Here is a 69729-nt window from a genome sequence, read left to right on the forward strand (position 1 = left end):
GGTGGTAGCACCAGCAAAGCCCACCCAGCACCAGCAGTGGCTGAGCTCCATGCCCAGGAGCAGCCGTGGATGCCCACGGTGTGGGCAGGCAGGAGCCAGGCAGGGGCTGCTGTGCCCAGCGGTGGGGCCCCGAGGGGATGGGGGAGCCCATGCTGAGCGTCCCTGGGCTGAGGGCACATTTCCTTCTGTGGCATCATCTAGGCCTGGAGCTCTTTCAGGGGCATGCCCAGGAAAACCGTAAAACAATCAAGACCATCTCCAGCAACACAGCGTGACCAGCAATGTCAGCAGGAAATATAATAATTTTGCTGAGCAATGGCTCATTGATGAAGCAAAACATTTACATTCGGGGCAGTCCATACGTACAGCTGGGGGCACACGCTGGGGGTACAGCTAAGGCCATGAGGTCACAGCAGGCCCTGACGTCACAGAGGTGCCAGAGCCCCGTGGTTGCAGAGCAGCACAAGGAGCCAGCAGTCAGTCCTTGAGCACAACTGTTGCGGCAGCAGCGGCGGTGGCAGCAGCGGTGCTGACGTTGGGACAGCGGTGTCAGGACAGCGGTGGCAGCAAGAGCTGCGGGACTGGCAGAGGGCAAGGCAGCATGGCCCTTGCTCTGCGCCTCCTACTCCTGCTGCTCCTGGCTGTGGCCCTGCCTGCCAGGGCTGCCCAGGCTGCTCCGCTGCAAGCGCGGCGAGCAGGTGATCCGGCAGCCTGGCTCCCCTTTCCCGGCACAGCGCTCCCTGCTCCCCGGGAAGCGCTGGGAATGCCTTTGCCCAGGGCATTAGGGAGGGTTTCCTCTGTGGGAAGGGAGAGAGCCCCAACGGGTCCTGGACTGCTCCAGCCACCCATCCAGGGATGTTGCACAGGGCCTGCAAAGAGGGTGGAGAGTGGCCAGGAGCCAGCCCAGAGGTCCCCAGGCCCCTGTGCAGCTTTGGCCTTGTCCACTGACATCTCGCTCCCACAGCCTTAACTGACCCCCCTGCAGTGCCCAGTACTCTAAGGCAGAGGGGGATCCCAGAACACCATGGAAATGGTTCTGATGATTGTTCCCTTCTAGATTGGGATACTGACATGGATAATCTGGATGCCCTATCAGATGATGGCTTGAAACCCCTGGAGGATGCTGGAGGCAAGTTTTCCGTGTGCCTTTCCAGAGAAAAAAATCAGTGTCCATGCGGCAAGAGCTCAGTTAAACGCCATTTCCCTTAACATAATCTTGAAAGAATCTGAAAAATTTGGGCGGATCCACACTGAGGCCCTGAGTGATCCCACAGGATTGCTGTCAGTGGGAGGAAGGAGCATTTAGCTGTCCATCTTCCTCCCATGTGGAATGTCAGTGTGTCCTTTCATGTGCTCTGTGCAGCCAGGGAGAAGAGCAGAGAGGGAAGGGGCCAGGCCCTGGGTTGTGCCCCGGGGCTGAGCCTTTGGCAGCTCCTTTGCTGGCCCCAGGGAGCCTGAGCTGCTCCTGCTGCCACTGCCAAGCCCTGGCCCTGCCCGGGGCTGGCTTTAGAGCTGCTGGCAGCTCCAGGGAGTCCTTTCTGCCCCAACTGCCCCGCAAGGGGCTGCTTCCATCCCAGTGTGGGGCCACTGCAGGCACGTGCTCCCTCTGCTCCTGCTCCTGAGTGGGAGGCAGGGCTGAGGGAGTGCCTTGGAGGGCACCAAGAACCCAGGTGCCCTCACTGCCACTCCAGCCTGATGGAGAAATTGAATCACTTTCCATTAAGGTCTTCCTAGATGGAAGAACCAAGACGCAGGAGACAGCAAGTCGCTGGAGGCAGCCAAGCTTCTGGACAAGATGCTGAGTGACCTGGAGAGACGTCGTGGTGGGTGCATTTCCCTCATGCTTCCCCTGGGACTCAGCAGCCGGGGGCTTTGGCTGCACATCTGGACACGCCGTGCCCGGCACAGTGGGAAGGGATCCATGTTGGTGGCCTGACATGCCCTGCAATTTCCCAGTCTCCAGGCAGATCAGGAATGGCAGCTGTTTGGACAAGAGAGTGCCCTGTCCAATCCCAAAAGTTTTTATGATTTCCAGATCCTTATCCATCAATTTAACCAGTATTGTCTCCTGAAGATTCCAACTCCCAGAGACGGGAACATCTGCACCTAATCCAAATGTTCCTTTTTCTTTCTGCAGAGATGAAACCAAAGGCTGTGCTGAAGACTGAGTTTCCCGGAGGAAGCAGTGGCTCCATGGCAGCCTCTGCTGCAGGATGGGAGGCGATGCCAGGCACAGGCCCAGGAGGTAATTGCTGTGCCTCTGGGCCTGAGCCCTGCTGAGGCTTCAGCTGCCCTCTCTGCTGCTGTGTGTCAGTGCCTGCTGATGCCACAGGCTGAGTCCTGGTTCTGTGGAATCCGTTTCTGGAGAAATGGAAATACTTTCTCTTAAGGTCCTCTGAGAGGGAGGAAAAAACCTACAAAACAGGGTAAGTCCCTGGAGGAATCCAAACAAGCAGACCAAATCTTGACTGAACTGGAGAGACAACGTGGTGGGTGCATTTCCCTCAGTCTTCCCCTGGGACTCAGCAGCCGGGGGCTTTGGCTGCACATCTGGACACGCCGTGCCCGGCACAGTGGGAAGGGATCCATGGCAGTCTCGCTGCCCCACTGCTGCTGCTGCTGCTTTCACGCCCTGCAGGCTGTTTCCCAGCCTGGCCTGGCTGCAGCATCTGCCCAGCCTCTGCAGGAAGGCATTTGGCATCAGCTGACAGGCAGCCCAAACTGCACCAAAGGGCATGCACACCCTGAGATCCCCTGCAATTTCCTGGTCTCTGGGTAGATCCGGAGAAGCAACTATTTGGAGATGGGAGGGCCCTGGAGCAGCCCCAAGGGCCTTGGCCTTTCCCTGATACTTATCCATATCTTTGACAAGTGCAGTTTCCTGAAGATGCCACCACCCTAATGGGGAATGGTTCCACCAGATCCAGCTGTCCTTTTTCCTTTCTCCAGATGTGGACCGAAAACATTTGCGGAAGGCAGAACTTCCTGGAGGAAGTGATGGCCCAGTGCCAGCCACCGATGCACAAAGGGAGGAGATGCCAGACAGTGCCACAGAAGGTGATTGCTGTGCCAGGCTCAGCCAGGCTCAGCATTCCTGCTGGGCTCCTTCCATGGGAGACACGTCCCAAAACCTGGGAGCAGCTGCACGGGGTGGCCATGGTGGGGAAATGGCAGAGGGGGAGTGCAAGGCTCCCATGACTCCTGACGGGGTCTGAGCCTGTCCCCTGGGGCTGGGGGAGCTGTCACGGGGCAGGGAGGGCCAGGGGTGGCAGTGGCTGCTCAGGGATGGCTTTGGCCCATGTCCCTGCCAGCAGCCACTGCCCAAGCAGCTGCGCTGGCCCCGGGCTCTCCTCCCGGCCTGCTGGGCTTTGTTGGCTGGCACAGCCTGTGCCAAGGGCCGGCAAGGTGCCTGCAGGCCCCAGCTCTGGGGGAAACAGAGAACGTCCTGCCCGTATCCAGCGTGCTGCCAGTTCAGCAGTGCAGCACAGCACGAGCTCATGCTCTCAATTACTCCCACAGATATTATCAATGAAACAGGAATATATGCCCCGGATCCAGTGCGCTTCCCAAGAATTGTCTGTCCCGAGGATGTGCGCAGGACCTGCATGATAGGCACAGTGGTGACAGTGTTCACTGTGCCACTTGTGCTGATAGGGTGCTGTCTTGGCATTCGCAAGCTGTACGAGCTCAGACGGTCAGTTGTTGATTTTTCTTCACAGTTTTCTTATAACTCTACTCCTGGCATTGGTAGCCTGACTGGGAATCATGCTGCAGTGAAGCTGTGGCCAGTCCATGGTTATCCAAATAACTCTGCTGAGGGTTCTGCTGCTGCCCAGTGCTTCCATTGGCCTCTTAATTGCTGGGCCTTGTCCTGGGGGCCCCGCTGGGGCTGCAGCCAGTGCTGGCTCCCACTGAGGCTGCCTGGCCAAGAGCAGCCCCAGGGGCACGGGGAGAGGCAGAGCAAGTTCTCCACAGTATTTGGGCAGCACAGTTCAGGACAGGACAGGACAGTGCTTATTTAGTAGCCCGTGTAAATTTCATGGTAACAGTGGTGTTGCAGCACAAGAAAAATTTGCTCCAGATCAGTGTGAAAACAAATCCAACGTGATGAAGGTTTGGCTTTGGCCTTGAGACTTTGCTCTTTGTGTGAGCCCTGCTCTGGATTGATTCCCAATTAGTCTTGGAGCCGCTTCTGGGCGAAGGCTCATCCCAGCCCTGAGCCTTGGCAGTTCTCTGGCCTCAAAGGGACAACTGAGGCTGCACTGCACATGACTGGGGTTCAGGGCTCCATCATCAAAGAGCTTTGAGATGTTTAAATTTCTGTATTCTTACTACATGGTTTTTGTTATGAAATTCATTCATTAGATTTTAAAACTTAGTTGTAAAAAAACTTCTTTTCCAGTGCTTCTTCCAGTTATTTGATATAGTGAGTGATGGCCTAATTATCCCATGGCTGAATTAGAAGACTGTAAGTATTATAAAATGAAATAATGTTAGGTTATCACACTCTTAGGTCTTTCACAGATTCCTGAAACTTATGTTGGTTTGATGTGACCAACAGAAGAGTTTGGCTCTGCTTTTAATTTAGACAAGCAGCAGAGCTGGAACCTGTTGGAAAGAGTCTCTTCGCTTCATATCTAAAGCCAGCTGCCAGGGTTCTTTATTGAGGAATATAATATCTGTATTTCTCCTGACAAGTAGCTGATAGAAATGAGGAATTTGGACTCTTTGGGAAGTACTGACCAGTTGGGCATTGGGTCTCTGAAGCTCAGTCTGTAATAACCAATCTTTTTCAGTAGAGAATGTTCAGTTTCTTCCTGGCCCTCACACTCTTGCATTTGTGTTCCAAAACACTTCTTGAAAGAAATTTACAACAGCTCTTTGTGGTCCCTTAGTTGACTTTTCTCTCTTTCTCCACAGACGCAGATGCAAACCTGGATGATTCCATTAAAAAAGCTGCAAAGCAGATCCTGGAGAAGAGGGCATACATCTGCTCCCACCCACTGGACAGGACCTTCTGATTCCTCCCTGAGAGCAGGCATTCATGAATGTCAGTCAGTGAGGAATTTGCTGCAGTTCCCACATTTGGCATCTTAAAAGCATCTGTTATTTAATGTCTTTGCTAAATATTACTGTGTAAAATAAAATTTCTTTGTAACCAAAACTTCATACGAAAAGGATAAAAAAAGATTTTTTTTTTTTTAAAGCTGCTATGTTGGGGTGCATTAGTTTTAAGTTGGTTTATTCCTGTACCCCCCCATTCCTGTTTATGGTTCTGCCCGGGCTCTCTCTCTCTCCCTCTTCTTGATTGTCCCGTCAGTTGCACTTTTCCACTCCCTTTCCCTACGGTTTATCTCTCCTAATCCCTCCCTGGTTGCTGTCTGTTATTTGGTGTCCATACCCTTCCATCCAGAACCTTCTGTCTTGGACACTGAATGATTGGACCAGAGGTCAGGGTTCAACCCTCAGTTTATTCCCACTGGAGGTCCGAGATGTTTGTTACGTGTTATTCCCTCCTCTCAAAAAGTTAGATTGGTCATTGTATTCTGGTTATAGCAAAACAACTATCACCCCACAAAAAATTACAATTCGGAATTCCATTCGAACGCTTTCCGACGCCCAACAGCTGTGTGGGTCTTTGAATTGGGTAAGACCTTGGCTAGGCATTCCCACTGAAGACCTGGCCCCCCTTTTCAATTTATTGAAAGGGGGAGAGGAGCTTAGTTCTCCTAGGTCGCTCACCCAAGAAGCGCAAGCTGCATTGGAAAAGATCCAAAAGTCCATCTCAGAGAGGCAGGCCCATCGTTACCAGCCGAGCCTGCCCTTCAAATTCATTATTCTCGGGAAATTGCCACACCTCCATGGGATGATCTTCCAGTGGGAAGACATCAAGAACACCAAAAAGGACCAGGGGGCTAGGGACACTCTCTTGATTATAGAGTGGGTGTTCCTTAGTCACCAAAGGTCCAAAAGGATGACGAGGCCACAAGAGCTGGTGGCGGAACTGATTCGTAAGGCTCGCCTTCGGATCAGGGAGCTGGCAGGTGTGGACTTCACATGCATTCATATTCCACTAAAATTAGATTCGGCCCACTTTACAAAAGCTATGTTGGAACACCTTCTCCAAGAGAATGAGGCCCTGCAGTTCGCTCTGGACAGCTACACCGGTCAGATTTCTATTCATCGGCCGGCTCACAAAATTTTTAATTCGGAAGTCCAGTTTAAATTATCTCTTCAGCAGGTTCAGAGTAGAACTCCTCTAAAGGCTCTGACCGTTTTCACTGATGCATCCGGCGCATCCCACAAGTCAGTTATGACTTGGCGGGATCCGCAGACTCAGCGGTGGGAAGCTGACATCAAAGAGGTAGAAGGATCACCTCAAGTAGCTGAGTTGGATGCTGTTGTCAGGGCTTTCGAGAAGTTCCCTGGACCATTCAATTTGGTCACTGATTCCGCTTATGTAGCAGGCGTAGTTGCCCGTTCAGAACAAGCGATTCTGCAGGAGGTGTCCAACATAGCCCTCTATCAGTTGCTCACCAAATTAATAAAATTAGTCTCTCACCGAGAGCAACCATTTTATGTGATGCATGTGCGGTCCCACACTAACCTGCCAGGGTTCATTGCCGAGGGGAACAGGAGGGCGGATGCCCTCGCTGCCCCTGTGCAGGTGGCCCCGCTCCCAGACGTGTTCCGCCAGGCTAAGATCAGCCATCAGCTCTACCATCAGAATGCGCCGGGTCTGGTCAGGCAGTTCCAACTTAGCCGTGACCAGGCCAAGGCCATTGTGGCCACGTGCCCCCACTGTCAATCCTTCCAGCTCCCGTCTGTCAACACGGGGGCTAACCCCCGAGGATTGGCGAGTTGCGAGGTGTGGCAGTCCGATGTTACCCACATCCCCGAGTTTGGTAAGCTGAAGTTTGTCCATGTATCAGTAGATACCTTTTCCGGCGTGGTTTTTGCCTCCGCCCACACAGGGGAGAAGGCAAATGACACCAAGAAACACCTACTTCTAGCCTTCTCCACGCTGGGCGTTCCAAAAATATTAAAAACTGACAACGGCCCAGCATACAAGTCCAGGGAACTGCGCAACTTCCTGCAGCAATGGGGAATAGAGCATAAAACCGGCATCCCCTATTCCCCAACGGGTCAAGCTGTAGTGGAACGGACCCATCAGAGCCTCAAAAGGGTCCTTCAACAACAACGTGAGGCAATGAAGATGGAGTCCCCCCAGGTCCGCCTTGCCAGGGCCCTTTTTACAATCAATTTCTTAAACTGCTCTTTCGAGAACCTAAATCCACCAATTGTTCGGCGCTTCGGGCAACACCAACAACTGCAGCTGAAAGAGAAGCCTCCAGTTCTCGTCAAGGACCCCGAGACCTGGAGGACAGAAGGACCCTTTGACCTTGTCACCTGGGGGAGGGGATACACTTGCGTTTCCACTCCCTCGGGTCCAAAGTGGGTCCCTTCCAAATGGGTCAGGCCATACACCGCCTCCAGTCAAGTTCCAACTAAGAAAGCGGCACAGGTCGAAGAAGCCTGTTGGAGGAGAAAAAAGAGACCTTTTGAAGGAGGTTTAGACCTCCCGGAGCAGAACCATTCCTGATATGTTACCTTTATGACTTTTTGTCTTGTTCTTTTCAGAAAGCCCGAGAATGCCCATCCCCATAACCCACATCGAGCTGATCATTCTCTGGAACCTTTTTGCCATCGCGAGCCCATGGATTGTCCCTCAACCTAAGCAAAACGTTTGGAGAATGCTCGCTAGCGCCCTCGGCAGGGATCATTTGTGCCTCACCACCGCCTCGGCAGTAGACCCCTTGTCGACCTGCCTTGTGGGGATCCCGCTTCCTCCAAAGGAGTTTCCCGAGCCCCTTTACTCCTCCCTTAAACCCCTTTCCCAAAATAAAGTTCTCCGTCCCTCTGGTCCCAATCCCAATTTAATCTGGAGGAGGCTAATGTCCAAATTGAACATATCTAAATCTGACCCCACTGAATTTAAATTGCTCGGCTCCGCATCAGCAAATTTGTGTGTTGAATTTTTCCCTTTCCACGACCGCAACGAAAAATCTTTTACACCAATCATAGAACCAAATCAAAACTACGCGGCGGGGAATTGGTGTTCTGTTACCTCCCATATTACCACCTCCCTCTCCTTTGAAGATAAACCCAGATCCCTTCCCAACGGTGTATTTTTCATTTGCGGGGACCGAGCATGGGCAGGCATCCCCTCTCGCCTTCTAGGAGGCCCGTGTACATTTGGACGGCTGACGCTGTTTGCTCCCAACAATTCCCAAATTAAAGATTGGAAAGAGAAGATTGTCGCACACAATTCGGTCCGCGTAGCAAGAGATCTTAAAGATGTAAATGAACAGTGCGACTCCCAAATTGTTCATTGGTCAAAGCCAGAAGGTGTCGCATAGACAGTGTTTCTCCCGTGGGTGTCTATTGCGAAGTCTCTAGGTGAATTAGCCCACCTAGAGTGTTGGGTAGACAAACAAGCAAATTTTACCTCAGCCGCTTTAAGTAACCTCCTAGCAGACGAAGAAATAACAAGGCAGGCGACTCTCCAAAACCGAGCAGCAATAGATTTTCTATTGCTGCTCCATGATCACCGATGTGAAGAGTTCGAGGGGCTCTGCTGCCTCAATTTAACATCCAGAGCCGAGGACGCCAGAAGATCTATTGACCGAATGAAGGGAATGATCAGCGACATTAAAGAGAAAACATCAGACTGGTTGGGGGGCATCTTTACGGGATGGGGTCTCTCGGGCTGGGTAGTTTCTATTTTAAAAACTGTTGTTTTAGTCCTTTTCATTTTAGTAGTCATTTCAATTGCAATTTCTGTCGTTTGGAGAATTCTTAAAGGGCTTATAGTTAAGTCGATGTCTGCTGCGGAAGTCAATCGAGTGGTAGTCGAAGAAAAGGTTATGGATAAAAGTCAGGAAGAAGAAGGTTCCGAAGAAGACGAGCAGTTAGAAGACCACCCTTGGTCAGATGAATCCTCAGAAGATGGTTTTTAAGTTACCCCACTCCTCCTTTTTCTTTTTAAACAAAAAAGGGGAGATGTTGGGGTGCATTAGTTTTAAGTTGGTTTATTACTGTACCCCCCATTCCTGTTTATGGTTCTGCCCGGGCTCTCTCTCTCTCCCAGTCTTGATCGCCCCATCAGTTGCACTTTTCCCCTCCCTTTCCCTACGATTTATCTCTCCTAATCCCTCCCTGGCTGCCTGTCTGTTACTCGGTGCCCACACCCTTCCATCCAGAACCTTCTGCCTTGGACATTGAATGATTGGATCAGGGGTCAGGGTTCAACCCTCAGTTTATTCCCACTGGAGATCCGAGATGTTTGTTACGTGTTATTCCCTCCTCTCGAAAATTTAGATTGGTCATTGTGTTCTGGTTATAAGGCCTTGCCGGGTATGCCTTTTTGTCCGCACTCGACGCACTTTCAATAAAACCCTATCGTTTTCCCTGTCGACGCGGTCCTGCCTTTTTCTCCTGTGGGTCGCAGCCCGGCTCCTCTTCAAACAGCTCCGTGGATCCTCGCTCTTCTGAAGGCATTCCGCCTTAAGCACTCTCCCCAGGAAGTCTCCCAGCGGGAGGGTGCCCTTCCCCCCCTCAGTGCTGCCGGCGGTGCTGGCCGCAGCTTGCCGGGAGAGTCAGAGACTCAGAGGTCAGCCGCCGCTGCTGCAGTCAAGTCCTGGGCTGCTCCGTGGAACCCCCAGGAGCTGGCAGTGCCTCGTGGCCACGGGCAGGGAGCCCCGGACCCCTCAGCCCAGCACCAAGTACTGCCCAGTTACTCCTTGTCCTCTGTTTGTGTGTCTCAGTTTCCAGCCCTGAAGGATCCTTTGCCACACGTGACCTTCCCAGTGTTTGAATTGCAGTTACACTTTGACAATCACCTGTGGATATTCCATTGTGCCCTGAACTTGGTGCATTTCCAGCCTTTCCAGGAGATTGTAGTGTGTTCTGGAAAGCCTGGCCAAGCTAATGCTCAGCTGTCAGTTAAACTAAACACTATGTTTGCTTCTGTTTTCTACAAATTTTAGGACATTCTTGAATTATTTTGTGGGAATAGTCAACTATGACCTCTTTCTGGAGGGCTGTAATTTCAGGATGCACATCTTCATCAATTTTTTTTTTTTTGGTAGGTAAGTTCCCACTTACCATCATCCTCTGTGCCACTCTCTGAGCTGTGGGAGCCCTTTGAAGGTGATCAGTGAAACATCCTCTAGTGGAAGTAGAAGAATTTGCAGAGCTGTTCTTCACTGATGCTTCTATTCCTGGTTTAGAAATTAGGATTTGTAGAACTTTAGCAGATTTTGAGAAGACAAGAGGTTTGCACGTGGCAGTGCACTCACAGATTGTGGGAATGAGTCATCATGCAATAAACAACTTCTCAAGCTCTTCTAGATAGCAACTTTTTAAAAACAGGTTCTTTCCCAAGAATTTTTGCCTTTTTTTTTTTTTTGGTTGAAATAAAGAAATGCAAGATTAAAAGGACAGAAAAACAAAATAAAGATCTTCAAATGTTTTATCCGTATCTTTCTTCAGATTTTTGTTGACTTAACAATCAATGAATTCTATTTAACTTTGTTTTTTTCCAGTTGGCCTTAATGATTGATTTTGATTCAGAGTTTCATAAAAACAGGTATGGTATTTTAGCATATATTTATTTTAATAGTTGTGTAGTGTTTTATTCATCTCCACCCTGTGTTACAGCTGCATTAAATACACCTTTTCCAAAGGAATCTTTCTGGATTTTTACCCTGCTTAGTGATTTTGGTGCCATATTTTGTTGATGTAAAATTCCTGGAAGGGAACATAGCACAACCAATTTAATAGAAATATCTGAACCACACAAAAAATTCATTTTAGGTGTAGTTTTTTTAAAGTAAGCCTTCTTTCTGTTTCCTATTATTTCAAGAATTAAAGACAAATCCTGTATTACTCAGCAAAAGTAAATCAACTTCAGGATGAGGCTGGTCATGAAAGTTAGGAAAATCTTAAATTAATATTTCTGCTGGAAGTACTTCCTCAGCTAAGCAAGACTTAAATGAAAGTTGTGTGTGCATGATGCTGACTTGAAGCCATCACTTCTTCACTTTTTCAAATCTTTAGATTTATCATTTTTGCCATGTGAATAATCACACATTTTTAGGGATAAAATGGAAAAAAAAAACAACAACAAAACCTTTATTTAGCATTTTTGCAGTAACTGAGATGTGAAATTAGCAGCATGGTTCACGAGACACAGCAGCTGAAAGCAGCCACAGGAGAGTGCAATCCATCAGCTCTGCTGGGTAATGGCACCACTGGAGCTTTCATTTATTTTTCATCCTTGGACACAGTGCTTTAGACAGGTCTGTGTAATGAGCAAAGCAAAAATAATCTGTCTTTAACAAGATGAGCAGAGGAAATTCATTCCAAGGCAAATGAAATATTAGGAGGGCATGATGGAAATGTCTTTTCTCTGCAGTTTCTCAGCTCTGCCACAGCACAGTGCCTGGTTTCTGATGAGGAGATGGGCCCTGGGTGAGTGTCCAGGGAAGTGGGAGAAGCAGGGACCGTGCAGGAGTTCTGTGACTCAGCAGTGGGATCAGAGTGAACCAAGGCTGGAAATTAGTTCATTTAACCATTGCCAGTCTGACTTTGTAGTGATTTTTTATAGGAGCAGAGCTCAGCTGAGTGTGGGGCCCTGAAGGGAGGTGCCCACCCCCTGAGCATCTTCCCCCTCCACCAGCTCCCCGTGTTCTCTTGGCTGATATTCCTTCACTTGCTGGCTAATATTTCTTTATGTCCATCTCCAACAAGGAAGAACATTTTTATTTAATGATTCATCCTGTATATTGTCCTTGCCATCTTTCTGGTAGTCTCGTGTCTCTGCTTCTGCCTCAGCCCTTACACCAGGCTCCAAAAAATGACTCTGCTGTAATTAAAAATAACATCCAAAAAAACCCCAACCAAACCCCAAAAAACCAACCAACCAAACACACCCCTGCAATCAGCAGAGTTTGAGATGCTTCTGTTGTCCTTCAACCCCTGAAATTGGAAGAGCAGCAACATTTTCCAGCCCAGTGACGAATGCGCTGAATATTCCAATTCAGACTTGGAGCATCCCACGTGTTTATAGCCCTGAATTTTCATGGCATTTCAGCAGGTTTTAAAAATGTCCTTGATTATGTGCTAACTCCTCTGCTATGCCAATCTGTACATTTTCAAAATCTTTTGTTTGTGTATTTTGTGCCTAAAGGAGGAGGAAACTTTGTTTCTGCTCTTCCTATTTTTTTTCTACTAGTACAATATGCAGTTTCCTGGGCTGTTGCAATATTCCATTACCCTCCTCACAAATTTCCAGACTGCCAGCATAGCTTCATGCAAAAAAACCCACAAAAAACCCAAAAAACCAAACAAACAAACAATAACAACAACAACAACAACAAAAAAAAACCCTAAACAAAAAAAAAACACACAAACCCAACCTGTCTATATATTAGTAGTGAACCACAGGGGACATGTCCTCAGCAATTCCTCTGACTGCAGGAATTTGAAATGCCTTTGAAAAAAAGCTGGTGAAAAAGCACTGGCATTTTGGGTCATCTGTTTCTCTTCCCAGATGAGAAAAGGCAGAAACAGATGCCTCATTGAACTAATAAATAAATAATAAATTAAATTAATAATAGAAACATTTAACATAAATATATAAATAAATTATTTAATAGAAATACTGAAATTATTTAATATAAATAATGTAAATAATAGTTTATTAATATTGTACTAATAATTATTACTGAAATGTTCTTGAGTTCATGGAGCTCTTCCCTTGTCTCTGACATTACAGTGCAATGAAGGTTATTTTGGCAAAGAGCTTCTTGACCCCTGTCCCTTCTGTATCCATTAATAGTGCCAAGATGTGCTTTATCCAGTTGCTGCAAGGTCTTTTTATAGCCAGCCTTGGCCTCTCACTCATCACTGTCCCCTGGGTGTGACATAAAGGCAGCACTCTCCAGGCTGGCCCACAGCTCCTTGGGTGCAATCCCACAGCAACAGCTTCTTTCCTGCACTGAGCTCAGGTCACCTCCCCTCGCTGAGCCAGAAACTTGATTTCAATACACTCTCTGGCACATTTTCCCTTGCTTGAGAAACTAAATCTTATTTGGCTGTTAAAAAAATTATAGTGTGAAATAAAATATAAAATACTTCAAAACATGAGGCAATTTAGTGCTTCCTTTTAATCTAACATGGCAGAGCTGATGGACAATTTCCTTGCAAGTGCCACCTGACGTTGTGAGAGTCCCTTTGACTAACAGAATGTGTCTTTATTTTTCAGGTGGTTTCTTAGATGGCCACAGTCCAGTCAGTGTGGATGGACAAGAGCCTGGACGAATTTATTGATGTATTTATACAGTGACCATGTTAACATCTGGGTTTCAAACACATCACATCACTTGCACAGCCCACAACCAGGAGCAAAAGTGGAAATACCCGTTCCTGCCCTCACCTTTCCCAGGATTTCATATGTGAAACAGCTTTTTAAAAAAATGTTCCAAGTCAGGAGGTGATGCAATGAGCACATCATCGATGAGCACACGCCTGTGGGAAAGACAATTATGGATGTCAAGTGCAAAACTTTCATACCATCTGTCAGCTTGAACAGGAGCAAACAATGATTGCATAAAGAGAGGAGGAATTGTATGCATTTTCCTGGAAGTGCTGCAAAGCCTGGTGAATGTTTTTGTAAAGTGGTTTAGTAACACTTTTTCAGTAAATAAAATATCTATGTCTCAAAGACCTAAATGTTATCAGGTCATTTTATTGCTGAATACCAGTTTTTAAGCAGCTGCTGGAAAAATATGGAAGAATAAAAAGGAAAGCTGAAGGGTATTTTTATTGTAGTCATTTACTGATCTCCACTTCTCTTGCATTAATTCCTTCTCAGGAAGAAATTTTTCCGCTTCTGTGTGGAATGGGCTGAAATGGACATCACTGTGGGAGTTGTGGTTGTTCACAAAATGTGGGTTATGAGGAGCTGTAACAGCTGAGGGATTGGATGGCCCAGGAAGGGAACCTGAAATGATGGGAACACGTGGATGAATATCTCAGTGGCAGAGACAGCAGAGAGGAGTCATAAATAAAAGTGGGGAAAGGAAAAGGTTGGGCATATTGCTGAAGCAAAAGAGAAAAATACTGTTTTAACTTTTTTTTTTAGTAGATGGTGCACTTCTGTGCAAGGCAGTTTGAAGATGTGTCAGGTCAGGGTGGAGGGATTCTGCAGAGAACTGCAGCTGCCAGCAGTGTGATTTCAGCTGTGGTTACACACAGCACTGGATGGGAGAAGATCTGTGGTGTGGCACCACTGGTGCCAGCGCAGGGACAGAGCATTCCCCATGCCAGTGATGGTCCACCTGCAGTTTCGTGCTGTGGGTGTGATATCACCCCCTGTGACTGGAAAACCCCAGGTGTTTATTTATTCAGGATATCCCCACAATGCCATCCTCATGCTTGCTGAGTGAACACACAGGGTGGGGTGTGCTGGCTGCTGCCTCAGTTCTTGTGGACTTCATGATGAGGCATCTTTTCCCTGTGCTTCCCAACTGCCCAGCCTTGTTTTCACTCTTTGGATCATTTTCTTCAAGCAGTTTGTACCACGCTCTGTTTATCCTTTCTTTCAAGCTGCCACATCACCCCTACATCACCAGAACCTGCCTGACTTGTCTCAGGAGAGGGTGGCCTCAGTTTAACCCTTTCATTCCTGATACTCAGTCTGGCAGGTGTTGTGGGACCTGCACCTCTCCTGCCCAGGAAGATAAAAAACTAATTTTTTAATCATTTTTTACCTCTCCTGCCCAGAGCTGGGATGTGACACTGCTGTGGCAGTGCCACCCAGGTCCCCTCAGAGGGACATGGTGTGGCTCTGCCCCATTAACCCCACGTGTCACAAGGCTGAGGCGTGTTCCCTTCTATCCATACCATCAAGCACTGGCACCTCATCACTGCACCCCAAAGACTGCCAAGTGCTGCACCCAGCTCAGCGTTCCCCACCCATTGTTTGCTGCCCGGGAGCATTAGACATCACCTCTTGCTTTTCCACCTTTCAAAACCAAAAGAAGCAGGATAATGTTACTTAATCAGAGCTGAGCACATCCTTACCTTTTCCTGATCCCTCACTCTCAGCCCTTCTTGTTCCCTACTTGCAGTACAGTCGAGAGGCAACCAACATGGCAATTTATTTGGGTTACAACATTAAAGGATTTTCATTTTATGAGTCATAAGTACAGGAAGCAAAATAAGTGAGTTCATTAAGCCTGTGTTTACTTGTTCTTTTTCCAAATGCCATTTTGTCACATTCTGCAGTTCCACACAGACCAAAGCAAAGTCAAGGCAGGTGGACATGGACATGCCTAAAATGACAGAGTAGCGGCAGCCTTTAAAGGGCTTATTTTATCTGAAAGAAACAGTTCAAACAAATTAATTCTACCCTTGAGTAAATGAAGCTCAACACGCCTTTAACAGCCCTTCTGTGTCGGTGAGCAGCCCCAGCCACCTGCAGGTGAGGCAGCGGCTGTGGGGTGATGGTGCCACAAAACTGACCGTGACCTCCCGTACTGAGTGCTTCTCAGCCAGATTTCAGTGAATATCAGTAATTTCACACAGGTTTGGCACCTGGGTTTTTAAAAAAAGACAAAACCCGCTGCCAGAGGGATGGCAGGGGAAGTGAAGGAGGAGGGGGATGCTCGGTGCAGGGCAGCGCTCTCGCAGGGCACAGCGAGCAGACAGGTCTTTGACACTTGTTTATGTGCGGGAAGGGCTGCAGGAGTGCGGGGCCGCTCAGGGGAGGTTGGAGCTGCCCACACCATCCTGCCCCGGCTCCCGACACACGGAGGAGGGGAAGTCAGGCTTGGATTTAGGAGATTCGGGGGCGATTTCCACGCTGCAGCCCAGCGTGTCCCGCAGCTCCAGGAGGGGAAGCAGCGATCCCTGCCTGCGGTGCTGCTCGCGGGCTGGCCTGCGCCGCGGCTTTCGCTTCATGAGGGCGATTCAAAGGCTGCACCAAGAGCTGCTTCTCGGCGGGACCGTGCGGCTCGGGCAAGAGCTGCCGGGCCGGGGAGGGGAGGGCACCAGGGAAGCCGTGAGGAAGCCGTGAGGAAGCCGTGAGGAAGCCGTGAGCGGCGTTACTGCGGGCCCTGCGAGCGAAGCGCCGCCCCGTGAGGCGGTGAGGCCGCGGGGCTGTGGGGCTGCGGGGCCGTGCCCCGCCCCGGCGGGGCCGGGCGCTCGGCGGTGCCGTCAGCGGAGCGCCGAGCGCGGCCATGAGCGCGGTGCTGCTGCTGCTGCGGGCCCTGCGCTCCGCCCGGCCCCGGCCCCAGCTCCAGCCCCAGCCCCGGGCCGGCCCCGCGGCCTGCGCACGGCCGCGCCCCGCCGCGCCTTCGCCAAGGAGCTGTTCCTCGGCACGCTGCGCAAGGTGGGTCCGCGGGGGGCGGTGGGGGCCGGCCGCGCCCGGGGGTCGCTGCCCTTTCACCGGCGGACAGCGGGGCTGGCACTCACTGGGGGCTCGTCCGCAGCAGCGCCAGGGCCTTTCCCAGCTGCTCATCCCAGCCCGGGCTGCGGGCGTTGCTGTGAGCCCTCGGCAGGGCCCGGCCCGGCCCGGCTGCCCCGCAGCCCCCGGGTCCAGCCCTGCGGAGCTCCCTGCCCTGGCTCTGTGTGCCCCTCAGCTGCAGCCGGGTAACTGAAGGGAGCCTTTGCACACAGAACAGGCGATGGGGCTCAGAGTGACCCAAACAACGCCGAGAGCCCCTGTGCCTGCCAGCCCCGCGGGTCCCCTGGGCGCTGCCCGTCGCCGTGCTCCCCCTCTGGGCATGCCGCTGAACTTGGATGGCTTCGTCCTCTGGTTGTTCTTCAAGGATGGAGGCTTCTTGTAAATCTCTGCCTACAGTTTTGGTAGGAAAGATCGGTGTTCTTGTGGTGCCTTGAGATGCCACTGGACAAAGAAGTTAAAATCTGAGATGGAACGCTGTATTAAGCAGAGTTTGTTACTGCAGGGCTTAGAGTGTGCATTTATCAGAGATTGCAGGGTGAAGTAAACGGAAAGAAGGAATAATTCAAATCCACTGAAATGAGTTGAGCAATAAAGTCTCTTTCAACAGAGCTTGTCAGATAAGGTGTTAAAACAGGCAGCACTCAGGCTCCACTGTGTTAAACCCCTCTACAGATGTGTCTCGGGTGTTTCTTCCCTCAAGTTTCAACACAGCAGCTTTCTGAAAACCTCTAACATTTCACAGGTCCTGAATTTTTGATGCTGATATATTGCTCAGAGTACCATGAACAAATTTGTGTGGACAGAGATAAATTCTTCTGTTTAAAAGGGGAAAGGCAGTAAAAATCAGAAGTGTTCTTCTCACGTAGCCTCCCACTCCTTGTGTTCCTTGTTTGTATTTTTTACCAATTCCAACCTGTCAGGCTGTGCTGCTTCCAGTTCATGGCCAGAACACCCTGGGGATGATAAGGAGTGGTGGGGCTCACTCACCTTTGTCCTCGAGGCATTAGCAGGTGAAATGTGCTGGGTGTTCGCAAGGGACAGTGCTCATGGGCTGAGCTTTGGAAACATCAAACTCATTTTTATCAGTCCCTGAATAGGGTTAAAACTCATGGGTGATGAAGAACTTTTGCATCCTCATGGTTCTTAAAAGATCTCTTGATTTCTCCCTCATGTTTCTGTTGTTCAGTTAACACCCTCTGGTCTGGTTTTGATGTGAAATAAAGTTGGGTCCTGTGGAGCCCTATTTCTGTTTCGGGACATTTTCCACAATTCTTAATTTGCACAGTGTTTTAGAGTCTTTGCAAGGCATATCTCCCATGATTTTTATTTTAACTGCATGGTTCGTGTATTGAAAATTATTAAATAATTCTCCTATTCTCCTATTTTAGGAAGAAGTTTTTCCTTACCCAGAAATTAGCAATGAAGAACTGGCAGAAATCAACCAGTTTGTGGGACCTGTTGAAAAGTTCTTCAATGAAGAAGGTATATTATTGTGTTTTTATCCATGCAAGTGATTTAGTGATTACAAAATTATTTCACTATAGCAGTTCCATAAGGTGTTTCAAACATTTAATTTAGTTTATGCATTTATTGCTGCTCACACAGTGATGCTGATTCTGTAGCATGTCCATTTATGGCTTTTTTGGGAAGTATTTGGGTGCTGATCAGAAGAATTAAATCTCCAAAACAGGGGAAAAACCAAGGATGTAAAAGAATTCTGGGATAAAGATAGGATTTGAAATTGGTTTTAGCTCAGCTGAATTGTGCTTCTAACTACTTCATACATTGTGATTTTTTTTTCCTAGTTCTAGTTCCTAGAACTTTATAGCTGTCCTACTCTGCTAAAACTGACCGTGGCAAAATGCAGCAGAGATACTCAGAAATGCTGGCTCGTTGAGGAGTTATGAAAAATCAAAAGCATTTCTGTTTTTCCAGTATTAGAGTAATAATTCCATTTGGGAAAGGCGTTATTACCCGTCTGCATTCCAGAGAGCATTGCAGGGTGTCCTTCCATTCCTGCTGCCTTGGATAAGCCAATTCCAGAGCAATTGCAGAATAGTGGTTTGCACAGACAGCAATTTCTGGGGCAGTTAAACAGCACTGTCTCAGCCTTCCCATTGACAGAGGTTTTCCAAACTCTGTAGGAGTTTGGAGAAGCCAGTGATTGTCACACATCACAATTGGCGAGATCCAGGTGATTTTAACTGTAAAATTGTAGTGTTGCTCACTGACAGTAAATAAAGGATTTATTCAAATTACATTTTTTAACTCTTTGCTCTGTGGGGGGGAACATGGTTCATGGAGTAAACAGCCTGATGTTTAGGGAAGGAATAAAAGGGTCAAATTATGGAGTCTGGAGAAAGTATGATTCCTGTTTGTTTTCACTGCCATGGTACAGAACAGCTCTCTTAATCCCCCAAGAATCTTAAAATCTCCTAAGAACAAGATTTTCTAATTTCCTCATTTATGTACTTTTTTTTTTCTTGTATTCACGACCTAGACTTAGTTCAGATAGAGAATCCTGAAAATACTTTGCTTATTCCAGTCTTGGAATCTGCTGGCATGCAGAACCAGTAGAAATGTTTGAGAAAATGAAACAAATGCTGCATTTTTCCCATTTCCAAGTCTTTTTCCTGAATATGTGGTGAGGACAAACAGGATGGTCAGGCTGCAGCTAGAAAGAAGAAATTCTTGTGAAGCTGGGAATGAGAAGGGTCATGAGTGACTGTGGCCCTGGTGGGGGAATCCTGTAGCCTCCCAGCTGCTCTGGGCACTGAGAAACACAGTGTTAAATGAGAAAAAATTCTCTATTTGTAGTGGACTCGAAGAAAATCGATCAAGATGCAAAAATCCCACCCAAAACCTTACAAGGACTGAAGGACCTGGGTCTCTTTGGCATGCAGATTCCAGAGGAATATGGTGAGTAAATGCCACAGAAGAACATCTAGGGGTGCATTTTGTGCCGCTTTTGTACCTCTCCAGTTAAAGCTGCTACATTCCTGTATTTCTGTACTTGAAATGGATTTTTGGGGGAGCGGGGAAGTGGCACAAAAAATGTACTGAAATAAAACCTGGTGCCTGTTCCAGGTGGGCTGGGCCTGTCAAACACCATGTATGCACGTCTGGGAGAAATCAGCTCCCTGGATGGCTCCATTGCAGTGACCCTGGCAGCTCACCAGGCCATTGGGCTGAAGGTAATGCTGCTGCTCTGGGGCCAGGGCTTCTGCACAGATTGCATGGAAAAGGTGAAGTGAAAAATGTGGGGCTTAGGGGGAGCAAATCAGAATTACTGGCAAAGCATAAATCAGGTTGTTGGTGTCTGCAGCAGCCTCTGCCACTGGTTCAGTGTGAGACAGAAAGGCTGCATAGGAAGTACACAAGGAAGTTACTATTAGGATAATTGTTCTTAGGTGAATGAGTCCAAGTTGGTTTTTTTTAAATTGGCTAAACTTGTCTAAAGTACCTAGAATAAATAGAATTGAAACAGTATCAGGGGGGCTCAGGTGATGAGGAAGGAAAGAATTCAGAAAAGAGGAACTTTGGCTGGCTGGGGCTGCGTGTTGGGGGGCCTAGAGGAGATAACTCATCTGAGAGAAAGTGTGTCAGTTTTGAACTTGAATATAGCCATAGGTATTTACCTTTTTAGTGCTGGGTGGATGGCAGAAAGAAGCTTGAAACCACACTCAGTTTGTTATAGCAAGAGAAGATTCCTTGTGGAATTGAGCAGAGAATGCTAATGAAAAAATATTTTAATGACTGACAAATAATACAGTCTTGTTGATTAAACTGTCTCTTGCTATGCCATAAAACTTGCAGATGAAGCTTTCTAAACATGCTGGAGCTTGTCAGCTCCCTCTCTTTTCCCACAGGGTGATGCTGCAAAGTTTCCTGTGCTTGTTTCTGCAGGGGATCCTCATTGCTGGCACCGAGGAGCAGAAGGCCAAGTACCTGCCCCGCCTGGCCTCGGGGGAGCACATTGCTGCCTTCTGCCTCACCGAGCCCGGCAGGTGCTGCTGCCCCACAGCCCCACAGGGGCTCACTGCCTTAGCTGCATTGCTTCATACCTTCAGGCTTCTTTATCTGGGGCCCATGGCTTCAGTATATACATCTGTGGCTTAGTTTTGGTATTTCAAGGAACACTCCAATTACTCTTTCCCCAGCATGCTGCTTTTGGCAGTGTCCATGAAATCCTTGATTCTTGTTCTCATCCCAGGAATTCATTTACTTGAAAGGATGCTTTGTGCTACGTCAGAAATAATGTGCTGTGACTGTTCTGGGATGCTTTCAGTTCTTATTCAAAATATAAAAGCCTGTTTTGAAGGAGCTACCAAAACTAAAAGGAAGAATTTTTGTTGTCACTTAAGTGAGAGGCTCATTGTGTGTTCACATAGCTCAAAGTGTAGCTCCAAAATGTTGCTTTTGTGGCATTCTACACATTCTGGTCAGGTTATAATCCTGATAACATGGTAATGAGAAGAAATGTCCCCTCAGGTAACTTTTAGAACTGTTCAATCTAGTGAGCTTGCTTGTTAGTTAAAACCTAAAATTTATATACTATTTGAGACCCCCTCCTTTTTACAGAATAGGAAGAGGGGGAATATGCAGTTTTGTTTTTTTAAAGCATGTTTACTTCTTTAAACATTAGTAACTTGTTTGTTTTCTAGTGGGAGTGATGCTGCATCCATCCAGACAAGGGCAACCCTGAGTGAAGATGGGAAACACTTCCTGTTAAATGGCTCCAAGGTACCTACTCACAGACTGGGAACAGGAAAGGGGTTTCTTACAAATGTAGGAAGTGTTCTTGTCTTTTGCATCAGTCTGGAACTGGGAGGTTTCCAAGCTAGAGGAGAATGACCCTGTCAAAAAGATTAGGCACAAAGGGAATAGAAAATTATTGTTAGAGAATTACTGCATTAAACTCCTGGTAAGGAAAATGGAAAACTACCCTGGGTTCTTCCTCTGTTGGCCATTTATGTGTTCAGCTTCAGGGCGGGTTGGTTTCTTAGTAAATCAGCCCCTTCCATGACAGCTTAGGTAAAAGGAAACCTGAACCTGTATTTGACATCTCTTCATTCTGCAGGCTAGATTTTAAAATAAAACTTGATATTTAATTAGAAATAGGTCTGCCTGGAACCTTTCTGTTAAAAGAAACCGTGACAAAAGCCAGTCTTGAAGAAATCAGAGATGTCCTGGTTTCAGCAGTATTGGATGCGTTGCAGACTTGGTCTGTAGTTGTTGATCCATTTGTGGTGTGAAGAGACCCACCCTGGGGGAGAGGCTGATCAGAGAATTTCTCATCAGAGTTAATTTTTGGCCACAGGGTTTGTCCAGTCTGCATTGCCCCTGTATCTCTCAGGTGCCAGCAGCAGCAGGATGGACCAGCTTTTGTGGAAATGCACTGTGGATTTTAATTTAATGCATATTGATACTACATTCTGGTTTTAAAGTTGCTCTAAACTGAGCACATGTGGTCAGCTCTCCTCAGAAATGTGCTCACCCTGGGAGCAGACCCTCATTAGAACTGAAGGGAAGGAACAGCAATTTTTCAGCACTCTGTTCTTTTCCCAGCCTGTTACAAAACCCTGGAGGGCTGTGCCCACAAAATCAGCACATTTACCTTTCTTACACATCTTCCCTCTCTCAAAACAGGTCTGGATCTCCAATGGTGGCCTGGCCAGTATTTTCACAGTGTTTGCCAGGACAGAGATTGTGGACAAGGATGGGCAGGTGAAGGATAAAATCACTGCTTTCATCGTGGAGCGGGACTTCGGGGGCGTCACCCACGGGAAACCCGAGGATAAACTGGGCATTCGAGGCTCCAACAGTAAGAGCCACCTAAAACTGTTAGCAGAACTTGTTTTCATAGTTTAAGGTTTTATTTTGGTTGGATCATCTGAATTCAGGGGCAAATCAATACGTATTCCATGTTACAGTATAAGTTTCATGTTTCTTTAGCTGGCTTTTCCCAGGAGCCCTTCCTGACGCAGGGTCTGAAATAAGAAATCCAATTTGTGGAGTTCATTCACTGTGCAGTGAAAGAAATCATTCAGGAGACTCAGTGGCCAATAGGTTTAATCTAGAAGTCCACGTTCTTCAGCTCTTCTAAGCTTTGTAATGATTGCATCTTTTCACCATCTTGGTGACTGTTCAGTCAGTTCCTTAGAACTAGAAATAAAGACCAAACTGTAGTTCTCTGTTTACACAGTGTATATTCATAATATTTTAAATATTTTACATCAATAACTGATGTCAACTACAGCCTTTTCCCAAATTCTCACTTCTTTGGCGAAGCATGTATAATTCTGTCATAAACAATGCATTAGGAAGACTTCATTTCCTGCTACAAATAGTGACTTAAGTTCCTGAATGTCTTTTAAGTATTTCTGTGTCATATTTGATCAAGTGTTAATTCTGTGTTTCAGCCTGTGAAGTACATTTTGAAAACACCAAAGTGCCTATAGAGAATGTAATTGGAGAAGTTGGAGGGGGATTTAAGGTAAGCAGTGGAGAATAACTACTGGTTATTTATAGAAGTCTGAAGGAGGCTGTTTCCCCCCGTGCTGAAGTTTCCTTGTGGGTGGTGTGAGCACTGCCACACTCTAGGGTACAGGAGGTGAGATTCCCCCATTGATCTGTAAATTGGTGTCACTGGACAGTGCACAGTGTGCCATCATCTCAGATTTCTGTGTTTCTTCTCTTCTTGTTGGGCTTTTGGTTGTTTGTTGTGGTGTCCCCTCAGAAGAGGGAGTGACTTCAGCTGCCCTTCTGCCCTGAATGGGGGACATGTCCTCTGCTGGTTCCAGAGCAGAATGTGGGAAGGGAGACACCCTGGCACAGGCTGTGTGGATGTCACAGGGAGTGCTGGAGGCATGCCCAGCTCCAAGGTGCCCTGGCTGTCAGGTGCTTCTCCAGGGCTGCCCTGTTGCACAGGGAAATGCTGGCAGGACCCCAGGAGAGAAAACCACAGGTGGCCTTGCTGTGTAACCTTTCTCTGAGAGTGTGACCTGGGGAGTTGCTAACCTGCTCTTACTCCTTCTCCATTTCTTATTCCTGCTGTAGCAGGCAAGTCCAGGCCTAAGTGCTAAAAGAAATTATTTTCCTTAATGTAGTAGAGATTAAAAGAAGATTGTTATGGTGCCTTCCTGACAAGTTAAAATGTAGGACAGTGACTTCTTTCCTAACAGGCTTTGACATGAGTCACCCATGTTGAGAAACAACACTACAGACACCAGACTCCAAAATCTATTTTTTTTACGTTATTGGTCTGTATTTCATTTCTATACCTCCTTTCTTATCCCTTCTGTGATGTGTTGCTGAAAGCCACCTGAGGCAGAGAGCAGCCATCACAGGTCAGCTGCAAGGAGAAATACTGTGGTTTTCTTCATCTGATAAACTGGAGCCGTGCTGTCCAGCTGGAATGTTGTTTACCAGCTGCAGATAAATGCATTTTTATCTACATTTTACCTTCATCTAATTAGAGATTATTTCCAAGTCACCGGATCATCTACTTCAGATACAAAATTGGATGTAATGGGTGGCAGGAAAAGCCCAGTTTTGAAGCATTTTCCTTGGGATGCTGAGAGCTGTGGTGGCTGATGTGAGGGCACTCTCCAGGACTGGCAGTGTGTCCCAGTGAGGAGTGAAATCCAGGGAACACAGAAGCAGGAAGCAGTGACCTAAGGAGAATGTGGCCTAAACCCCATCTGTTTCTTCACAGGTTGCCATGAATATCCTCAACAGTGGAAGATTTAGCATGGGCAGTGCATCTGCTGGAATGATTAAGAAGTTGATAGGTGGGTGAATTGGGAGCTCTGCATGGCTGGGTGCCAGCAGAAACTGCTCTGCCTGAGGCAGATCATGCAAGACATTCAGAGTGGGAGCAGGAGTCTTGACCTTGTCATAACAGGCTTTGATATCTTTAAAACACGAAAATATGGTTTTGAAAAATTAAATTAAAAGCCTGCTTGCAGAGGTTTTGAAATAAAGGTCTTTTTCCTTTTGTACAGTGTAGATTCAGTTCATAGAGTGGGAGGTTATTGCCTCTGTTGGACTTCCCTGAGGTAAAATGTTATTCCCAACAAAAAAACCTCTGTACTATTGATTTTAGAAGGTGTAATCTCCCCTGGAACCTCCCACCTGAATAACTGGCTCAAAGCTGCACACAGTAACTAGGGCTAAAACTGCTTTCTGCCAATTATTAGCCAAAACAGTAACAGAAGTCTCTCTAACCAATTAGCACCAAACCTGATCACTTCTCTTAAGAGTACAGGTTCATACCTCTGGTTCAAAAGCCTTTGACAGGCTGGTCCCACACTTGGTCAACAACATCAGTGTGAGGGTGATTTTCACAAAGTGCTGCTTCTGGAACAGCCAGGGGGCTCCTGGGCACAGACTGGAATGTCACCGCCCAGGGAAGGACACCAGCTGCTGGAATGGTCTGTCACAGCCCTTCTGAGAATGACTTGTTTTTCTTTCTTTGAAGAACTGACATCAGAGTATGCTTGCACCAGGAAACAATTCAATAAGAAACTCAGCCAGTTTGGATTAATTCAGGTAACAAAACATGAAACACCTAAATCTCTGTGCGAAGTGCCAGGACATAGATTGCATTGGGTGTATTTTGGCTGTACTGGTTTAAAGGATTTGCTAGAAATTTGTGTGAACCTGGTGCTGACTTCTGTACACTGATCTTTTAAATGTCCAGAATGATAAATGTATAAAAGTATTTTTTATTTATTGTTGTTTCAAAGTGGTACTTTTTATTGATTGATTAATTTGATGATGTAAAACATATAAGAACTGCAGGTCTTTTTAAGTTTGAGGGTTGATTGTGGACTTTTGCATCTGAATTTCTGTACGATTCCTCCTGTTGCTGTGTGGCAGGAGAAGTTTTGTTTGATGGCTGTGAAAGCCTACGTGATGGAGAGCATGGCTTACCTGACTGCAGGGATGATGGACAGGCCAGGCTTCCCTGACTGCTCCGTCGAGGCTGCCATGGTCAAGGTAACCAGGGCTGGGAAAAGGCTCAGTGTTCAGCCTGCAGAGGGCTGAGAACTCAGGGCTGCATTTAGAGGAGAGAAGCACTGCAGCCAGGTGGAATGACAGATACTGTTCTGTCTGTACCCCACAAGCTCAGACTCGTGCAAAATAAAACCAGCAGGGAACAGGTTGAGAATGTCACAGCCGCTGAGCTGGCGTCTGAGGAGGCCTCACATGAGCACTGGGACACTCAGTCACACTCCAGCTGCCATCCTGGCCAAGCTGCTGCTGTGCCAGCTTTCCCAGGGAGCTGATGGCACAACAAACCCTGTGGAATATCCAGGCTGTGGCTGTCAGGGTGTCCCTCATGGTCACTGCAGAAAACTCCTGCTCTGGGCTCCAGCCAAGCAGCTGCAGCTGCTCTCCCTGTGTGGGGCTGCCCCTGTCCCTGGAATGTGGAGAGTGCCCTGTGCATTGCATCACTAAATTTGACAAACCCCTGAGCCACAGGGATACTGCTCCAGGACCGGTGTAACACACAGAAAACGCTGCAGCAGTGTCCTGTGGATACAACCCCAGAGCAGGGCATCCTGTGTTTATTGCTGATTTATTATCTACTCTCTGCTGATCAAACCCTGTTCCATGGCAGGTGTTCAGCTCTGAAGGTGCCTGGGCATGTGTGAGTGAGGCTCTGCAGATCCTTGGAGGCCTTGGCTACATGAAGGATTATCCTTATGAACGCTACCTCAGAGACACCAGGATCCTGCTCATCTTTGAGGCAAGTACCAGGATCCCCTTTTTCTGCAAACTGCAGTTCACACCTCCTATAAAGGGGAGTAGAAACCTGAAGGTTTGATTGACCAGGATCTTGTTCCTTCAGCTGCAAAGTCTCTAACAGTAAAACTGCAGGACTAACCTTGTTTTCTTTGGAATATCAATAGTAGTTCCCTATAATAAAATAAGCTATGATGGCTTTTACAGACTGACCACAGTGTGAGTTACAGCAGTAACCTTTCCTCTTGTGTGCTTCTCACAAGAGAAGCAGAGAAACTCATAAAAGATCAACTTAGACATTTAATTAACTTATTGATGGCTATTTAAATTAAAAGAAAGGTTGGTTCTGAAGCTTGTTCTCTTTCCAAGCTGGATTGTCAGTGACCCATCATGTGCACATCAGAGTCACTGTCAGACTTGATTTTAACTCAGCTCATTTTGAGCAGTTCTACAACTATTCAAATATTCCTTCACTGGAACAGTGCAGAGCATTTTTAATCAAAATGCATTTTGTCTGTTTTCTTTTACATTGGGGTATATTTGTGTGTTTAATGATGAGGGGCTCAACTTCTGCAATGCCCCATGAAATCAGAATTAAAACTGAGATAAAGCAAAAGGCGGCAGTTTATGTGTGGGGAGAGTCATCATGTGATACTGGAGCAGTGGGAAGAGCACAGGGGCACAACAGACCTGCTTGGAAAACACTATTGTAAACTCTGGTTACCCACCTTCTCACTTTCTCTTCTGCTTTTTCCAGGGCACCAATGAAATCCTGAGAATGTACATTGCACTGACAGGGATGCAGCATGCAGGGAAGATCTTAACTGACAAAATTAAGTATGTTCTTATTTATTCTTAATAGTTTTAAATAAACTAAACAGAATCAGATAACTTTATAGATAAGAGGACAAACTGCAGGGAATACCTGCAGTATTTCTGTTTATTGTCTGTAAAAGTTCACTGTTACAGGGACTCTGTGTTTTTAATGGGATGGTTCATACAATTTAGGAATTGTAGCATTTAATGCATTTTATCTTGGACTTTTACACAAGCTGTAATTATTTCTTTCAAGACCAGTAATTAATATTTTGTATCTGAATGAAGTTGTATTGACACAACAGCTGCATTGTGCATATTGAGTACTGGTCTCTGGAATTCCTTGTGGGTGTCTTGGAGAGCAGCTGATGACTCTTAAGGCTCCACAGTTGTTCTCCAGACTTCACAGCAGTGGATCAGGACTTGGTGCTAAAGTATTTGGAATTCCAACTGGTTGTGTCTGAACCTCTTGGAATTTTTTTTAACAGCCATTCTTTCCCCAACATTTCAGAGCAATCAAGAAAGGAAACGTGGGAGTGGCGCTGGGGGAGTTCCTGACCAGGTTACAGGACACCCTGGGCAGGAAGGTGGATCTGGGGCTTGTAGGTGACAGTGGGGTGGTGCATCCCAGCCTCCAGGTAAGGGCCTCTCTGCTGAGCTCTTGTGTTTGTTCCCTTTGCTGCTTGCCACAATTTCATCTCCTGGTTTTGCAAACCAAAATGTATACCTAGGGGCAGTGAGATTTTCCAGGGTAAGCAGATGTTGGCACCATGACAGGGTAAGAAGTTACAGTTATTGTCCAGGTATCAAGGGAGGATGAAGGCTGCTCTAAGCCTGTGTTTATACCAAATCCAGTTTTAGATCCATTTGGATAATTTGTATAAATTGAGCCTTCACCATATGAAAGCGTTTTTAATGGCTGCCCTTTGTTATAAGGTTAGTTACAAAACAGGAGTTTTTCCTGTTTAATTGGAACAGAGTTTCAGGTCAGAATGACTGTGAATTACACATACACATACTTGCTTAATCACTTAGGAAAAGGTTTTTATGACCAAAAATGAATGTTCTGTTAATAGGAAAAAGATAAGGTATATTTTTCATGGGGCGTTCTGTTAGTTACTTTTGTTATCATAAGCCTATACTAAAAGTTACTGAGGGTAAACTCCAGAAAATTGTAATGGATCTTTGAGAGAAAGAAATGCGCCTGTCTGGCTTTTAGCAGCAAGGTGGATGAATGTTAAAAAAGAGAAAATCCAGTATCCTCTTTAAAGGGGGTGGGGGTATGTTGCTTTTCTGTTATAAGACTACTCAAATTGTTCTATTTTGTGTTTTGTTTTATAGGAGAATGCCAAGAAACTTGAAGAAAACGTTTATTATTTTGGAACTACAGTCAGGGGCCTGCTAAGTAGGTTTGGCAAGGTAACTACTTATTTTGTCTGTTGTCTTTGTTACTGAATAGTTTATCCTCAGGGCCCCACTGGAACCTGCAGGGGACTGAGTGTGGCAGGACCAGCACTTCCTTCACATGACACCTTCTCACTGGGTGTGAGAAAACACACTGACATTAGGTACTCAGTGTAATGGGCAAGTTACATTGTTAGAACCAAAACCAAAGTACCAGCACCCTCAGTGAATTGGTTGTTTTCTTCTTGTGTAAGCACAAATCCTGCTGCTACAGGCATTTAACAAAGTGGTTTAAGGCACACATCAATATTACAATTTTACAAGTAGAATTTAAAAGGTGCAGCTTAGTAAACCCAAAACTAACAATGATAATTTCTGACCTAGGCTAGAACGGGTTTATGCGAAATAAAGCTGGACCTAAACATGAAGTATGGACAGTGATATTTGGTTAAAGTTTTAAATTGGCAAACCACAAGCAGATAATGATTTTCTCTCTCCCAGACAATAGTGGATGAGCAGCTGGTGCTGAAGAGAGTGGCAGATGTGGTGATTAATTTGTATGCAATGACTGCAGCCATCTCCCGGGCCAGCCGCTCCATCAGCATCGGGCTCAGGAACCATGACCACGAGGTGAGTGTCCCTCAGCACCAACCATTCCCACTCAGGCTGTGCTCCTGGCAGCAGGCAGGCTGCATCTCTGGGGAATTACAGCAAACTCTCCCATAAAAGTGCAGCAGAACGTGGCTAAACCTGCCAGAGTGCAGGAGCCTCTCAGGGGCTCTGCTTGTTGAGCTGCACACTTTCAACATGTTTAAAATACTTCTTTAACACATACACAGACATTTAGAACCTCACCACAACTCTGCACGTTCTCTCAAATCTGTTAACACCATGCAGTTCTTCCCAAGCTCTTTCCATATAATCATTAATAAAAACACATAAGCACAACAGTATTTGGGCAGCACAGCTCAGGTCAGGACAGGACAGTGCTTATTTAGTAGCTCATGTAAAGTTTCATGGTAACAGTGGTGTTGCAGCACAAGAAAAATTTGCTCCAGATCAGTGTGAAAACAAATCCAACGTGATGAAGGTTTGGCTTTGGCCTTGAGACTTTGCTCTTTGTGTGAGCCCTGCTCTGGATTGATTCCCAATCAGTCTTGGAGTAGCTTTTGGGCGAAGGCTCATCCCAGCCCTGAGCCTTGGCAGTTCTCTGGCCTCAAAGGGACAGCTGAGGCTGCACTGCACATGGCTGGGGTTCAGGGCACCATCATCAAAGAGCTTTGAGATGTTTCAATTACTGTATTCTTACTACATGGTTTTTGTTATGAAATTCATTCACTATTTTTAAACTCAGTTTTACTCCTTTTCCAGGTGCTTCTTACAAATATCTTCTGCACAGAAGCCTATTTCAAGAATAATTATGCCATGGCTCAATTAGAAAAATGTAAGTACTATAAAATAGTTCTTACGCTCTTCTGTCTTTCAGACTGTAATCAAAAAAAGGTGAGTTTGATGTGACCAACAGAAGAGTTTGGCTCCGCTTTTAATTGAAACAAGCAGCAGAGCTGGAACCTGTTGAAAAGAGTCTCTTCACTTCATAGCTAAAGCCAACTGCAAGAGTTCCTTATTGAGGAATATAATATCTACATTTCATGTATATACTTCTGACAAGTAGCTGATAGAAATGAGGGATTTGGACTCTTTGGGAAGTACTGACCAGCTGGGCATTGGGTCTCTGAAGCTCAGTCTGTAATAACCAATCTTTTTCAATAGAGAATGTTCAGTTTCTTCCTGGCCCTCACACTCTTGCATTTGTGTTCAAAAACACTTCTTGAAAGAAATTTACAACAGCTCTTTGTGGTCCCTTAGTTGACTTTTCTCTCTTTCTCCACAGATGCTGATGAAAATCTGGATGATTCCATTAAAAAAGCTGCAAAGCAGATCCTGGAGAAGAGGGCATACATCTGCTCTCACCCTCTGGACAGGACCTTCTGATTCCTCCCTGAGAGCAGGCACTCATGAATGTCAGTCAGGGAGGAATTTGCTGCAGTTCCAGTATTTGGCATCTTAAAAGCATCTGTTATTTAATGTCTTTACTAAATGTAACTGTGTAAAATAAAACTTCTTTCTAACCAAAATTTCATAGGAAAAGGATAAATACAGAGATTTCATTTAAAGCTGAAGTTATTTTATTACAGACATACATATATATATATATATATATATATATATATATATATATGTGTCTGTTTCCCCTGTAACTGGATAAAGACAGGTGAGGTTTAGATGGGGAGATGTTTCTTCCTAGGAAGGGACTGTGGGGTTTCTCAGTATTTTTGTACTTCAATCAGCTGCTCATTCACTGAGCAAGCTTGAGGATTCCAGGATGAGGGAAGAGATGAGAATCTTGACTCCATGTTTCAGAAGGCTGATATATGAGGATATTATATTAAATTAAAGTACTACACTACAACTATATTAAATAGAGAGAAAGAATTCATCAAAAAGCTGGAAGGGAGAGCAAAGGAATGAATAACAAATCTTGTGACTGGCCACAGCTTTAACACAGGTGGCTGTCATTGCTCATCAAGTAAAAACAATTTCACATGCTGGGTAACAATTCTCCAAATCACATTCCAAAGCAACAAAACATGGAGAAGCTGAAGCTTCCCAGCTTCACAGGAGAAAAGACCCTGGAAAAAGGATTTTTCATAAAATATGTCTGTGACACTCGTAGAATGAGAACAGTTCTGTTTGGGAGCCCAAACATTGGTGCTAAACAGGTTTATTCTCGGTTTTTGGGGGCAAGAGGAAATAACTGAAGCCAGTTACTGTAAAATGCCTGCACAAGCACCAGTGCAAATAACAGCCAAAGGAAGGATGAAGCCAGTCCCACAACCACAGCCCAAGCGGCTAGAGATCCTCCTTCAACCCTGGCTGCATTGAAGCACCACTGACTGCCAAGAAGAAAAGCGCCCTACTGAGAGCAAGCAAACTTAACCCTCTGGCAGGACACAAATTTAGAGGGAAAAAAATTTAAAATCCCTACACCACCACATTTCCCAGTGAGAAGGGTTGGAACTCTCTGCCCCCCAGCACTTGCCCGGCAGGCAGGTTCACAAAGGTGCTGGGAGCTAAGCTGTGCCCTGGGAGGGAACAGAGCCAGCCTCCCTTCAGTGGGAGAAGGCGCGGCCTCAGCTGTAGCCCTGGGTGCCTGCGGTGGCCCAGGGCACGGCCATGGCTGTCAATGTGTTGGGCTGCAGCACAGGGCAGGCAGGAGCTCAGCAGCCTCAGCAGAGCCCAGGGCCGCGGCCCTTCCCTGCCGGGGCCCGAGCCTGGCCCGGCCCGGCCCGGCCTGAGCAGCCCGGACTGGCCCAGGGGATGGGCTGCGCCCGCCCGCTGTGCCCACAGGCTGGGCCCAAGCCTTTGCAAGAGGCTTTCTCCCAGCTTGGCAAAACCTCGGCCAAGTGTCCCTGTGCTGTGCTGAGAAGAGTAAAAAACCCCCTCAAATTTAACCCTGCTGCCCAGCGCATGAGGGATCCCTGCACACCTTAGGAGAGGCCATCAATACTCCTTTGTGCCTCATGAGGGATCCCTGATCCTCTCAGCAGGGACCCCAAAATATCCCTTTGAGCCTCTTCAGGTCCAGGCCCAGATGATCCCCCAGAAGGAAATGTGCCCTCAGCCCAGGGACGCTCAGCATGGGCTCTCCCTTCCCCTCGGGGCCCCGCCGCTGGGCACAGCAGCCCCTGCCTGGCTCCTGCCTGCCCACACCGTGGCCATCCACGGCTGCTCCTGGGCATGGAGCTCAGTCAGTGCTGGTGCCGGGTGGGCTTTGCTGCTGCTACCACATGGACATAGCTGTGAAAACTATTTCTTTATTTAAACATAAAATGTGGGCCAAGCCCTGCCCTGCCAGACAAGGGCTGCCCACCTTCAGTCCTGGCCAGGGAACAGGACCAGGGGGCTCGGGGGCAGAGGGTCTCGTTGAGGAGGGGTGGATTTGGGGATGCCTTCATTATGGTGGTGCAGCCACGGCAGGGCAGATGGGGGCAGAAGTGGATAGCTGGGATAAATTGTCAAGTTGTCGTTGTCTCTATTTTTAGGATCATCTTCTGAAGATGCACAGGAGCACCTGTGGAGAGAGGAGGAGGCTGAGGCCCCAGCTGCCAGTGGCACACAGGGACCCTCGTGCACAGCAGGGCCCAGAGCTGGCAAGGCTCCCCAGCACGGCTGGAGCTGCTGGCACAGCTGGGCCCAGCTGGACAGCTGCCCCTCAAGGCCCCGGCCAGCAGGGCACGGCTCTGGGCAGGGTCCCTGGCCAGGAGCGGGCCCCACAGCGCCTCTGCCTTTCAAGGGCAATCTCGGTCCTGCTCTTTCTCCTCCCCACCTCCCTCTGCCTCTGCCCCGTGCCCCTGGGGCTGCTCTTGGCCAGGCAGCCTCAGTGGGAGCCAGCTCTGGCTGCAGCCCCAGCGGGGCCCCCAGGACAAGGCCCAGCAATTGAGAGGCCAATGGAAGCTCCGCAGAGTCATTTGGAGAATCATGGACTGGCCACAGCTCCGCTGCAGACTCTCTGGGAATGTTCCCTGACTATGAGCAGCCTTTAAAGGAAGCTGTTTGAGGCAGAGAATCGCAAAACACTCACCATTTTCTCGTCCAGCAATACCAGATTCCTGCACAGCACATCATCAGGCACAGTGCCGCACCAGCCACAATGGCCATCAACTTAATCAAACAAGGTGTTCCCCAGCAGAAAACTCTTCTCATGCTTTTCCAGATGATGTCAGAATGTGTTGAGGTGCTGGCTGCATCTGTGGGAGCAATGGGGAGCGTGAGCCCGTGCTGTGCTGCACTGCTGAGCTGGCAGCACGGTGGATACGGGCAGGATGTTCTCTGTTTCCCCCAGAGCTGGGGCCTGCAGGCACTTTGCTGCCCTTTGGCACAGGCCTGCTAATTACCCAAACCCCTGCGCCTGCACACCGTAATTCCTCTGTGCTGTGCCATTCTGCTCCAGGCAACACTTGTCGAAGACATGGATAAGGAGAAGGAAAATGGCCAGCGTTTTGGAGCTGCTCCAGGGCCCTCCCTCCTGTAAAGAGCGGCCCCTCCAGATGTTCTCAGAGACTGGGAAATTGCAGGGGATCTTAGGGTGTGCATGGACTGTGGTGCATGGATGCCTTCCCGCTGTGCCAGGCACGGCGTGTCCAGATGTGCAGTCAAAGCCCCCGGCTGCTGAGTCCCAGGGGAAGGCTGAGGGAAATGCACCCACCACGCTGGCTGTCCACACCACTCAGGAGTTTTTCCAGATGTTTGGATTCCTCCAGGGATGTACTAGCTCCTATAGGTTTCTTCTTCCTTCTTGGAGGACCTTAAGAGAAATATTTCCATTTCCCAGGAATGGATCCCACAAAACGAGGGCTCAGCCTGTGGGGTCAGCAGGCACACGCTACTCACCCCTGCCATGGGAGCTGGGCCTGCGTGCAACATCCACCAAAGTCCTCCCTGCAGACACACCTGTAACACAACAGCCACAGAAGCTTCTGCCATCTCTGCTGATCTGCACGGGCACCACTGAGCCGCAGGAGCGGTGAGGGGATCGTGCAGGGCGCGGGCACACACGTGCATGGTTCTGTGCTGGCACCTGCAGCGATGCCTCCCTGGCCCAGCTTTGGGCTCTGCGCTGGCAGCTCTCCCAGGGGAAAGGCCTTGACCTACCCTCAGCATCTCCCAGAGCCTCAGTAATGGGTACGCGTTGGGAATCCAGATCATCTCCATTCACAGGATAGTCTTCGTCAACAGGATCATCTTCGTCAACAGGCTCATCTTCATCATCAGGATCATCATCAGGTTCATCTGCAAAGAAAGGCAGGACAGAACAGTTCCTTTGACCCTGCTGAAGGTTCTCCTTCAGGCCTGAGTGGCAGTGAGGGCACCTGGGTTCTTGGTGCCCTCCAAGGCACTCCCTCAGCTCTGCCTCCCACTCAGGAGCAGGGGCAGGGGGACCTCATGCCTGTAGTGGCCCCACACTGGGATGGAAGGAGCCCCTTGCAGGGCAGTCGGGGCAGAAAGGATTCCCTGGAGCTGCCAGCAGCTCTAAACCCAGCCCCGGGCAGGGCCAGGGCTTGGCAGTGGCAGCAGGAGCAGCTCAGGCTCCCTGGGGTCGGTAAAGGAGCTGCAAAAAGCTCAGCCCTGGGGCACAGCCCTGGGCCCGGCCCCTTCCCTCTCTGCTCTTCTCCCTGGCTGCACAGAGCACATGGAAGGACACACTGGCATTGCACATGGGAGGAAGATGGACAGCTAAATGCTCCTTCCTCCCACGGGCAGCAATCCTGTGAGATCATTGCTGGGTACAAGAGTACAAATTTGGAGGCCAGGATTTCCAGAATCCATCAAACTTCGGAGGATCTTAAGGGAAATGACAAAGGAATATTACTCTGGACAATGATTACACTTGGATTGTGATTGCTCTGTTAGCAAAGGGTTGCTGATAACCTACCACCACCAAGCTCCAAGATCCTTAAACTGTGCTTTAACAAATGACGGAAGTCACGTTCCCAATCTAGAAAGGAGCACAGATGGGAACTGTTCCATGCTGTGCTGGGATCCCCTTGTATAGGGAACTGAGCACTGCAAGGGGGTCAGGTAATGCTGTGTGCCCGCACTGCCAAGCAGCAGAGAGGGCAGCTGAAGCCTCAGCAGGGCTCAGGCCCAGAGGCACAGCAATTACCTCCGGGGCCTGTGCCTGGCATCGCCTCCCTTCCTGCAGCAGAGGCTGCCATAGAGCCACTGCTTCCTCTGGGAAATGCTGCCTTCAGCACAGGCTTTCCTTCCATCTCTGCAGAAAGAAGAAGGCAATGCTGCATCAGGTGAGGCTCTTCCCCAATGGGAATGTGGCATCTTCAGGAGGCAATGCTTGTCTCAGTAATGGACAAGATTCAGGAGAAAGACCAGGTTATTGGGGCCGCTCCAGGGCCCTCCCTCCTCCAAGGAGCTGCCCCTCCAGATGTGCTCAGAGACTGGGAAATTGCAGGGGATCTCAGGGTGGGCATGGCCCCTGGTGCAGTTTGGGCAGCCTGTCAGCTGATGCCAAATGCCTTCCTGCAGAGGCTGGGCAGAAGCTGCAGCCAGGCCAGGCTGGGAAACAGCCCTGCAGGGCGTGAAAGCAGCAGCGGGGCAGCGAGGCTGCCATGGATCCCTTCCCACTGTGCCGGGCACGGCGTGTCCAGATGTGCAGCCAAAGCCCCAGGCTGCTGAGTCCCAGGGGAAGCATGAGGGAAATGCACCCACCACGTTGTCTCTCCAGGTCACTCCAGATCCTGTCCATCTGTTTGGATGCCTCCAGGGACTTCCTGTCTCCTATAGGTTTGTTCCTCCTTCTCGGAGGACCTTAAGAGTAGTATTTGCATTTCAGGTGAATGGATCCCATAGAACCAGGGCTCAGCATGCGGGGTCAGCAGGCACACACTACTCACCCCTGCCATGGGAGCGGGGCTTGTGTGCAGCAACCAGGAAAGGAGCCTGAAAAGTCTTTGCTGCAGATACACCTGTAACTCAACAGCCACAGGAGCTCCTGTCACCTGGTGCCTATCAGGCTGTCAATGATTATTCTTTTAGGAACATTGACAACATACCTTCAGGAGGCTTAAGAGGCTGAAAATCTTCATGGAGCCAAGCTGCTGGAGAAGCCTTCCTAGCATGCTTGTCTAGAGGGGAGCACAGATCTGATCAGAACCCATTTCCATGGTGTGCTGAGATTCCCCTCTGCCTTTGGGAACTGGGCACTGCAAGGGGGTCGGGTAAGGCCGTGGGAGCCAGATATCAATGGACAAGACCAAAGCTGCACAGGGGCATGGGGAGCTCTGGACTGGCTCTGGTCACTCTCCACCCTCTTTGCAGGCCCTGTGCAACATCCCTGGAGTGATGGCTGGAGGAGCCCAGAGCCCGTGGGGGCTCTCTCCCTCCCACAGAGGAAATCCACACTAAATCCTTGGGGGAAACTGCAGCAGGCAGTGCCACAAGTGTCCCTCCCAACCTCCGTCCCTCCTTCTGCTGGGACAGCTTCCGCAGCCCAAGGGCACACATCCAGGCTCTCTCAGGACACACTGGAGCCTTGCTCTCCCCCTCTGTCCTTTCCCCACCGTGGGCACCCCGTGCAGTCACTGCCAGGTTTCAGGACATGTCTCCCACAGAGGGACCCCAGCAGGACTGCTCAGTACCCGAGTGCCCTGAGCCTGCTCGGGATAATTCCCCTGGGCTGTGCCGCTCTAGTCCAGGCTGTGCCTGCACTGCCAAGCAGCAGAGAGGGCAGCTGAAGCCTCAGCAGGGCTCAGGCCCAGAGGCACAGCAATTACCTCCTGTGCCTGTGCCTGGCATGGCCTCCCTTCCTGCAGCAGAGGCTGTCAATGAGCCACTGCTTCCTCCAGGAAACTCAGCCTTCACCACAGGCTTTGCTTCCATCTCTGTAGAAAGGAAAAGGGACAGATGAATCAGGTGGGGCTGTTCCCCAATGGGAAGGCGGCATCTTCAGGAGGCAATGCTTGTTGAAGACATTAATAAGGTTCAGGAAGTCATCCAAGCTTTGGAGCGGGACCAGGGCCCTCACTCCTCCAAACCACCACCCCTCTGGAAATGCCCTGTGACCGGGAAGTTGCAAGGGATCTCAGGGTGGGCATGGCCCATGGTGCAGTTTGGGCTCCCTGGCAGCTGATGCCAAATGCCTTCCTGCAGGGGCTGGGCAGAAGCTGCAGCCAGGCCAGGCTGGGAAACAGCCCTGCAGGGCATGAAAGCAGCAGCAGCAGCAGCGAGGCTGCCATGGATCCCTTCCTGCTGTGCCGGGCACGGTGTGTCCACATGTGCAGCCAAAGCCCCCGGCTGCTGAGTCCCAGGGGAAGCATGAGGGAAATGCACCCACAACGCTGCCTGTCCACCTCACTCAGGACCCTATCCATGTGTTTGGATGCCTCCAGGGACTTCCTGTCTCCTATAGGTTTGTTCCTCCCTCTTGGAGGAACTTAAGAGAATTATTTGCATTTTCCCTGGGAGGGATCCCACAGAACAAGGGCTCAGCCTGTGGGGTCAGCAGGCACACACTACTCACCCCTGCCATGGGAGTGGGGCTTGTGTGCAGCAACCAGGAAAGGAGCCTGAAAAGTCTTTCCTGCAGACACACCTGTAACTCAACAGCCACAGGAGCTCCTGTCACCTGGTGCCTACCAGGCTGTCCATGATTATTCTTTTAGGAACATTGACAACATACCTTCAGGAGGCTTAAGAGGCTGGAAGTCTTCATGGAGCCAAGCTGCTGGAGAAGCCTTCCTAGCATGCTCGTCTAGAGGGGAGCACAGATCAGATCAGAACCCATTTCCATGGTGTGCTGGGATCCCCCTCTGCTTTAGGGAACTGGGCACTGCAAGGGGGTCGGGTAAGGCCTTGGCTGCCAGATGTCAGTGGACAAGGCCAAAGCTGCACAGTGGCCTGGGGAGCTCTGGACTGGCTCTGGTCACTCTCCACCCTCTTTGCAGGCCCTGTGCAACATCCCTGGAGGGGCGGCAGGAGCAGCCCAAGGCCCGTGGGGGCTCTCTCCCTCCCACAGAGGAAACCCTCCCCAAAGCCCTGGGCAAAACCATCCCCAGCGCTTCCCAGGGAGCAGGAAGCGCTGTGCCGGGAAAGGGCAGCCAGGCTGCCGGCTCACCTGCTCGCTGCGCTTGCAGCGGAGCAGCCTGGGCAGCCCTGGCAGGCAGGGCCACGGCCAGGAGCAGCAGGAGTAGGAGGCGCAGAGCAAGGGCCATGGTGCCTTGCCCTCCGCCAGTCCCGCAGCTCTTGCTGCCACCGCTGTCCTGTCACCGCTGTCCCAAGGTCAGCACCGCTGCTGCCACCGCCGCTGCTGCTGCAACAGTTGTGATCAGGGACTGACTGCTGGCTCCTTGTGCTGCTGTGCAACCACGGGGCTCTGGCACCTCTGGCACCTCTGTGACCTCAGAGCCTGCTGTGTCCTCAGCCTGCTGTGACCCGTGAGCCCGCTGTGACCTCATGGCCAGGGCAGGTTTTTGTGGCAAAGGATCTCAAGAGGTGCCCTTCCAGCAAGGAGAGTGTGTCCCTGCTGGTAGCTATGTGCAATCTAGCTCTTTTTCACAAGAAGCGAGCTATACAATATTGGACACGTGAGACATTTCATGGTTCTACATGCCAAAGCAATGTCACGTCCAAAATTCAGCTCACATTGGCCATTCCCACTATTGCAGGCAGCCCCAGCCCTGCCCCGCTCCCACCATGTCCGTGCTGTGCGCTGTGCTGGCCTTTGGCCCCTATTTCAAAAGTGGAGGACTTGATGCCATAGCTTACAAAAGTAATGCAACACAGGCCATCAGAGTAACTGCACACTTTAGGGGACACCCAAACCCACTGCACATCTTAGGGGTATCCTCCGCCACCCTAAAATCCCCCAGTGTGCCTCACAAGAGACCCCAGACCCCTGCTCTATTTACAGGTGTCCCTCGGCCCCTGCACACCTTTCCACATACAGTAAATTCCCTGCACAATTTTTGGGGGCCGTCACCCCCTTGCACAGCACAGAGATGATCCAAAGCTGCTGTGTGCCTTTAGAGGGAGCCAAACATAACACTCAGGGAGCAGCAACAGGGCTGAGCCATCTTCAGTGTGTGCTCACCATGTGTCCCTGGGGGAACAGATGAGGCTTGGGGGCAAATGGCCTCTCTGCTCATAAGAGATCTGGGAGTGCCACAGGTTCAGTCTCTGTCGGGCTCTGAGCTCACCCCTCAGGCTATGAAGGACTTCCTTCAGAGTCCAGCCTCATTCCATTGATCTCAAGGCATGCACTTTCTAGGTGGTTTCCCTCTTTTCCTGGGCATCGCCCTGGAGGAGGTCCAGGCCCAGATGATCCCCCAGAAGGAAATGTGCCCTCAGCCCAGGGACGCTCAGCATGGGCTCCCCCTTCCCCTCGGGGCCCCGCCGCTGGGCACAGCAGCCCCTGCCTGGCTCCTGCCTGCCCACACCGTGGCCATCCACGGCTGCTCCTGGGCATGGAGCTCAGTCAGTGCTGGTGCCGGGTGGGCTTTGCTGCTGCTACCACATGGACATAGCTGTGAAAACTATTTCTTTATTTAAACATAAAATGTGGGCCAAGCCCTGCCCTGCCAGACAAGGGCTGCCCACCTTCAGTCCTGGCCAGGGAACAGGACCAGGGGGCTCGGGGGCAGAGGGTCTCGTTGAGGAGGGGTGGATTTGGGGATGCCTTCATTATGGTGGTGCAGCCACGGCAGGGCAGATGGGGGCAGAAGTGGATAGCTGGGATAAATTGTCAAGTTGTCGTTGTCTCTATTTTTAGGATCATCTTCTGAAGATGCACAGGAGCACCTGTGGAGAGAGGAGGAGGCTGAGGCCCCAGCTGCCAGTGGCACACAGGGACCCTCGTGCACAGCAGGGCCCAGAGCTGGCAAGGCTCCCCAGCACGGCTGGAGCTGCTGGCACAGCTGGGCCCAGCTGGACAGCTGCCCCTCAAGGCCCCGGCCAGCAGGGCACGGCTCTGGGCAGGGTCCCTGGCCAGGAGCGGGCCCCAGAGCGCCTCTGCCTTTCAAGGGCAATCTCGGTCCTGCTCTTTCTCCTCCCCACCTCCCTCTGCCTCTGCCCTGTGCCCCTGGGGCTGCTCTTGGCCAGGCAGCCTCAGTGGGAGCCAGCTCTGGCTGCAGCCCCAGCGGGGCCCCCAGGACAAGGCCCAGCAATTGAGAGGCCAATGGAAGCTCCGCAGAGTCATTTGGAGAATCATGGACTGGCCACAGCTCCGCTGCAGACTCTCTGGGAATGTTCCCTGACTATGAGCAGCCTTTAAAGGAAGCTGTTTGAGGCAGAGAATCGCAAAACACTCACCATTTTCTCGTCCAGCAATACCAGATTCCTGCACAGCACATCATCAGGCACAGTGCCGCACCAGCCACAATGGCCATCAACTTAATCAAACAAGGTGTTCCCCAGCAGAAAACTCTTCTCATGCTTTTCCAGATGATGTCAGAATGTGTTGAGGTGCTGGCTGCATCTGTGGGAGCAATGGGGAGCGTGAGCCCGTGCTGTGCTGCACTGCTGAGCTGGCAGCACGGTGGATACGGGCAGGATGTTCTCTGTTTCCCCCAGAGCTGGGGCCTGCAGGCACTTTGCTGCCCTTTGGCACAGGCCTGCTAATTACCCAAACCCCTGCGCCTGCACACCGTAATTCCTCTGTGCTGTGCCATTCTGCTCCAGGCAACACTTGTCGAAGACATGGATAAGGAGAAGGAAAATGGCCAGCGTTTTGGAGCTGCTCCAGGGCCCTCCCTCCTGTAAAGAGCGGCCCCTCCAGATGTTCTCAGAGACTGGGAAATTGCAGGGGATCTTAGGGTGTGCATGGACTGTGGTGCATGGATGCCTTCCCGCTGTGCCAGGCACGGCGTGTCCAGATGTGCAGTCAAAGCCCCCGGCTGCTGAGTCCCAGGGGAAGGCTGAGGGAAATGCACCCACCACGCTGGCTGTCCACACCACTCAGTTTTTCCAGATGTTTGGATTCCTCCAGGGATGTACTAGCTCCTATAGGTTTCTTCTTCCTTCTTGGAGGACCTTAAGAGAAATATTTCCATTTCCCAGGAATGGATCCCACAAAACGAGGGCTCAGCCTGTGGGGTCAGCAGGCACACGCTACTCACCCCTGCCATGGGAGCTGGGCCTGCGTGCAACATCCACCAAAGTCCTCCCTGCAGACACACCTGTAACACAACAGCCACAGAAGCTTCTGCCATCTCTGCTGATCTGCACGGGCACCACTGAGCCGCAGGAGCGGTGAGGGGATCGTGCAGGGCGCGGGCACACACGTGCATGGTTCTGTGCTGGCACCTGCAGCGATGCCTCCCTGGCCCAGCTTTGGGCTCTGCGCTGGCAGCTCTCCCAGGGGAAAGGCCTTGACCTACCCTCAGCATCTCCCAGAGCCTCAGTAATGGGTACGCGTTGGGAATCCAGATCATCTCCATTCACAGGATAGTCTTCGTCAACAGGATCATCTTCGTCAACAGGCTCATCTTCATCATCAGGATCATCATCAGGTTCATCTGCAAAGAAAGGCAGGACAGAACAGTTCCTTTGACCCTGCTGAAGGTTCTCCTTCAGGCCTGAGTGGCAGTGAGGGCACCTGGGTTCTTGGTGCCCTCCAAGGCACTCCCTCAGCTCTGCCTCCCACTCAGGAGCAGGGGCAGGGGGACCTCGTGCCTGTAGTGGCCCCACACTGGGATGGAAGGAGCCCCTTGCAGGGCAGTCGGGGCAGAAAGGATTCCCTGGAGCTGCCAGCAGCTCTAAACCCAGCCCCGGGCAGGGCCAGGGCTTGGCAGTGGCAGCAGGAGCAGCTCAGGCTCCCTGGGGTCGGTAAAGGAGCTGCCAAAGGCTCAGCCACGGGGCACAGCCCTGGGCCCGGCCCCTTCCCTCTCTGCTCTTCTCGGTGGCTGCAACAGAGCACATGGAAGGACACACTGGCATTGCACATGGGAGGAAGATGGACAGCTAAATGCTCCTTCCTCCCACGGGCAGCAATCCTGTGAGATCATTGCTGGGTACAAGAGTACAAATTTGGAGGCCAGGATTTCCAGAATCCATCAAACTTCGGAGGATCTTAAGGGAAATGACAAAGGAATATTACTCTGGACAATGATTACACTTGGATAGTGATTGCTCTGTTAGCAAAGGGTTGCTGATAACCTACCACCACCAAGCTCCAAGATCCTTAAACTGTGCTTTAACAAATGACGGAAGTCACGTTCCCAATCTAGAAAGGAGCACAGATGGGAACTGTTCCATGCTGTGCTGGGATCCCCTTGTATAGGGAACCGAGCACTGCAAGGGGGTCAGGTAATGCTGTGTGCCCGCACTGCCAAGCAGCAGAGAGGGCAGCTGAAGCCTCAGCAGGGCTCAGGCCCAGAGGCACAGCAATTACCTCCGGGGCCTGTGCCTGGCATCGCCTCCCTTCCTGCAGCAGAGGCTGCCATAGAGCCACTGCTTCCTCTGGGAAATGCTGCCTTCAGCACAGGCTCTCCTTCCATCTCTGCAGAAAGAAGAAGGCAATGCTGCATCAGGTGAGGCTCTTCCCCAATGGGAATGTGGCATCTTCAGGAGGCAATGCTTGTCTCAGTAATGGACAAGATTCAGGAGAAAGACCAGGTTATTGGGGCCGCTCCAGGGCCCTCCCTCCTCCAAGGAGCTGCCCCTCCAGATGTGCTCAGAGACTGGGAAATTGCAGGGGCTCTCAGGGTGGGCATGGCCCCTGGTGCAGTTTGGGCAGCCTGTCAGCTGATGCCAAATGCCTTCCTGCAGAGGCTGGGCAGAAGCTGCAGCCAGGCCAGGCTGGGAAACAGCCCTGCAGGGCGTGAAAGCAGCAGCGGGGCAGCGAGGCTGCCATGGATCCCTTCCCGCTGTGCCGGGCACGGCGTGTCCAGATGTGCAGCCAAAGCCCCAGGCTGCTGAGTCCCAGGGGAAGCATGAGGGAAATGCACCCACCACGTTGTCTCTCCAGGTCACTCCAGATCCTGTCCATCTGTTTGGATGCCTCCAGGGACTTCCTGTCTCCTATAGGTTTGTTCCTCCTTCTCGGAGGACCTTAAGAGAAGTATTTGCATTTCAGGTGAATGGATCCCATAGAACCAGGGCTCAGCATGCGGGGTCAGCAGGCACACACTACTCACCCCTGCCATGGGAGCGGGGCTTGTGTGCAGCAACCAGGAAAGGAGCCTGAAAAGTCTTTGCTGCAGATACACCTGTAACTCAACAGCCACAGGAGCTCCTGTCACCTGGTGCCTATCAGGCTGTCAATGATTATTCTTTTAGGAACATTGACAACATACCTTCAGGAGGCTTAAGAGGCTGAAAATCTTCATGGAGCCAAGCTGCTGGAGAAGCCTTCCTAGCATGCTCGTCTAGAGGGGAGCACAGATCTGATCAGAACCCATTTCCATGGTGTGCTGGGATCCCCCTCTGCCTTTGGGAACTGGGCACTGCAAGGGGGTCGGGTAAGGCCGTGGGAGCCAGATATCAATGGACAAGACCAAAGCTGCACAGGGGCATGGGGAGCTCTGGACTGGCTCTGGTCACTCTCCACCCTCTTTGCAGGCCCTGTGCAACATCCCTGGAGTGATGGCTGGAGGAGCCCAGAGCCCGTGGGGGCTCTCTCCCTCCCACAGAGGAAATCCACACTAAATCCTTGGGGGAAACTGCAGCAGGCAGTGCCACAAGTGTCCCTCCCAACCTCCGTCCCTCCTTCTGCTGGGACAGCTTCCGCAGCCCAAGGGCACACATCCAGGCTCTCTCAGGACACACTGGAGCCTTGCTCTCCCCCTCTGTCCTTTCCCCACCGTGGGCACCCTGTGCAGTCGCTCCCAGGTTTCAGGAAATCTGTCCCATGGAGGGGCCCCAGCAGGACTGCTCAGTACCCGAGTGCCCTGAGCCTGCTCGGGATAATTCCCCTGGGCTGTGCCGCTCTAGTCCAGGCTGTGCCTGCACTGCCAAGCAGCAGAGAGGGCAGCTGAAGCCTCAGCAGGGCTCAGGCCCAGAGGCACAGCAATTACCTCCTGTGCCTGTGCCTGGCATGGCCTCCCTTCCTGCAGCAGAGGCTGTCAATGAGCCACTGCTTCCTCCAGGAAACTCAGCCTTCACCACAGGCTTTGCTTCCATCTCTGTAGAAAGGAAAAGGGACAGATGAATCAGGTGGGGCTGTTCCCCAATGGGAAGGCGGCATCTTCAGGAGGCAATGCTTGTTGAAGACATTAATAAGGTTCAGGAAGTCATCCAAGCTTTGGAGCGGGACCAGGGCCCTCACTCCTCCAAACCACCACCCCTCTGGAAATGCCCTGTGACCGGGAAGTTGCAAGGGATCTCAGGGTGGGCATGGCCCATGGTGCAGTTTGGGCTCCCTGGCAGCTGATGCCAAATGCCTTCCTGCAGGGGCTGGGCAGAAGCTGCAGCCAGGCCAGGCTGGGAAACAGCCCTGCAGGGCATGAAAGCAGCAGCAGCAGCAGCGAGGCTGCCATGGATCCCTTCCTGCTGTGCCGGGCACGGTGTGTCCACATGTGCAGTCAAAGCCCCCGGCTGCTGAGTCCCAGGGGAAGCATGAGGGAAATGCACCCACAACGCTGCCTGTCCACCTCACTCAGGACCCTATCCATGTGTTTGGATGCCTCCAGGGACTTCCTGTCTCCTATAGGTTTGTTCCTCCCTCTTGGAGGACCTTAAGAGAATTATTTGCATTTTCCCTGGGAGGGATCCCACAGAACAAGGGCTCAGCCTGTGGGGTCAGCAGGCACACACTACTCACCCCTGCCATGGGAGTGGGGCTTGTGTGCAGCAACCAGGAAAGGAGCCTGAAAAGTCTTTCCTGCAGACACACCTGTAACTCAACAGCCACAGGAGCTCCTGTCACCTGGTGCCTACCAGGCTGTCCATGATTATTCTTTTAGGAACATTGACAACATACCTTCAGGAGGCTTAAGAGGCTGGAAGTCTTCATGGAGCCAAGCTGCTGGAGAAGCCTTCCTAGCATGCTCGTCTAGAGGGGAGCACAGATCAGATCAGAACCCATTTCCATGGTGTGCTGGGATCCCCCTCTGCTTTAGGGAACTGGGCACTGCAAGGGGGTCGGGTAAGGCCTTGGCTGCCAGATGTCAGTGGACAAGGCCAAAGCTGCACAGTGGCCTGGGGAGCTCTGGACTGGCTCTGGTCACTCTCCACCCTCTTTGCAGGCCCTGTGCAACATCCCTGGAGGGGCGGCAGGAGCAGCCCAAGGCCCGTGGGGGCTCTCTCCCTCCCACAGAGGAAACCCTCCCCAAAGCCCTGGGCAAAACCATCCCCAGCGCTTCCCAGGGAGCAGGAAGCGCTGTGCCGGGAAAGGGCAGCCAGGCTGCCGGCTCACCTGCTCGCTGCGCTTGCAGCGGAGCAGCCTGGGCAGCCCTGGCAGGCAGGGCCACGGCCAGGAGCAGCAGGAGTAGGAGGCGCAGAGCAAGGGCCATGGTGCCTTGCCCTCCGCCAGTCCCGCAGCTCTTGCTGCCACCGCTGTCCTGTCACCGCTGTCCCAAGGTCAGCACCGCTGCTGCCACCGCCGCTGCTGCTGCAACAGTTGTGATCAGGGACTGACTGCTGGCTCCTTGTGCTGCTGTGCAACCACGGGGCTCTGGCACCTCTGGCACCTCTGTGACCTCAGAGCCTGCTGTGTCCTCAGCCTGCTGTGACCCGTGAGCCCGCTGTGACCTCATGGCCAGGGCAGGTTTTTGTGGCAAAGGATCTCAAGAGGTGCCCTTCCAGCAAGGAGAGTGTGTCCCTGCTGGTAGCTATGTGCAATCTAGCTCTTTTTCACAAGAAGCGAGCTATACAATATTGGACACGTGAGACATTTCATGGTTCTACATGCCAAAGCAATGTCACGTCCAAAATTCAGCTCACATTGGCCATTCCCACTATTGCAGGCAGCCCCAGCCCTGCCCCGCTCCCACCATGTCCGTGCTGTGCGCTGTGCTGGCCTTTGGCCCCTATTTCAAAAGTGGAGGACTTGATGCCATAGCTTACAAAAGTAATGCAACACAGGCCATCAGAGTAACTGCACACTTTAGGGGACACCCAAACCCACTGCACATCTTAGGGGTATCCTCCGCCACCCTAAAATCCCCCAGTGTGCCTCACAAGAGACCCCAGACCCCTGCTCAATTTACAGGTGTCCCTCGGCCCCTGCACACCTTTCCACATACAGTAAATTCCCTGCACAATTTTTGGGGGCCGTCACCCCCTTGCACAGCACAGAGATGATCCAAAGCTGCTGTGTGCCTTTAGAGGGAGCCAAACATAACACTCAGGGAGCAGCAACAGGGCTGAGCCATCTTCAGTGTGTGCTCACCATGTGTCCCTGGGGGAACAGATGAGGCTTGGGGGCAAATGGCCTCTCTGCTCATAAGAGATCTGGGAGTGCCACAGGTTCAGTCTCTGTCGGGCTCTGAGCTCACCCCTCAGGCTATGAAGGACTTCCTTCAGAGTCCAGCCTCATTCCATTGATCTCAAGGCATGCACTTTCTAGGTGGTTTCCCTCTTTTCCTGGGCATCGCCCTGGAGGAGGTCCAGGCCCAGATGATCCCCCAGAAGGAAATGTGCCCTCAGCCCAGGGACGCTCAGCATGGGCTCCCCCATCCCCTCGGGGCCCCGCCGCTGGGCACAGCAGCCCCTGCCTGGCTCCTGCCTGCCCACACCGTGGCCATCCACGGCTGCTCCTGGGCATGGACCTCAGCCACTGCTGGTGCCGGGTGGGCTTTGCTGCTGCTACCACCAGGACACTGGGTCACAGCTGCATCTCTTTATTGCAGCAGAAGAGCTGATTTAGGAAGTGATGTGCTGCCCGATGTCTTCAGCCCCACTAGCTGCCCACACCCACAGTGGCACTGGGCCATCCCCAGAAAACTGTCGAATCTGGGCTGTGGCTGCAGGGCACAGCTGCTCTACAGCACAGGTGGACTGCCTTGGGGGTAGGACTGCACTGAGGGTAGGGACAAGGAACAGGGTGAGGTCTGCTCTATGTTTTCTGAAGGTGATTATTCTACAGACCATCAGGGCCAGACCAACACTGCACTAAAGGCATACACCAACTTACAAACTTGGCAGGGTCCCAGGGCAGGATCCAATCTTTAGCCAATTGGGAGAAACTGAGGGTGGAACACCAGGCCGGGAATACAAGGTTTAAACCAATTGGGGATTACAGGGGAGGGGAAGAACTTAAACAAACCAATGGGATTCCGAAGGATACAAAATTCATAGGGAAGTTTCTAGAGCAAGGGGCAGGCTGGGAGAGGGACTGACATGCAATGGGAGGAGGAACAGTGAACAAAAGGGCAGGTCTTTGGGGAGATTGACAAGTGGGGCAAAACCAACAACACAGTGGGAAAGGAGCAACCCATTAGTAATAAAATATGCTATAACAATACAAAATAAGGGGGGGGTGGTTTATAAAACTGACTGCTAGGACCGAATTACAATCAAAGACATGAACTGCAGTGGGGAAGCTCTGATTCAAGGTTCAGTTGAGCACTTCCAAATAATTTCCTGGCAGAAACAGATGGCCCAACTTGCCCTTATCACATGAAAATAAAGGGTTCCCGAACAGCAACCCATTCTGAGGCCCTTCTGGGCATCGGGAACACGTGTTGTGGTGCCGGCTGCATCTGTGGGAGCGATGGGGAGCGTGAGCCCGTGCTGTGCTGCACTGCTGAGCTGGCAGCACGGTGGATACGGGCAGGACGTTCTCTGTTTCCCCCAGAGCTGGGGCCTGCAGGCACCTTGCCGGCCCTTGGCACAGGCTGTGCCAGCCAACAAAGCCCAGCAGGCCGGGAGGAGAGCCCGGGGCAGCGCAGCTGCTTGGGCAGTGGCTGCTGCCAGGGACACGGGCCAAAGCCATCCCTGAGCAGCCACTGCCACCCCTGGCCCTCCCTTCCCCGTGACAGCTCCCCCAGCCCCAGGGGACAGACTGTCAAAAAGTCCACAGCCAGCAAAGAGATTGTCCCAGGAATTGTGTGCTGCTTTTCCTCCCTCCAGTTGTAAATCCCTCAGACTGCTGTAAATGCCCACACGTGGTCTGATCAGCCCCTATGCTTTTCCAGTCTGCTCTCAGAAATTTTGCAACAAATCCACCAATAAATTCGAGGTTACATCTGTGAATTGCACACTACAGTTTCCTTCATTTTTCCCAGTACCTGGAAGTTTCTATATTTAGTAGTGCCCTTGAGGATCTCTGATTCTTTTCAGTATTTGGGTTTTTTTGTATTGAGACAGACGATACAGTCTAATTCATTTTAGTTTTTGCAGGTCTGGGTTTTTCCTCAGCATGATGGTTTACTTATTATCTACATGTAAACTTGCTTTTATTTATGGGTTTTTTTGGTTCCCCAAGGAATTATTTTGACAATCTGTCATTCACTTCTTAGTTAATGTTCCGTAGAAGAACAATTTGGACTCTCTTTTTATAGGAATATAAAGATCTCAGAAAGCTCTATTTTTAATTTTGAGGACACTCTTTCTCCCCACTCCCACCTATAACAGTGATCCCTTTTGAAACATCTCTGAGGACATGTGGAGTTTTTGGGAAATGCTTGGCTTAACCTGGGTAATGGGTTACTATTTTCAGTGCTATAAACCTACATTGCTTCAAGGTTCACACCATGGTCCTGATTTGTGGCTCAATGCATGGATACCTGCCTGAATTAAAACAATGTTTGTGAGGCAGCTGAAGAGCTTAGACCTCAGAGATTAAAATTCCTGGGAGGAGGAGGAGGAAGAAAGGATAAAATCCTGATTCAAAGGGTTTTTTCTCACTTTTAGTATGCCAGAAGTATGGTAGACTACACCTATCTTCAAATGTCATTTACTTACAGAACAACTCTCTACAGTGCCAGACTCCAGGAGAAATGACTGAACACTTTGCCTCCCAATGCATCAGCTTTAATTCTAGTGAGAGGTAGCCTTAATTACAGTCTGATTAGAGCAAATCAACAAAGCAGTCTTGCCATTGTGAGAGTAGCAAGAGGAATTTGCTTGTGAACAGATGAATATGTCCCACTCAGTAGTGAACAAAATTTGCCCTGACTTGGAAGAAAGTAGACAAGGAGCAATGCAGTATTTGGGTTTTATCCAGGGATAAATGGGGCAAGAAGCTGTAACAACTTAACCTGTTTTACAGAACACAAGTACTGATACGGCCAATAATGCACCCACATGAAGGGATCTTCAGGACATTCCTTTATTTCTCTAACCAGGAATGGGCAGCAAAATGCTGGCATTTATCTGAACTGGAAGCCGTGTTGCTCTCCTGTTTCTCCTTGAGCACACTGTATGTTATTTGCAGACTTCACTGTCCAGCCCATCAATCCTCTCGTGGCCAATTGCTAAATGGCACAAGTACCAAAATACAGGTGCCAGCATAATCAGCCCAGCACTAATGCAGCACTGCTTTGATGGTGCACAGGAGCACAGAATGGCTTGGCTTGGAAGGGACATTTAAAGGCCATCTAGTCCCAATGGCCTGCAGTGAGCAGGGACACCTTGAACTAGGTCAGGTTGCTCAGAGCAGGAGCTTGAATGTCTGCAGGGATGGATGTCCAGCTCTCTGGGCAACCTGTGCGAGGGTTTCAAAAGCAAATGTGTAAAAAATGTGTTTCTTTCATCTAGTCTGAATTGACCATCTTTTAGATTAAAACCATTCCCTCTCTGTCTGGTCACAAAAGGCTCTACTAAAAATTCAGTCCCATCTGTTTACAAGCCCCCAGAAGACACTGAAAGGCAGCAATCAGGTGTCTCTGGAGTCTTCTCTCTTCCAGGCTGAACACTGCCAGCTCTCCCAGCCTGTCTCCAAAGCAGAAGGGCTCCAGCCCTCAGAGCATTTTGTCCCTCCTCTGGACTAGATCTCACGGGACCATGTCCTTCCTGTCTTGGGGACCCAGAGCAGGATGCAGTACTCTGTCGTGGGAGAGATCGAGACACTACAAGGCAACACACTCCATTTCCAGAAGGCTTCAAACCCTATTTTTATTCTAGCCTGCATGCTTTTTCTCCATTCTTACAAAGCTCTTAAGTTTATACTTTATTCATTGGTCACGAGATACAAACAAAATACTCATTGAAATAGGGAGTTGCAGGTTTCTCTTATTTATCCTTCTTTCTTTCTTGGTTTCTATGTCAACAACCTTGGTAGAAAATTCTTTCAGGGGTTAACATGGATCCTCTTATCAAACTTCTCGATGGCTCACAGAGGTCACTGTAAAACCTCTTCCACAGTACTCCAGGTGGGGTCTCACCAGAGCAGAGAGGTGGAATCACCTCCTTCAACCTGCTGGGCACTCTCCCTTGGATGCACATGGCTGCCTCATGTCCAGCCTCTCTTCTAGCAGCAACACGAAGTCCTTGGTGGAGCTGCTCTGCATCCCTTCATGTCCCAGCCTGTGAGAAATCAGCTGGGCTGGGACTGTGCCACAGCCCTTGGGCAGAGCAGCTGGGCAGGATGAGCTCACTCCCGAAGAAGGCAGATCCAGCTCCTGAAACAACTGCACCCTGGCCATGAGCTCACAGCAGGCTCTGAGGTTCCAGAGGTGCCAGAGCCCCGTGGTTGCACAGCAGCACAAGGAGCCAGCAGTCAGTCCCTGAGCACAACTGTTGCGGCAGCAGCGGCGGTGGCAGCAGCGGTGCTGACGTTGGGACAGCGGTGTCGGGACAGCAGTGGCAGCAAGAGCTGCGGGACTGGCAGAGGGCAAGGCACCATGGCCATTGCTCTGCGCCTCCTACTCCTGCTGCTCCTGGCCGTGGCCCTGCCTGCCAGGGCTGCCCAGGCTGCTCCGCTGCAAGCGCGGGGAGCAGGTGAGCCGGCAGCCTGGCTGCCCTTTCCCGGCACAGCGCTCCCTGCTCCCTGGGAAGTGCTGGGGATGGTTTTGACAGGGCTTTGGGGAGGGGTTCTTCTGTGGGAGGGAGGGAGGGAGGGAGGGAGGGAGGGAGGGAGGGAGGGAGGGAGGGAGGGAGGGAGGGAGGGAGGGAGGGAGGGAGACCCCAGGGGCCTGGGGCTTCCTCAGTTTCCACTCCAAGGATGTTCCACAGAGCTAGGAAATAGTGTGGAGAGTGACCGGGGCAAGGCCATAGCTCCTCAGCCCCTGGTACTGCTTTGGTCATGGTCATTGACATCTGGCTCCCATGGCCTTATCCGACCCATCCTCATGAAGAGGAACTACCTTTCTCCAATGTCCTCGAAGAGACAAGACCCAAGACACAGAAGACAAAAAATCCCTGGATGCAGCCAAACATCTGGACCAGATGATGAGTGCACAGGTGAGACGCCATGGTCAGTGCATTTCCCTCCCTTGGTCAGTGCCCAGATCCCTAAGGCAGAAGAAGATTCCAGTACACCATGGAAACACTTCTGATCTGTGCTCCCTTCTAGGTGAGGGTGCTGGGATGGCTTCTCCAGCAGTGGGGATGGAAGATGATTTGGAACCCTTGGGAATTTCTGCAGGTTAGTTCACCAGTTTCCCTCAGAGAATAATTATTGTAAGCCTGGAAGAACAAGGTGACAGAAGCTTCTGTGGCTGTTACAGGTGTGTCTGCAGGGAGGACTTTTCAAGCCCCAGGGCTGGATGCTGCACACAATCCCAGCTCCCATGGCAGGGGTGAGTAGTGTGTCCCTGCTGACACCGCAGGCTGAGTCCTATTTTTGTGGGATCCATCCACATGAACTGGAAGTACTTTTAAGGTCCTCCAACAGTCAGTACCAAAGAGGAGACAGCAAGTTCCTGGAGTCAGGAAAACATCTGGGCCAGATGCTGAGTGACCTGGAGAGATGCTGTGGTGGGTGCATTTCCCTCATGCTTCCCCTGGGACTCAGCAGCCGGGGCCTTTGGCTGCACATCTGGACACGCCGTGCCCGGCACAGCGGGAAGGGATCCATGGCAGCCTCGCTGCCCCGCTGCTGCTTTGACGCCCTGCAGGGCTGTTTCCCAGCCTGGCCTGGCTGCAGCTTCTGCCCAGCCTCTGCAGGAAGGCATTTGGCATCTCCTGCCAGGGAGCCCAAACTGCACCATGGGCCATGTCCACCCTGAGTTACCCTGCAATTTCCCAGTCTCCAGGCAGATCACAAAAGGTGGTGGTTTGGAGAAGGGAGGGGCCTGTCCAATCCCAAAAGCTCATCTGAATTCCTCATCCTTGTCCATGACTTTCACCAGTGTTAGCTTCTGAAGACGACACCTCCCCATGGGGAACTGTCCCATCTGATCCATCTGTCCCTTTTCTTTCTCCAGCGATGACCCAAAAGCTGACAGAGAAGGTGGCTGTTCCAGGATGAAGCAGCGGCTAAGTGGCAGCCTCTTCTGCAGGAGAACAGGCAGTTCCAGGCACTGGCACAGCAGGTGATTGCTCCAGTGTCTCCTGACAGGGCCTGAGCCTGTCCCCTGGGGCTGGGGGAGCAGTCACGGGGCAGGGAGGGCCAGGGGTGGCAGTGGCTGCTCAGGGATGGCTTTGGCCCGTGTCCCTGGCAGCAGCCACTGCCCAAGCAGCTGCGCTGCCCCCGGGCTCTCCTCCCGGCCTGCTGGGCTTTGTTGGCTGCACAGCCTGTGCCAAGGGCCGGCAAGGTGCCTGCAGGCCCCAGCTCTGGGGGAAACAGAGAACGTCCTGCCCGTATTCACCTTGCTGCCAGCTCAGCAGTGCAGCACAGCACGGGCTCACACTCCCCATTGCTCCCACAGATGCAGCCGGCACCACAACACGTGTTCCCAATGCCCAGAAGGGCCTCGGAAGGTGTTGCTATTTTTGGAACCCTCTGTTTGCATGGGATAAGGGCAAGTTTGGCTATCTGTTTCTGCCAGGAAATTATTTGAAGAGCTCATCCGAGCCTTGACTCAGAGCTTCTCCATTGCAGTTCATGTTGTAATAAATAGGTGTGATTCCTGCTGATAAAATTGTAAAGTAATCAATATTGATATAATAATTAATATTTGGAAACAGTAGAACAGTTAGAAGGTGTAATGCCAAGGAAGAAAGGGAGAGGAGGGGCTCCCCCCCTTCTCCTGCAGATGTTCAGAACAGGAAGAAGAAAGAGATAAGTATTACTGAATTTAGTTGGAAGAGAGGAAAGTTTGGTTGGACATCCAGGAAAATGTTAATTATAGGAGATTTATTGCTTTGATGCTAGAACATAGTATTGGCTTGTATGATATTAGCTTTGACTTACATTATACCAGCTTGTTGCGCATGTGTAATCCAAAAGGTGAATCAAAGGACATCGAGGAAGAGGAGAGGCCTTCATCAGAGATGACCCCAAAGAACAGTGCAACCACCTAAAAAATGGTGGAGCATGCGTGGTAAAACTGATAATGAAGGTGGAGATACAAGTGTGACAAATTGCAAATGGGAGGAGACGGTGATGATGTACAGTGTAAAAAGGAGAATTTTAGGCTTGGCAATTTGTATGTGAGGGGACAGGGGTCAAGCCCTGCCCTCCGTACCCCTCGTGTACCCCGCACGATTATTTTTCCTTATGTGCTATTATAAGAACCAAATTATCCCTTATCATAACCAAATTATATTGTCAATATTTTGACTGGATTCAATTTCATATACTTTTCAGCTACTTCATTAAAATTGCTGCAACATTTAATTTGCTTGGTTTTCTTTCATGATACAGTAATTGGAGAAATATAACAAAATTTTTGACTGTAATTCAGTCCTAGCAGTCAGTTTTATACCCCTCCCCTTATTTTCTATATTTTATTAGCAATGGGTTGCTCCTTTCCCCCCTGTGATGTTGGTTTTGCCCCACTTGTCCATCTCTCCAAAGACCTGCCCTTTTGTTCACTGTTCCTCCTCCCATTGCATGTCAGTCCCTCTCCAAGCCTGCCCCTTGCTCTAGAAACTTCCCTATCAATTTTGTATCCTTCGGAACCCCATTGGTTTGTTTAAGTTCTTCCCCTCCCCTGTAATCCCCAATTGGTTTAAACCTTGTATTCCCGGCCTGGTGTTCCACCCTCAGTTTCTCCCAATTGGCTAAAGATTGTATCCTCCCCTGGGACCCTGCCAAGTTTGGAAGTTGGTGTATGCCTTTAATGCAGTGTTGGCCTGCCCCTGATGGTCTGTAGAATAATCACCTTAGGAAAACATAGAGCAGACCTCACCCTGTTCCTTGTCCCTACCCTCAGGGCAGTCCTACCCCCAAGGCAGTCCACCTGTGCTGTAGAGCAGCTGTGCCCTGCAGCCACAGCCCAGATTCGACAGTTTTCTGGGGGCAGCCCAGTGCCACTGTGGGTGTGGGCAGCTAGTGGGGCTGAAGAAATGGGGCAGCACAGCACTTCCCAAATCAGCTCTTCTGTTGCAGTAGAGAGATGCAGCTGTGACCAGATTGTCCTGGTGGTAGCACCAGCAAAGCCCACCCGGCAGCAGCACTGCCTGAGCTCCATGCCCAGGAGCAGCCGTGGATGGCCACGGTGTGGGCAGGCAGGAGCCAGGCAGGGGCTGCTGTGCCCAGCGGCAGGGCCCCGAGGGGATGGGGGAGCCCATGCTGAGTGTCCCTGGGCTGAGGGCACATTTCCTTCTTTGGCATCAGCTGGGCCTGGACCTGAAGAGGCACAAAGGGATATTTTGAGGTCCCTGATGAGGGTTCCAGGAGTCCCGCATGTTTTAAATGAATTAGCTTTTTCTGATTAATACGGAGAATTTATTCCATAATTAAAATTCAGTCGTAGAAAATCTAGAAGCAAATATCAGATTGGCCCTGAAGCAGGCTGACAGCGTCAGGTGAGACAGGTGGGGCATTTCTCTCCCCTGTGCATCACGAAGGGACAGCTCTCTCAAAGTCTTTTTTGTCCATTTCCAAGCTCCAAGCGGTGTGGAGGGCAGGAGTTTTTCTGCTTTCTTATGGTTGTTTTTATCCTTTTTGCATATTCTTGTATTTTTTCCTTTCTTGCTGCAGCTCTTGCTGAGAGTTTCCCCAAAACTGGTAAAAAATTCACTTTGTTAGAGGAAAATCTCCTGCAATATGCATTCTAGGAGGCACACATTTATCTTATAGATGATGCAAATTGAATGCACATTGCTGAGGTTTGGTCAGAGAAATAATCTTCTGGAATCAGCATTTCTGGGGACGAATATTCAGGCTAGGATTTTGGTGCATGTTGATTGCCCTGAACCCTCCTTTGTTATGCTAGGATTTTCATTAGGCGAGATTACTGTAGTCTCAGCATGAATTTGTGCATACAATCTATCAGAATCCCTCCCTTTCTCTATTAATTTATTAAATTTGTACTTTTAGGATACACTTTGACAAAGCTTACTTATTTTCTAATTTTATGTTTAGTATTTATAAAACTTAACAACTACACTTTTATACTACTAGTCAGGGTATAAAATTAACAGCTCTTCTCATAAGGTAGATTATTCCAAATCTTTAATTTCTTTTCTTTGGATTGTCAATTATATTTTTTTATATCAATGCATGTGCTTATTGTACTTTAGATATATTTTGACTCCATAGTCGTTTAAGGCTGGTAATATTTGTAAAATAAGTTTTTCATGTTTTCTTATGTTGCCTGCTAAAATGTGTCTTTATAACTGTCTCATGTTCTTGTTTTCTAATTCTTGAGCAATTTGCTTTATTCTACTCTCAGGATTTATTTCTTCTCTAGCTCTTCCAGAAGAAAAAGTTTTAATATATTGCTTACAAATTTTGCCATTTTCTTCTTTTTGCTCTATTTCACATTTTCTTTATTCCAGTGTCTTTTACTACTCATAGTGCACCTTCTGAATTTGTTAAAATTATAGCGTACTACACTAACTTGGGAGTGTGCATATGGCTCATTCTTTTTGGGCTTGGATGACTGATACAGTGACAATAATCCTCTGCAGTTTTAACACTCTAGCTCTCTCAAAGCCCCTTTGGGTTGCAGCCAAAGGGCCAAGATGTGTATCTTCTTGGTAGCAGAGCTTACACCTTGGGATCTAGTCAGTGATGTCATTCGTCTCATTCTCGGTATTTACTTCATAAGATTTATAAGAGCCTTTTAAATTGTTTTTCAGGATTTAGGATAGCATCTGCTTATTTCTAATTATTATAATTTTATTTCTTTGACATTTTAGCTCTAAAGTTGTAATTAGTCTGTACACTTCTCTTTCTTTCAGCTCTACTTGGCTTTTTTCCTTTATTTTAATTTGATCCTTATTAAATATCTAACGGCTTTTGTTATATCCTGTCTGATTTAATGTTACTTTTAGTGTTTCTTGGAACTTAAATCTGGTTTGTATCTTATATACTTATTTTTTTTTCCGATTTTTCACGAATCATATTATTGTTCTAATATATTCTTTACAGTGTTTCATTAGCTTTTACTTCTATTAATTTTGTCTGTTATAACAAAAGCACTAAAATATTTTATTTTTTGAAATAAATTTGCATATCACACCTTAAATATTCAGTTCACTTAAAACAACTTCATGAATAATACAGTTTAAAATAAAATATTTTACTTCTCATAACAATGGGTTTTACAGCTTACAAGCTTAGGTATTAACATGCATCAGTCTATTTTACTTCAAGGAGTAGTGGTGACTTTTTAGTGAGGTTTGGCTGGTGTTTCTGCTGGTGGATTTACAGGTCTTCTGTCCTGCCTTTCTTTGCAGCTGAACCTGCTGGTGAAGGTGGTGCAGCTTCCCAAGCCACGTCCAGGACTGAGGCTCTGGGAGATGCTGAGGGTAGGTCAAGGCCTTTCCCCTGGGAGAGCTGCCAGCTCAGAGCCCAAAGTTGGGCCAGGGAGGCAGCGCTGCAGGTGCCAGCACAGAACCATGCACGCGTGTGCCCGCACCCTGCACGATCCCCTCACCGCTGCTGCGGCTCAGTGGTGCCCGTGCAGATCAGCAGAGATGGCAGAAGCTTCTGTGGCTGTTGAGTTACAGGTGTGTCTGCCGGGAGGACTTCTCCAGGTCCAGGGCTGGATGCTTGGCCCCAACCCAGCTCCCATGGCAGGGGTGAGTAGTGTGTCGCTTCTGACCTCACAGGCTGAGCCCTGCTTTTGTGGGATCCATTCCTGAGAAATGGAACTACTTTCTCTTAAGGTCCTGCAAAAGGAAAGACCCAAGATACTGCAGCCAAAACATCTCATGAGGCAGATGAATTCCTGAGACAAACACAGAAGCAAGCACCCCGAGGACAAGGTGGGTGCGTTTCCCTCATGCTTCCCCTGGGACTCAGCAGCCGGGGGCTTTGGCTGCACATCTGGACACGCCGTGCCTGGCACGGCGGGAAGGGATCCATGGCAGCCTCGCTGCCCCGCTGCTGCTTTCACGCCCTGCAGGGCTGTTTCCCAGCCTGGCCTTGCTGCAATTCCTCCCCAGCCTCTGCAGGATGGAATTTGGCATTAGCTGATAGGGTGCCCGAACTGTACCGTGGGCCTGAGATCCCCTGCCATTTCCCAGTCTCTGAGAAGATCAGGAGGTGCAGCTGTTTGCACAAGGGAGTGCACTGGCCCAGCCCCAGTTACCTGGGCTTTTTCCTGATCTTTACCTGTGACTTAGACAAGCATTGCCTCATGAAGGTGCCACCTCCCCAGTGGGGAATATTTCCATTTGATCCAGTTGTCCCTTTTTTCCTTTTTCAAGTGATGGACCAAAAGGCTGTTCAGGAGGAGGAACACTCAGGGAGAAGCAGTGGCTCATTGGCAGCCCTAGCTGCAGGAAGGAAGGTGATGGCAGAGACGGGCACAGGCACAGCAGGTAATTGCTGTGCCGGGCTCAGCCGTGGCCGGGGCTGTGTGGCAGCAGCTCTTCCCCCAGGGCCTGCCCTTGCCCGGCCCGGCAGCAGCCAAAGCTGGAGGCGCCTCGGCTTCCAGGCCTCTGGAGGTGGTTCAGAGCCCCGGGGAAATGGGACTGGTGCAGCAACATCCCTGGCGCTGCAGCTGCTGCGGAGCTGGCCCTGAGTGCCCAGAGGCCCAAGGCACAGGAGCAGCCCCGAGCGGGGGGCTGCAGCCAGAGCTGGCTCCCGACTGAGGCTGCCTGGCCAAGAGCAGCCCCAGGGGCACAGGACAGAGGCAGAGGGAGGTGGGGAGGAGAAAGAGCAGGGCCGAGGTTGCCCTTGAAAGGCAGAGGCGCTGTGGGGCCCGCTCCTGGCCAGGGATCCTGCCCAGAGCCGTGCCCTGCTGGCCAGGGCCTTGAGGGGCAGCTGTCCAGCTGGGCCCAGCTGTGCCAGCAGCTCCAGCCGTGCTGGGGAGCCTTGCCAGCTCTGGGCCCTGCTGTGCACGAGGGTCCCTGTGTGCCACTGGCAGCTGGGGCCTCAGCCACCTCCTCTCTGCACAGGAGCACCTCTCCCACTTCACAAGACCGGCCTAATACCTCAGCCATGGAGAACTTGGCCTGTCATCATGCATCTCCATGCCAGTATCCGTTGTCCCTTCCACAGCTCATAGCTGGAAGTATGCTACAACCACTGCCTAGAACAGATCCGTCTCTCCCTGAAGGGAATGACCTAGCTGCCCATCCAGGATAGGAGGTGCAGCCCTCTAGCCAGGGAATGGATTATTCGAAAAGTTATATTTACTTGTAAAAATTTTAGATGTTTATTAAAAACCTTATTAGAAATATAACAGGACACTGAATAAAGACAATGTTACTGTGCCGGGAGTAGAGGATTTTTCCCACCACATTCTCATGCACGCAATGGAGGTCTCACCTTTTAACTCTTTTGCTCTTCTTAAAGTTCTGTCTATCGACTCCTTCTTTGATGTCCAGTGCTGGAGTTTACTTCCTTACATCTCGATTGGAGGTCAGGTGCTGCTGTCGTAGCAAGGTGACCCTCTTAAATGTCTCAAACTCAGGTAATCCCAAGATAACAACACAACAGGGGGTAAAACATATCTATATATATATAAAACTTCTCTTAACATATATGCATGATATTTATCCTTTAATTGTGAGAGTCAACTGTCACTTTACTCATCTATCACAGGCTTGAGTCCAGCTTCAGCTCAGGTGTCTGTGTGCTACCACCAGCACTGGCGGAGCTGCTCGTCTGGGCACAGCCAGGCATGGGCAGGCAGCAGCTGGGCATGGGGCTCATCAGACCAACAGCACCCTCATGTTATCTTTGTCTTTCATTTTAAAACATTTAGATATATTTTTCCTTTGTAGCATTGAGAAGAGTTTTTCATAGAATACGGACACCACATATTTGTTCCCCTTTCCTCCAACAGTTCTGCATTTGACAAAGTAGTTTTACAGTTAAGGAAACCTAGAATCTTCTGAGACTTGGGCAATAAAAGTATAATTGCCTTTAATTCTTAATGTTTAGTCTTACACAGCCCAGACAAGACCAGCACAGCTCAGGGGAATTATCCCAAGCAGGCTCAGGGCACTCGGGTTCTGAGCAGTCCTGCTGGGGTCCTTCCATGGGGGACACATCCTGAAACCTGGGGAGTGACTGCATGGGGTGCCCATGGTGGGGAAAGGACAGAGAGGGAGAGCAAGGCTCCAGTGTGTCCTTAGTGGGCCTGAGCCTGTCCCCTGGGGCTGGGGGAGCTGTCACGGGGCAGGGAGGGCCAGGGCTGGCAGTGGCTGCTCAGGGGTGGCTTTGGCCCGTGTCCCTGGCAGCAGCCACTGCCCAAGCAGCTGCGCTGACCCCGGGCTCTCCTCCCGGCCTGCTGGGCTTTGTTGGCTGGCACAGCCTGTGCCAAGGGCCGGCAAGGTGCCTGCAGGCCCCAGCTCTGGGGGAAACAGAGGACGTCCTGCCTGTATCCGCCGTGCTGCCAGCTGAGCAGTGCAGCACAGCACGGGCTCACGCTCCCCATTGCTCCCACAGATGCAGCCGGCACCACAACACGTCTTCCCCATGCCCAGAAGGGAATTGGTTTCTGCCAGGGAACTACTCTGCCACTGCTGGCTAGAGTTAATGACAAGCCAGGCTTTTCTATGGCATGCCGGGCATTGGCCATGCCATATAAAAGCCTGTAAGGATGGCAGTAGGCCAGGGTCCCTCATGTGGCACACCAGCTGGAGGGGGGGTTTTGTAGGTGTTGGGTTTTGCAGGAAGGCATGCAGGGCTTTGCGTCCTTTGTAGAGTGGTGCATGGTGCTGGGGTTCCTCGTGAGGTTCTCAGGGGATTTGAGATCTCTTCTGTGGCATACAGGGGACTGGAGACATCCGTAAGGCTGGCAGGGGCTTGAGTTCCTCGTGATTAACGTGGTGGTTTAGTGCTTGCCGTCAAGGCCTGGAGAGGAGCTGAGTCCTTCCTAAGGTGGGCAGGAGGCTGTGGTCTTTTGTGAGGCACACAAGGCTGTCCTGGGGTCTCTGCATTGGTGTGCATGGATTCCCTGTGAGGCACACAGGGATATTTTGGGGTCTCTGCTGAGGGGTGCAGGGATCCCTCAGGAGGCATAAAGGAGTCTTGATGGTCTCTACGAAGGTGTGCAGGGATCCCTCATGAGATGTGCAGCGGGGTTTGTCAGTCTCCTCAGTGCAGCAAAGGGCCACTCTGGGTGGAGGCTGTGCAAAGTGGGCAGAAAGCTTCCTGCCAAGCCTTGCGGCCGGCGGGCGGGCGGAGCCCATCCTTGGGGATCGGGCGGGGCCTCTGGAGCCGCCGCACCCTTGTCGGGCAGGTCCCGGCCCCGGCGGGGAAGGGCCGCGGCCCCGGGCTCCGGCGGCGCTGCCGAGCAGCGGCGGAGGCACAACAAGGGCCCCGCTCCGGCCTGGCCCTGTGCTGCAGCCGAGCACAGCGACAGCCACGGCCGCTCCCTGCGCCACAGGCGGCACCGGGCCTGCAGCTGAGGCCGTGCCTGCTGCCACTGAGGAAGGAGCTCCTTGCAATGCCCACTTCCCTAAAGCACGTGGGCAAGCCAGCACAGCATGGAAATGCTTCTGAACTGTGCTCCCATGGATACTGGGATCGAGAGATGGATTGACTGGAAGTCCTGGTCCGTCACTGTGTGGAGATCACGCTGCATGCTGGAGGCAACTTCTCGATGCCCCTTTGCTGAGAGAACAATCACGGATTAGCAGTTGTGGCCAAGAGCAGCCCCAGGGGCACGGGGCAGAGGCAGAGGGAGGTGGGGAGGAGAAAGAGCAGGGCCGAGATTGCCCTTGAAAGGCAGAGGCGCTGTGGGGCCCGCTCCTGGCCAGGGACCCTGCCCAGAGCCGTGCCCTGCTGGCCGGGGCCTTGAGGGGCAGCTGTCCAGCTGGGCCCAGCTGTGCCAGCAGCTCCAGCCGTGCTGGGGAGCCTTGCCAGCTCTGGGCCCTGCTGTGCACGAGGGTCCCTGTGTGCCACTGGCAGCTGGGGCCTCAGCCACCTCCTCTCTCCACAGGAGCGTCTCTGCAGCTTCACAAGACCGGCCAAAGAGTTCCATCAGGGAGACCTGTACCTGCACCTGCGCCTCTCATCAGCCATCCCTAAGCCATGTCCAACATCCCTGCCACAGCTGCATTATCAGCTTGTTGCTAGGGACATAGTGCCACCACCCTGAACAGGAGCCTCTGTCCCCAAAGTGCTGGCCCTGGTGTCTTTTGCAGTGAGTAAGGGAGTGAGGGAAGCCATGACAAACATTAGCAATGTCCGTTGCTTTTACTGTGGCCAACTTGGACATTTCCAGAAAGACTGTCCTCACCTTCCTGTTGGGCAATTTTTTAACTATGTTCCACCTCCTAGGCCTCCTCCTTTCCAACAGCCCTATCGGCCCACATACAACTTTCAGCAGCAATATTATCAGCCGACCCAGGGAAATGCTTAGCAGAGCATGGGGCCACGCCGCGCGACAACAGCAAATTACCGGCCTTGCCTGCAAAGCCCACCTCAGCTGCCAGCCATCCAGGAGTCCCCCGCCCCAACAGGCTCCTCGCAGAGGACCGCAGTCATGAGGACGGACTCCAGTTGTTCCGCAGAACCCGGAACTTTCCCCAAAGCCTCCGACCAATGTTAGTAAGTTCTGTCCATCTGCTTTTCCCCAACGAAGATCTAGTTTGAGTTCCAGCTGGGTACCTTGAGCCCCCTTTTCACCCTCAACCAACTACAGTCCTGCTGTTTGGGGACAGTGAACACACTCCAGATCAGGTAAGTATATTACCAGAAGTTGTGACTGTAAATCCAGGCAATGAAATTACTGTGTCAGTTGTTTGTTACAATCCACCATTTACATTGTTGAAATTTGCACCTTTTGCACAAATGTTAATTTTAACCGGCCAGGATTCAGAGGTTGAACCTGATTCAAATTTTGATGCGTTTGCATGTCACTAGATTTGTAAAGACAAACCCCTGATTGATTCTTGTATTTCCAAAAATGGGAAATCCATTGAACTTCGTCTCATGGCTGACACAGGTGTGGACCTTACTATCCTCCCCAGGGCAAAGTGGCCCCGCGACTGGGCACTGGTGTCCCCTTGTGGCACAATCTCCGGTGTTGGTGGAGCTGTCAATTCCATGCAAAGTCCTCATCTTGTAAGCGTAGAGGGGCCTGAGGGGCAAGTCTCCACCATCCAACCATTTGTCGTGTCATCCAATATCTCCCTATTTGGCAGGGATGTTTTATCCCAGTGAGGTGCCTGCCTTTATATCCCTGACCCCAAGTGGGATTTTTGGCATGGGCCACTGCAGAGAGAATTTCCCCACCACTGAATTGGAAAACCGATGTTCCGATGTGGGTGGATCAGTAGCCCCTCCCATCAGACAAATTAAATGCGCTCATCGAATCAGTCAAGGAGCAAGAACAACTCGGGCAATTAGTTACATCAACTAGCCCGTGAAATACCTCAGATTTTGTCATCCGAAAGCTGGCAAAAGCAGTTGGCATCTGCTCCAAGACCTTCAAAAAATTAATGAGGTTATTGAGGATATGGTCCCCTTCAGCCTGGCCTCCCCTCCCCTTCTATGCTTCCCCACGATTGGCAGCTTGCTGTCCTTGCTATCAAGGACTGCTTCTTTAACATCCCACTTTACCCAGGAGATGCCCTCAGATTTGCATTTTCAGTACCATCTCTGAACAGAAGTGAGACTTTTAAAAGGTATCAATGGGTATCAATCCTCAAGAATTGAAAAACTGCCCCGTGTTATGCCAAATGTAGGTTGCTCAGGTTTTATCACCGGTCAGGAATCAGTTTCCTGAAGCTATCATAGTCCATTACATGGATGACATACTTATTTGTGCTGCCACCAAAAGTTACCTTAGTGCCGCTCTCGAAAAGACTGTTTCTACTATTGAGAAAGCAGGTTTTGTAATTGCTCAGGACAAAATACAAATGTCAGCACTGTGGACATACCTTGGGTATCTCATCACTGGGAGAACTGTAACACCACAGATTTTTTCTATAAATGAACAGCCACAGGCTCTAGAGCACATTCAACGCATTTGTGGGATCATCACTTGGGTCCGGCCTTTGCTCGGCTTGACAAGGCAAGAGCTGGCTCCACTGTTCTCCTTGCTGAAGAAAGACACCGACCCCACAGCCCCACGGACCCTGACACCAGAGGCAGAGGAAACATTGCAGAAAGTAGCAGAGGCAATGAGGACACGACAGGCTGAACAGGTCAGAAAAAACCTTACGATTGAATTTGTCATCCTGGGAAAGTGCCCACACTTTCATGGGCTCCTATTTCAGTGGGACACAACACAGAAAGACCCACTCATCATACTCGAGTGGTTGTTTCTCCCACATCAGCCTGCGGAAACAGTGTATACACCATCAGAGTTGCTAGCAAAATTAATTGCCAGAAGTCACCATCGCCTCTGAAGCCCCGTAGGCTGTGATCCCTCATGCATTTACCTGCCTTTGAAGTTAGGTCAATTGGACGCCTTATTAAAAACAAATGAAAACATCCAAATTGCTTTAGATAGCTATCTCGGGAAAGTCTCAATTCACTACCCAAAGCACAAATTATTCAAAGATTCGTTCCATGTAGTTCCAAAAACTTTCCAAAGTCATCTTCCTATTAAAGGCGCTGTCACAGTGTTCACTGATGGGGCTGGCAGGTCCCACAGATTGGTATTTACCTGGAAAGACATGAACACTCAAAAGTGGGAATCTGATGTTCAGACCATCAAAGGTTCCCCCCAGATTGCAGAGCTTTTTGCAGTTGTGAGTGCCTTCAGGATATTCCAGCAACCATTTAACTTAGTGACTGATTCATCTTATGTTGCCGGGATAGCTGATGGAGCAGAGCATGCTCTGCTCAAAGACGTGCAAAACAAACAGCTGTTTTCCTTGCTTTCAGAATTAATCTGGCTCATCTCTCATGGAGAGCAACCCTATCATATTCTACATGTAAGATCCCACACTGACATGCCTGGCTTCCTTACTGAGGGGAACCAGAGGGCAGATGCATTGGCAATGACAGTCACCACCACAATTACTTCACCAACTTTACCTGACATTTTTAAACAAGCACAATTGAGCCTCCTGTTCTACCACCAAAACATGCCAGCCCTGGCACGTCAGTTGAAATTGTCACAAGAACAAGCCCGTGCCATTGTAGCCACATGTCCAAATTGCCAATCCCATGCCCTTCCAACAGTATTAACAGGTATCAGTCCTAGGGGACTGAATGCATTTGACCTGTGGCAGTCAGACATTACTCATTACCCATGTTTTGGGAAATTAAAATATATTCACGTATGTATACATACATTTTCTGGTGCAATCTTTGCATCTCTGCATGTAGGAGAGAAAGCCAAAGATGTCACCAAGCACTTTTACATGGCCTTTGCTACCCTAGGAGTTCCAAAAAAGATTAAGACAGATAATGAACCAAGTTACACCTCCAAAGCATTTCAAAATTTTCTCTCAGCTTTGGGAAATCCCCATCCCACCGGCATTCCTCGCAACCCTCAGGGACAATCAATAATAGAAGGCACACACAAAGAAATTAACAACCTGTTAGGTTTACAAAAAGATTCTGCCCTTTTAATGACACCTCAAGAAAGACTCTGCAAAGCACTATATGTGCTCACTTTTCTTAACTGCCATTCAAAAGAGCCAAATCCTCCAATCCTTTGGCATTTGCATAACAACACATTTGCCCATCTCAAAGAACACCCACCTGTGCTCATCAGAGACCCTGAGTCCCACCAAATTAAAGGTCCTTTTCCACTAATAACCTGGGGCCAAGGGTACGTGTGCGTTTCAACAGAAACAGGGCCGAACTGGATTCCAGGCCACTTTGTCAAAACCTAACAGGATGCAAATCAGCCTGCTGACCCACCCAGGAAAAGCCAAGCTGCCTGATCTGATCAGCCAGACACCGCAGCAGATGCAGTCGCTTGGAAGCATCGGAAGAAGAAGACCAGAATTCCCAAAATTGTAGCACGAACTCTCATCACAAAAAAATATTTTCCCCTGTCATACCTTGCTGCAGAACCCCTCCTTTCCTCCCCAACTATCCCTATCCCTTTTCCCACATACCTTGCCCCCAACCCATCCCACAAGTCCCCACGCCTCTCTTTCCTGCTTGTGTCCTACGATTATTAGAAAAGGGGGAGGGTGAGGAGAGTGACTGAAAGAGTGTACAGAAATTTAATGTCATATGTTTCTCTTGCTATTTGCTACAGCAAAATCACCCTGGAAGGCCACCCTGGAAAGAATGAAATTCAAACAAGTGCTTTTCACTGCAATCACCATTCTGCTCCATCCGTGGATAGCAGAAGGGTGGGTGGTGCAACAACCAACAGAAAATGTATGGCAGAATCTGGCGAAAACTCTGAAACAAGATCTGCTTGTCAATGGGCAGCGTGGACAATCCTCTGTCTACGTGCCTGGTGGGAATGCCTCTGTCGCAAAAAGATTATCCATATGCGGGGAAGAAACCAAATCCGGTTGACACCTGGGACACCTGGACAAAGATTTGACCACATGCCAGACAAGAGCCTCAGGAGTTAGATCTCTTGGGCTCTGCTCCAGCTGCATACTGTGTTAGGTTTTTCTATCTACAAAACACACCCATTTGGCATGACTCTGCAGTCTCAGGCACAATAACTCAGAAAGATGTAACACCTAATAGCAGAAAGTATAATTCAGCCACATGGTGCAACTATACCTCTAGCACACCATCTGAGTCCAGTAATGTTCCCAGAGTGTCACCGAGAGGCGTGTTTCTTATCTGCGGCGACAGAGTGTGGGCAGGGATCCCATCAAAGATCAAAGGAGGTCCCTGCAGCCTCGAACAGCTGACTGTCCTCACCCCAAACACATCACAAATTATAAATTGGCAGAATCAAGAACGATTGGCATCAAAAAGAAATCTTACAGTCAATTCGACCCAAATTGCGATGACAAAATTTATAATTGGAGCGAATCCAAAAGAGTCTCTGTATCCATTTTTCTACCTTGGTACGCAGCTGCAAAGGCTCTCGGTGAAATTTCCCACCTGGGGTGTTGGCTCAGCCATCAGGCCAAAGCTGCCTCCGCAGCCCTGTCAGATCTGCTCACGGAAGAAGAAACCACCAGGCACGCCACCCTACAAAATAGAGCTGACATTGATTTTCTCCTTCTGGCGCACGGTCACAGCTGTCAGGACTTTGCTGGTCTGTGCTATTTTAATTTAACATCTAAAAGCACCTCCATACATGCCAGCATTCAGCAAATTCGAAACCAAGTGCAAGACCTCATGACGGAGACCAGAGACATCAATGTAGTAGGTAAAGCACTCACACAGTGGGGAATCCCCGGGTGGCTTGTACCAATTCTCAAAAATTTGGTGTGGATTTTAGTTGTCATTTTCATGATAATGGTTGCCCTGAGTTGTTTGAAAAGAGTAATAGAAAAGTCACTTGGAAAAATTTATTTAATAAAGAAAGAAGGGGGAGATGTGGGGGTCATGGGTGAGAAAGCTATCTCAGGAATGCCCTGGGAAAGCACCATTGTCTAAGTCAGGGAAAATTCATTCCTTTCCCATGGTTCGAATGCTGTACTCCCTTTCCCACCACACTCATCCTGTACCCTTTGTATCTTTCATTAGTTACTCCCGTGAAAATTTTCCCCTCCCATCCCCCTCCATGTAGCTGTGCACAAAATCTGTAACTTTCCCCAGAGATCTCGCACTCGCCCTGGTATCCCTCTGCTGGTGTTACCATCCCTGCTGTCCCTTCGACTCACTGTGTGTCCCTCAGCCTACCCTCCATGTTTTCCTATCCTTTTTGGACCCTGCAATAAATCAGTTGAAATTATCCAGGACTCAAGCTGCCCTCCTTCTATCTAGTGAAGAGGAACATCTAGCCGGGGTCGAGCGGGTGAAAATCCTGACCCCGGCAACCTTGTTCTTATCAATTTCTATGACATCACACACACAGTCCTTAAACACACACAGCCATCACCTATATACACTAGTACCGTTTCTTGGTTGGTATCTGGGTGGATCTCAAAGTGGCAAATGCCTTGGTCATTGTCAAGGCATATGTCTTGAGCACTAATCACATTACTGTCACAGATGAATCCCTGTTGTTCTTGAGCAATGCAAGGTTCCAAGTTTACGGTTTGCCATCTCCCCTGGATTTTCCAAGCCCATACCCTGTATTCTGAGGGGTATAATGCTGGCTGCTCGTGACTGAGCCCTAAGGCAGCAATGGCGTGAATAGCGTGAACTGTGCCATTATGCAGAGTGAGCACGAAGGCTGGAGCTGTGTTAGTGGGGGGATTATATGTAAAATTACCATGGTCCACCAAGACTGGAAATCTTTCTCAATGTCTGTAGCACTGCCCCAGACCACCTTTTGCACTTCAGTGGGAAAGACTCCTTCACTTCCTTCTCTTATGATTAAAGCAGCTGTTGACTGTACCCATAATTGTGTTTGCATATAGCTGAGGGCTAAAGATATGTTATCCTGTGCCCCCTTTAATGTGTCTGCTAGCAAGCTATGGTCTTGATCTTCAATATCTCTCCATTTCGGCAGCACCCTCAAGACTTGCCACTGACTGTTTTCCTATGCCAAAAGAGATGACTGTAAAGGCTGTTTTAATTTTATTGGATGGCTAGCTGCTACAGCTAATTTGTTCATTAATATTTCTGAGTCAATCCTATTCAAAACCCCTAGCCCAGTCCCTAACATCTTGGTTAAATCCCTTTGCATTCTGTCTCTGAAGTGCGCGTGTTTTTGTAGCCATCTTGTCCATCCCTCGAAGGATGACCTTATGAAGGAGGAACAAGCTGGCTGAACTGTCGAGATAGTAGTTTGCATTAACAGTTCGAAATGTCATAATCCTGGATTAAATAACTGTTGTTGTTGACCCGTATTCCTTATTATGTATGGGCCAATTTCATAAACTCTAGGTTCAAGCTTCAATGGCATATTTTGGGTTTGTCCTTGAGTGCTGGCGTGGGTTGTAACAGGCTTAGCTATAGCATTTATTTTAAATTTGAAAGACAGCCCAATAGTGTTGCAGGCCCAGAGGCAAACCATGTTGACAGTTTGTCTTAATGTGAAGTTGTGCCAACAGTCCAATTCATTTGGACGATTACAAATCTTCCAGTGCTTATTTACACTGATTTGGGTTGCTTTACTATAGGTAGTCCCAATAATCATTCTACACCCTATCTTAATTACCTCCCCCATGGTCCCTTGAAGTCACCACAACCTCTGTTTCTGCCACTGCAGCGTTTTTTATATTTGCTTTTTGCACATGACCACAGTTGTTAGGTTTAAACCTTTTAAATGGGAAGGTTTACCCATGGATCCGGTCTATTGAGTAAGAGCTTGGGACCAAGGCCATTCAGCATTGTTCTGGCTAGGAGTACTTTCTAATTTTTGGATTACAGCAATGATTGTAAACAACACTTCAGCACAAATCCCCACCCACCATGATGCATTCATTTTGTGCAGGTAAGTTTCAGTTTCAGTTTACCATCACCCAGTGTTATTCTCCAAGGGGCTTCTGGAGCTTTCTTAACACGGCTGTGGTGGATCCAAGCACTTTGTTCCTTAGTCTTGATTGCAGTGAAGGTAGTAAGGAGCACTTGGTATGGTCCCTCCCATTGTGGTTCCAGGGCCTTCTCTGTAAGAGACTTAACATATACATAGTCTCCAGCCTGCACATCATGTACTGGTCCATCGAGCCCTGTACCCCGAGTACCGGGGGTACCTCCAGGCGGTCATGCTCCACTGGCTCCCCTTGGTTTCCACTGAGGAAGGAGGCTGGATTGACAATATTAGTCACCACAATGTCCACAGCATCTTGCTCCACCATAATAGCTTGGTATCTCAGAAATCGTTGTGGGAAAAGCCAATGTCCGCCTTTCACCTCCAGCACTGCAGACACCGTGTGAGACACTGGCACAGTCATTTTGTGGCCCAGGGTGAATTGACTTACCTCTTGGATATTCAGTACAACTCCTGCAGCAGCTCTGAGGCATCCAGGCCAGTCTTTAGCTGCTGCATCCAATTGCTTAGAGAAGTAAGCAACTGGTCTCCGGTATGGGCCAAGGTCCTGTGCTAATATTCCCAAGGCCATTCCTTGCTTCTCATTGGAGAACAAGAGGAAAGGCTTACTCACGTCTGGCAATCCCAGAGCTGGAGCTGACATGAGGGCTTTCTTCAGCTGGTGGAAGGCCTGCATAGCTTCCTTTGTCCATTGGATTTCCCTGCTTTCAGTTGCAATAAGTTCATATAAGGGCTTAACAAACAGTCCATAGTAACAGATCCATAACCTGCACCACCTCGTCATCGCCAGGAAAGTTCCTAGTTCTTTTGCAGTCTGAG

The 69729-nt window shown here is 50.0% G+C and overlaps 1 protein-coding gene and 5 long non-coding RNA genes across 6 annotated transcripts; 3 read left to right on the top strand and 3 right to left on the bottom strand.

Moving 5' to 3' along the window:
* Positions 1 to 2645: 2645 nt before the first annotated feature.
* On the top strand, positions 2646 to 5164 carry LOC135307042 (uncharacterized). The gene is made up of 4 exons (XR_010367784.1): positions 2646 to 3057; positions 3520 to 3694; positions 4403 to 4468; positions 4921 to 5164. It is a non-coding gene; the product is annotated as an uncharacterized LOC135307042 (long non-coding RNA).
* An 8633-nt stretch (positions 5165 to 13797) lies between these two features.
* LOC135307543 (uncharacterized) lies at positions 13798 to 15814 on the bottom strand. The gene is made up of 2 exons (XR_010368280.1): positions 14838 to 15814; positions 13798 to 14068 (listed from the first exon to the last, which is right to left on the bottom strand). It is a non-coding gene; the product is annotated as an uncharacterized LOC135307543 (long non-coding RNA).
* Positions 15815 to 19416: 3602 nt separating this feature from the next.
* Positions 19417 to 30684, top strand: LOC135307544 (complex I assembly factor ACAD9, mitochondrial-like). Its single transcript, XM_064431957.1, has 16 exons — positions 19417 to 19453; positions 19622 to 19728; positions 20441 to 20541; positions 21199 to 21277; positions 22184 to 22358; positions 22957 to 23030; positions 24252 to 24327; positions 25017 to 25087; positions 25418 to 25537; positions 26163 to 26291; positions 27045 to 27124; positions 27615 to 27741; positions 28445 to 28522; positions 29009 to 29137; positions 29879 to 29951; positions 30402 to 30684. The coding sequence occupies exons 1-16, from the start codon at positions 19432 to 19434 to the stop codon at positions 30500 to 30502; spliced, it is 1542 nt and encodes a 513-aa protein (XP_064288027.1). The 5' UTR covers positions 19417 to 19431; the 3' UTR covers positions 30503 to 30684.
* A 1763-nt stretch (positions 30685 to 32447) lies between these two features.
* On the bottom strand, positions 32448 to 34456 carry LOC135307043 (uncharacterized). Its single transcript, XR_010367785.1, has 4 exons — positions 34223 to 34456; positions 33777 to 34021; positions 33153 to 33318; positions 32448 to 32642 (listed from the first exon to the last, which is right to left on the bottom strand). It is a non-coding gene; the product is annotated as an uncharacterized LOC135307043 (long non-coding RNA).
* Positions 34457 to 35001: 545 nt separating this feature from the next.
* LOC135307044 (uncharacterized) lies at positions 35002 to 36053 on the bottom strand. The gene is made up of 4 exons (XR_010367786.1): positions 35980 to 36053; positions 35795 to 35893; positions 35235 to 35342; positions 35002 to 35066 (listed from the first exon to the last, which is right to left on the bottom strand). It is a non-coding gene; the product is annotated as an uncharacterized LOC135307044 (long non-coding RNA).
* Positions 36054 to 56956: 20903 nt separating this feature from the next.
* Positions 56957 to 57784, top strand: LOC135308372 (uncharacterized). Its single transcript, XR_010368811.1, has 3 exons — positions 56957 to 57040; positions 57128 to 57226; positions 57671 to 57784. It is a non-coding gene; the product is annotated as an uncharacterized LOC135308372 (long non-coding RNA).
* The last annotated feature ends 11945 nt before the right edge of the window (positions 57785 to 69729 follow it).

Source organism: Passer domesticus, chromosome 9 (genome assembly GCF_036417665.1).
Source record: "Passer domesticus isolate bPasDom1 chromosome 9, bPasDom1.hap1, whole genome shotgun sequence".
Taxonomy (NCBI): Eukaryota; Metazoa; Chordata; class Aves; order Passeriformes; family Passeridae; genus Passer; species Passer domesticus.

Excerpts from the sequence above, each read along its gene's own strand:
- LOC135307544 (XM_064431957.1), top strand. The coding sequence starts at position 19,432 with ATGCAGATTCCAGAGGAATATG. Across the intron at positions 22,359-22,956 it reads GGGCATTCGAGGCTCCAACA|CCTGTGAAGTACATTTTGAA; the intron begins GTAAGAGCCACC and ends TCTGTGTTTCAG. Across the intron at positions 26,292-27,044 it reads GGATCCTGCTCATCTTTGAG|GGCACCAATGAAATCCTGAG; the intron begins GCAAGTACCAGG and ends TGCTTTTTCCAG.